The 71465-nt window shown below is 42.1% G+C and overlaps 1 long non-coding RNA gene across 1 annotated transcript; it reads left to right on the top strand.

The window, feature by feature from the left end:
- Positions 1-24471: 24471 nt before the first annotated feature.
- LOC124659871 lies at positions 24472-41158 on the top strand. The gene is made up of 3 exons (XR_006989728.1): positions 24472-24520; positions 40924-40987; positions 41068-41158. It is a non-coding gene; the product is annotated as an uncharacterized LOC124659871 (long non-coding RNA).
- Positions 41159-71465: the final 30307 nt, after the last annotated feature.

The following is a 71465-nucleotide window of genomic DNA, read 5'->3' as shown; positions in this document are numbered from 1 at the left end:
CAACCCTAACCCTAATGACCCTAGACCCTAGACCCTAAACCCGAATCCCTAAACCCTAAACCCTATAAACCCTAAACCCTAGCTCTAGCTATATATATAGGCCCCAAACGACACTTAATTGCACATCACGCAGGCCAGGGGCCTCGCGGTCCTCTAAATTAAGTGTGACATTAACCCTAACTAAACCATATATATATAACTAACCCATCCTAGCTAATCAAACCTGGCTACTTAATTAAAACACATAACCCCAAACTATACTAGCTATAACCCGATCTATAAAAAACCTGCTCTATATATATAGCTAGCTAGCAAACCCTAGATTAACTCCAATTAATATATATGGCCTATCGATCATGTATGATCGAACATCCCTGAGATTCATTCATTATTAATTATATAATTAGCGCTGATAAATTAATTAACTTGAATATATTGACAAGTTCTCGAATGAAAACACACACATTGATTAAGTTGCCTCACAATATATATATATATAATTAGTGTGCATGCATGCATGACCTACCATGCATGCATATATATATATATATTTGAACATTCTTGGCGATTTCAATAATCTCTCATCTCTATCTCTCTCTTTATCGATTGGTGGCTAGCGCAACGACACACATTATGCTTGCACTTTACGCGCAAAGGCGGGTGCCTCTAATAGTGCATGTCTGTGCACACTCGATCGATCTAGCTAGAGTTTTGATTAATTTTGTAGCACACACTAATAAAAAATTTGTAATTTAATTCACAACAAGTTATAATTAACCCTAACACATAAACCCTCTAAATAAACCATAAAACCCTATATAGCTAGCTATAGCTAGGCCAACGACGACCCTTAATTGCGCATCAAGCAGGCCAAGGGTCCTCGCGGTCCTCTAATTAAATATATGTGCCATTAACCCTAAACCCTAAACCGTATATAGAAACTAACCTTAGCTAATCAAACCCTCGTTAAAACACACAACCCCAAGCTCATTAATGACCTGATCTAATAAAACCTTGCTATATATTTAGCTAGTAAACCCTAGATTAACCCCAGTTAATATATATGGCCTATATCGATCATATATATAGACATTATTGGGATTCATTAATTATATAATTAGTACTGATAATTCAATTAATTAACTTGAATTTTGACAAGGTATGAAATGAAAACACACTTTAATTAATTTGCCTCACAATATATATATATATATAATTAATATGCATGCATGGCCTAACCATGCATGCTTATATATGTGTTTAATTTGGGGATTTCAATCGCTCTCTCGCCGCTCTCTCGTTGGTGGCCAACAACACACACATGCACTTTGTGCGCAAAGGCATGTGCCTCTAATAATGTGTGCGCAATCGATCGATCTAGTTTTGATTAATCATAGCACACAAATAAAGAAGTTGTATTTGAATCCACACAACCCTAATCTAAAACACATAACCCCTAACATGTCCTAATTAATTGACCCCTTCTCTCTAGCTAATTAGTGGAAATTGCACAAAATCAAAAGGGGTCCCTCACTAATTATACATATATATCTAGATTGTGATAAACTTTTGCCCCATATTTGGTGGATGGGAGCATCTTGGCATGTAAAACAATTAATGTTTGCAAGTGGCGTTGTCAAAATTTATGTACAAATGATTTCTTTCCATCCGAAGTGCATAAAATGGGAGTTTTAATGAAGAATGTACAAATAAAACAGCTCAACATGCCTCCACACCCCGATTTTCACACGAAGTAGAGCATATTTAAAAGATAATTCCAGAGTTTTACTATTTTTCAAGCAACTTTGCTAATTTCCCCCCACTCACATGACTTTATATCGATTTAACGAAAATAGGGCGAATTTAAACTACATGGGCGGGATAGTTTGAATTGTGCGCGCGGCAAAGGGAACCGCCTATTCCTGCGGCAAATTACACACGCAACTCCATTAAACACCACCCACCGACCTTAACTATTACCCCTGCGGCCCGGTCGCATGACCCCCACCCACCCCTACACAACTTATCCCCGTCCGTGCGAAGAGCTTCCCCTCCCCGTCGTTCTTCTCGAGACGCACCGGTGGTCAAGTTGATCCACAGTAGGGTTGTTATCTCTAGCTCGATCATGTATTGGGCAAGACGGCCTAACGATTTATATTTTCTTGATGCTGCTAAAAAAATCGTCAGTATGCTCGAACTAATTGGCACTTTATAGTTTTCCGCTCGATTTGTCCTCGATCAATTTGTTCATTTGCGTGGGCATATAGAGTCAGTTCTGCACTCGATCCGTTAATTTGCTGAAATGCCATGGCAGAGTTTTGTACATGATCTGTTTGCTAAAATGTCGATGGGCATTTTTTGTTTTGTACTCGACATGATTGCTGAAATGCATAATCATGTAGTATAGTTTTGTACTCGATGGATATACATTTCCTACTTCGCCTTAAATTAATCACCAACCATTGTATCTCATAATTAAACAGATGGACAGAACTTGGATACTGCATGGACACTTATTTTCCCCTTAATATATAAATGGTGTTCAACCCTTTATGGGGTTTATTAGAGCTCATGAAGGTCGCAACCTGGGTGTGTATTGCCCGCGCTGCACATCTATGAATGGTGAGAAGAGGCCTCACCATGTAGTGGAAGATCATTTACACATTTTTGGGATGGACCGCACATATGTTAGGTGGGTTTATCATGGTGAACCATATAATGATCCTTCAGCGGGAGAAGCAGATCTTGCTCACACTGTATGTGTGCTGGCATATGTAGTTAATTATTTATATTGATGTTGCCGCTATTTCGATCAATAGTTTGCATTGATGTGCAAGGTTCTGTACTCAAATTTAACTTGTTGCAGATGGATGGACGGGAAGGAGAGAAAAAACGCTTGCTTCAGGAAACGGGTTTCAGCTCTGGGACATGTGCTGTGCCAGATGAGAAGGTAAATATGTAAAACGGCATTTGTTCAGGTTGCATCCCTTAGATGTTTGTCTAATCGGTTGATGTACTAATTGCAGAAGCATAGAGTTGAAGAGGTCTCTCAGTTTGATGGTAGATTTGAACATGAATCTAAGTTTGATGCACCTGTGGATGGTAGTGATGACGAGCCTTTCATAGACGAAGGTCCTGCACCTGAGATTATCCAGCCTACAGAAGGAGGCCGTGGACCGAGTACACAGCTTTGCGTTGAAGTGGATGCACGCCCGGAGATCATCAGGGGCGTCCCGGTAGTCTCAGGACCACCCAGCCCTGATGCAAAATGTTGAGCTACTTCATGATTCGTACTCTTATGTTCTGGTGCTGTAGTATGTACTATCTTTGTTATGATTTGTATGCCTTTGGTGCTAGAACTATAATTAAGCATTCAGTGGATGATTGCGTTGAAAAATTTGACACCCACACAATCAGTTCATCGTATGAGTAGTAGCACAAGTACTTCTACAGCCAGTCCTGCCAGCGCATTAATTGGTAGCATGCAACACTTTCAGGCACTCCCCTCTGATTCATATTAATTGACTCAATTTTGTCTAGATATGGATGTATCTAGATGCATTTGTTAACTAGACTAACAAACTTGAGTCAATTAATATGAATAGGTGTAAACCGCCGAAGTCCTTGAGCAGCTAGTTTATTGACTCTAGACTCCAAGCCTCTCGCGGCAAGCCATCGACGAAGCTTTGACCAGATCTTGGCGCGCATTTTTTTTGCGAATAGCAAAGCTTTGACTAGTTCCTCTCGGGATACATCACGCCGGTGAGCTTGCACGGTTACCATGAGCATTTTCCGGTGGAACTTCCTCAGCAGCGCCCTCAAGCCGCCGCTGCGAGACAACACGCAGTGCCTCGAGGTGGACGGAACGGACGAACTCGGGATCTCAGGGCGGGGGGGGGGGGGGTCCGCCTCGTCCGGTAACGATCTCCAGCGGGTTAACGAGGACATGCATGGCGGCCAGGGGATTTGGGTTTTTTTGTTGTTTGAGCTTGGGATTTGGGGTTTTTCGGATAGGGGAGGAGGAACCGAGGAAGAGGAAGGAACAGCCCGTGTGCTTGGCGCGTGGCGGTGTGCTTGAATTTCGAATTTTTGTGAAATGTTTCATTTCCCCGCTACAATTCGGGAGTTTTCTTGACGCGCCAATGCGTCCCGCCGGGCAGCTTCAAGTGAATTTGGGGTGCCACACTATGGCCCCAGTTTCAGTTAGACATGTAATGACTAGTCACATCAGTAAGTTCACTGTGTAATAAAATATGTTACCCCTCCCCTTTATGTAGCCCCCCTTCTCTCCCGATCGAGTGCCGACAGCCGACGGATGCAAGCCGCTAGCTCGATCCCCTCCTTTCGCCTCCACCGTCCAGGCATCCAGCTTGGAGGGGCAAGCTGCATCTAGACCAAGCGGATTAGGTAGTACTAGTAATGTTCTTTCCTTTCTCGTGATCGGTTCTTTTTTCCTCACCTCGATATCTTGCGCATCTATTTTCTATTCTGGGAAAAGGGGTGTCTTTCTGGTCACCCTCGCGCTGGGAGTGATTGATGGGGGTGGGGGCGGGGGCTACCTTTTCCTGGATTGGGGTGTTCTTCCTTTATTTGTCGACATTTGCAACCGTTGTAGTTTCTGCTGATCCTCACTGTATCTTTTGTCAGCTTGTACAGGAAAGGAAAGACCTCGGTGGTCGTGGGGGGGGGGGGCAATGGAGCGTAAGGCCACCACGCATGTGGGCAGTTGGATGAGCCTGAGCTGCATCCCCAGCCCCGCAAAGAAGGTACTCCGTTTGCTTATCCACTCTGTCTGTCTGCATCCTCAATCTGTTCCTGTTCTGGAAGATGCTTAAAGTAGCACATGTCTTCAGCTGTTTGTGCGTAAACCCTCTGCGACACCATGCTCTATATTCTCTATATCAGGTTGGTACCTCCAGGTTCCGTGCTGGGGCTATGGGGAACGAGAATAGCGCCCCACCTGCTGCAGGAGCATGGCCCGATCTGCAGCACAAGAAGGGAAATGCCACTACCGAGCTGGGCAGGGACCGCCCAGGGGTAATTTTTTTAACCAACTTACCATGATGTAGTCTGAATCTGATACTCCCTCAGATCCAAATTAATTGACTCAACTATCTGTAGATACGGATGTATCTAGATGTGTTTTAGCTCTAGATACTACTACCTCCATCCCCAAGCTTAGGGCTTATATTATTTTTAGAAAGTCCAACTATACCATGTTTGACTAAGCTTTTACCAAAAATCATTAACATGCAAAATACAAAATTAATATCATTAAATAGGTTGTGAAATATATTTTCCTACGGTATCTACACAATATTATATTTGTTGATAGAATGTTCTAAAATTTTGGTCAAACTTTACTTGTTTTGATTTCTCAAAAATAAATAAGCCTTAAGCTTTGGGATGGAGGTCTCTAGACAAAGCCGAGTCAACTAGTTTTTTTGTCTATCCATAGCTAGTGTTCATGGTGCAAAAGGCTAAGAGCATCCACTATATGCATCAGTCTATCTCATACAGTAATTCAATATCACTACTGAGGTCTGCCTTTTGTTTTGCTATTCATATGCAGACTGAAACTTTAGGGCCTTTACTCAAAAGGAAGATCAAAACTGCGGCTGATCAGGCTGCCAGTATGTTGATGCCGCCCCATCTTCTAAATGCCTCTACAAGCACAAGGCCACGCGCCACCGGGTGGTGATCTTTTAATGAATATGGTATATTTTCTTAATCCACAAAACATGCCTTGATTTTTGTCTGTTTATTGTCAGTTTTTCCTAATGCTTGCCAAAAGTTTACAACAACAACAACAACCAAGCCTTTCAGTCCCAAACAAGTTGGGGTAGGCTAGAGTTGAAACCCATAAGATCTCGAAGCCAAAAGTTTAGAAACACCAAATTCGTTTGCTTACAATCATCATACAATAATGTTCATCTACTCTCCAGTTCCCCTAACCCAACAAAAAATGATGTTAATTACGATTTTTAGATTAAAAGAGCACCATTAGGCGCTGTTAATTATGACTTTGAGATTAAAATGTCATTTGCAATTGCTAATTACAATTTTGAGACAAATGATTAGTTTAACCTCGATCTTTTCTGCTCTCCATTTTTCCCAACCGAACAAAAATGTAACCATTCCATTCCTCTGAAATGGAACCATTCCATTACATTCCACGCTATTTCAGAACCGAACACACCCTTGCATTGTTGTGAACTGTTGTCCATACACAGCCATACCCTTCCACTTTCATCCAGCACTATATGCACCAGTCTATCTCAGAGTCATTCAATATCACTGTTGAGATCTGTTCCCATTCTTATGCAGGATGAAACTGCTGCGCCTTTACTCAAGTGGATGCAAAATGAGGCTGATGAGGCTGCTGTGAGGACAATGGTGCCGACACCATCTTCCGAAAACCTCTACAAGCACGAGGCCATGGGCCAGCTGGGTGGTGACCTTTTAATGAATCTGGTATATTTTCTTAGTCCACATACATGATTTTATTATTATCTGTTTAATTACTGTTGGCTTTGCCTAATGCTTACCAAAATTTCAAAAACACTGCGTTTGCTTACAATCATCATACACTAATTTTTCACTTTTCAGTCTGTCTCATCCAGTATATAAACTGTTGAGTTCCGTTGGCTTCTTTTGTAATCATTTGCATTGTTGTCAACTGTTGTCTATGCACAAACCTATTCTTCCACTTACATCCCGCACTATTTACATCAGTCTATCTCATAGATTTATTAAATATCAATGATGAGTTCTATTGCTATTCATATGCAGGATGAAGCTTCTGTGCCTCTACTCAAATGGATAAAAAATGATCCTGATGTGGCAGCTGTGAAGACGATGGTGCCGCCACCATCTTCTGAAAACCTCCTCAAGCACAAGGCCACGGGCCAGCTGGGTGGTATCCTTTTCAGTAAGCAGGTATATTTTCTTAATCCTCATACATGATTTGATTTGTCTTTTTATTGCCGGCTTTGTCTAATGCTTAACAATAGTTCAGAAACACACACAACCCTATTCTTCCACTTACATCCAGCACTATATGCATCAGTGTCTCATAGATTCATTTTATATATCACTGCTGATGTCTGTTGCTCTTCAATTTTCATATGCAGACCGAAACCGCTAAGCCTTCATTGGTCAAAAGGATTGCAACCGCCGTCGATGAGGCATCTGCAGAGGCTGCCACCAAGTTACTGTCAGCCCCACCTTGTGGATGCTTATATAAGCTCAAGTCCAAGGACCAGCCGGGCCGTAACCATCCAAGGGTCCGGGTATATTTTCTTAAGCCACATATACATGCCATGATTTATGTCTGATATTATCACCGGCTATGTCTAATGCTTTTTGGAATTCGGAAACGCCAAATTAGCATGCTTATATTCATCATACACTGAATTTTGACTCGTTCAGCTTTGTAACATAGTGTTATGCACTCGCTTGTCAACATTTGCATTGCTCTGAACTATACACTTTACACAACCTAATTCTTCCACTTACATTCAGCGCTACGCACCAGTAGTACCTCCCATGTTTCCTTCACCATCCCGATGCCGAGCTTGCGGGAAGATGGCGGGCCCATGTACATACCCCGCATATAACACCTCCTATGGCTCTATCTACCTTTCTAATAACTCCTTCACAGAGTTACATGTATGTATTCTCTGTGGTTTAGCATGAATTGGCATATAGTAAAGTCTTGTTTTTAGTCTTCCTGCTTCTTACATTAGTATCAATTTTCACCTGCAGACTGTACCTTGTGAACTTCGTCCAATGATTAACCAGATGTGCCCGCATGAAGGTTCTTTCACTATGCATGGCAATGGCCAATTGATGAACACCTACACGGTCTATAAGGTGTATGTCTACAAGACGCAGGCCATCACATATTTGTATGGACATGATTGGAGAAAGTTTGCTTTTGACTACGGTCCGAAGAAGGGCGACGAGCCGAGGATCGAAACTCAAACGAGCAGATATACGTAATCGCTTAAGAGTTGGAGACACTTCCAAATATATAATATGTAACTTTTTTGTACTCATATCCTTTGATTACTGCATTCTGAGCAGTTGTTCTAAACCATTCCCTCTGTTCTAGCTTGTTGGGTTTAACATGATCAAAGCTGCAGATCCCCTGATGGAACAGGAGCAGATGTCACAAAGGGCACTCACACCAGCACCTGTGATACGTCTCCGACGTATCGATAATTTCTTATGTTCCATGCTTGTTTTATGACAATACCTACATGTTTTGTTCACACTTGATGATGATTTTATGCGTTTTCCGGTTTTCTGCTGTTTTTGGTTTCAGAAATCCTAGTAAGGAAATATTCTCGGAATTGGAAGAAATCAACGCCCAGCATCTTAGAATCCCACGAAGCTTCCAGAACACCCGAGAGCCGCCAGAGGGGGGCCACAGGCCCACCAGACAGTAGGCCGGCGCGGCCAGGGGGGGCCGCGCCCCCCTACTGTGTCGCCGCCTCGTCGACCTTCCGACTTCGCCTCTTCGCCTATTTAAAGGTCCCTGACCTAAATCTTCGATACGGAAAAGCCACGGTACGAGAAACCTTCCAGAGCCGCCGCCATCGCGAAGCCAAGATCCGGGGGACAGGAGTCTCTGTTCCGGCACGCCGCCGGGACGGGGAAGTGCCCCCGGAAGGCTTCTCCATCGACACCGCTGCCATCTCCACCGCCATCTTCATCAACGCTGCTGTCTCCCATGAGGAGGGAGTAGTTCTCCCTCGAGGCTAAGGGGATGTACCGGTAGCTATGTGGTTAATCTCTCTCCTATGTACTTCAATACAATGATCTCATGAGCTGCCTTACATGATTGAGATTCATATGAGTTTTGTATCACAATTCATCTATGTGCTACTCTAGTGATGTTATTAAAGTAGTCTATTCCTCCTCCATGATGTAATGTTGACAAGTGTGTGCATCATGAAGTACTTGATATATGCTATGATTGTGATCTCTTGTAGATTATGAAGTTAACTATTACTATGATGGTATTGATGTGATCTATTCCTCCTTTCATAGTGTGATGGTAACAGTGTGCATGCTATGTTAGTACTTGGTTTAGTTGTGTTGATCTATCGTGCACTCTAAGGTTATTTAAATATGAATATCGAATATTGTGGAGCTTGTTAACTCCGGCATTGAGGGTTCGTGTAATCCTACACAATTAGTGGTGTTCATCATCCAACAAGAGAGTGTAGAGTATAGCATTTATCTATTCTGTTATGTGATCAATGTTGAGAGTGTCCACTAGTGAAAGTATGATCCCTAGGCCTTGTTCCCAAATACTGCAATCATCGCTTGTTTACTGTTTTACTGCATCCGTATCGCTCCGCAATATTACCACCATCAACCACATGCCGCTTGTAGCATCAAGCTATTTTCTGGTGCCGTTACTACTGCTCATATTCATTCATACCACCTGTATTTCACTATCTCTTCGCCGAACTAGTGCACCTATACACCTGACAAGTGTATTAGGTGTGTTGGGGACACAAGAGACTTCTTGCTTTGTGGTTGCAGGGTTTCTTGAGAGGGATATCTTTGAACTCTTCCTCCCTGAGTTCGATAAACCTTGGGTGATCCACTTAAGGGAAACTTGCTGCTGTTCTACAAACCTCTGCTCTTGGAGGCCCAACACTGTCTACAAGAATAGAAGCACCCGTAGACATCAAGCACTTTTCTGGCGCCGTTGCCGGGGAGGAAAGGTAAAAGGTACTCACACTCCGGATCTCGGCTACTAAGCTATTTTCCGGCGCCGTTGTAAGTACTTGAAGCTATTTCCTTTAGATCCTGCAATTGCATCTTTTTGTTTCTTGTTTTACACTAGTTTGGCATAATGGAAAGCAACATGGAGCTTTTTTATTCTTTTTCCTGAGTTAAGACATGGATGGTTTGATGCGAAAATTAAAAAACCCATGGAACATATTAGTATGAACACTTTGAACACCATTGTTGCTAATGATATGGAAAATTCTAAGCTTGGGGAAGCTGGCTTTGATGAGCATGATCTTTTTAGTCCCCCAAGCATTGAGGAGAAAATTTACTTTGATGATACTTTGCCTCCTATTTATGATGATTATAATGATAGTAGTCTTTTGGTGCCACCTGTTATGGAGGATAAATTTGATTATGATTATAATATGCCTCCTATATTTGATGATGAGAATAATAATGATAGCTACTTTGTTGAATTTGCTCCCACTAAAACTAATAAAATTGATTATGCTATTGTGGAGAGTAATAATTTTATGCATGAGACTCCTGATAAGAATGCTTTATGTGATAGTTATATTGTTGAGTTTGCTCATGATGCTACTGAAAGCTATTATGAGAGAGGAAAATATGGTTGTAGAAATTTTCATGTTACTAAAACACCTCTCTATGTGCTGAAATTTTTGAAGCTACACTTGTTCTATCTTCCTATGCTTGTTACTTTGCTCTTCATGAACTTGTTTATTTACAAGATTCCTTTTCATAGGAAGCATGTTAGACTTAAATGTGTTTTGAATTCGCCTCTTGATGCTCTCTTTTGCTTCAACTACTATTTCTTGCGAGTGCATCATTAAAACTGCTGAGCCCATCTTAATGGCTATAAAGAAAGAACTTCTTGGGAGATAACCCATGTGTTTATTTTACTAAATAATTTTGTTTTATATTTGAGTCTTGGAAGTTTTTACTACTGTAGCAACCTCTCCTTATCTTAGTTTTGTTGCATTGTTGTGCCAAGTAAAGTCTTTGATAGTAAGGTTCATACTAGATTTGGATTACTGCGCAAAAACAGATTTCTTTGCTGCCATGAATCTGGGCCTAATTCTCTGTAGGTAACTCAGAAAATTATGCCAATTTACGTGAGTGATCCTCAGATATGTACGCAACTTTCATTCAATTTGAGCATTTTCATTTGAGCAAGTCTGGTGCCTCTTAAAAATTCGTCTTTACGGACTGTTCTGTTTTGACAGATTCTGCCTTTTATTTCACATTGCCGGTTTTGCTATGTTGAATGGATTTCTTGTTCCATTAACTTTCAGAAGCTTTGAGCAATGTCCAGAAGTATTAAGAATGATTGTGTCACCTCTGAACATGTAAATTTTTGATTATGCACTAACCCTCTAATGAGTTTGCTTTGAGTTTGGTGTGGAGGAAGTTTTGAAGGGTCAAGAGAGGAGGATGATACAATATGATCAAGAAGAGTGAAAGCTCTAAACTTGGGATGCCCCGGTGGTTCATCCCTGCATTCCTCCTATAAAAGCTCCAAGACTACCCGGCCAACCAGGCCAATCAAAAGGGGCACATCAATCCTGGTCGTCCATTTCACTGGCACAGTAAATTCCCAATCCCGCTTTTCACCTCAGCCGTCGGATCTGGTAATTTTTTTCCTCACTCCTTTGTCTTCCAAGTAGGTCTATGACATGTGGGACCATCTGTGTGCAGGGTCCAGCAGTCGGAGGCAGCCATCGTCTGCGTCGCTCGTTTCATTTGTTGGTCTGTGGAGAGGTGAAAACCCTAGATCGAGATTGGCCCTCTCCTCCCCCAATCCCCGCCCCCTCTCTCCACCCTAATCAGACGCCTCCTGGCTACGGGAGCCCCGACGGTGGCGGCGGCCGGAATGGAATAGGTCGGCAGCAAGCAGGGCAAGAACGGGCGGCGGCATGTCGTCTCTTTTATCTCTCTCCATATTGGCCGCGTGAAGCGCGACAGGTTGAGGTCAAGGTAGATGCGGCTGTGCTGGCCGCGGCAGACGTGAAGGAGGAGGGGCGCCTGGCCGACTGGGCCGAGGTCGGGCGGGAGGAGGTAGCGCGGCAGCGGTGGGGAGCGCGCTGCGAGCGACGGCGGCAGCTGGACGCGGTAGTGGCCGGCAGCGCCCCGAGCGATGGGGGTGACTCGACGCGGCAGAGCAGCGGCAAGGAGTGCGCGCTCGGGCGCGCGCCAGCAGCCTGATCCAAGGGATGTTGGAGCCGAACGGTCGGCAGGCGGCAGGACAAGGTTTGCCTCTCACTCCTCTCTCTGTCCCTTCCTCTCTCTCATCTCTCCTGTCCCAGGTCGCCCCATCCACCTCGTCTTCTCACGTCCATTCCGGCCAAGATCCGGCTCTCCCGCTCTCTCTCTCCTCCTGGTCTTCAACAGCACATGGCAGATGGGGAGGACGGCCGGGAGGTGGTGACTGCTTCACTAGAATCCATGTAGAAGCCGGAGCTTGTGGCGCCCTTTTGCTACAGCCTACAGGCTCTTCCCCCTCCTCTGAAAGAACCGAATTTTTTGAAGCCTACGGTGGGGCTGTTAGGGTCTAGAGTGATTTGATTTGCAGGTGGGGGAAAGATAGTGCTATGCACATGGGTAAGTAATATGAACTCATAGGGAAATAGTAGAGTCGATCGGAGCTCTCATCGGCGTGGCATCACAATGCACAGTTCATAGCTAAAAGCTACCGAGATGTAGATTCCGATGTATTTTAGCTCAGTCTAAGAAACAATAAAACGAAACTGGTATCTTTCTTTGTTCTTGCAGCTCTTCTGCTGGTTTTGCTTCATAGATGTGTGATCAAAATCATAAGCCTTGTTAAATAAGTAAATCACAATATCACGATTTTGTTCGCTTCGTGTTAGAACGATCGTTTGATCTCTTAGTGCTTCAAAAATTTATGGGTTCATCTTGCTTTTTGTGTATGCTCTCGATCTCCTTGTGAACAAAACAAGTGGACCAAATTTTCTAGCTTTTGTATGCATGTTGGTCGGGCGGGAGGAGGCGGCGCGGCAGCGGTGGGGAGCGCACTGCGAGCGATGGCGGCCACTAGATGCGGAAGCGGCAGTGGCCAGCAGCGCCTTGAGCGATGGGGTGACTTGACGCGGCAAGGAGTGCGCACGCCAGCAGCCTGATTAGGTTACATATGTTTCATATCAGTAATGGTCATTCCACAATTAGTTTGTCATGTTCAGTTTATACAAATTAATTTTGTTTGATGTTGAACTGCTTGGCTTCAGGGTAATTATGGTATCCACCGTCCTCCAAAACTTCAGAAGTTATTATGGATGAGAGAAAGGCACTAGCAAGTATGACAACAAAATCTCCTTATCTCAAGGAGATTATTGATGTTGCTGCTTATAGGTCAAAAGAGGTCCGTATGTAATTCCATTTGGGTAGTTAGTTTCTTGCTTAGTTGCAGATTAAGTTATATGGTGTGCTATTCTTGAGCTAAATAACCTGTATGTGCAACTTTGGAGTGGGAAGAAACAATGGGTGATGAAAGCAAAGAATTTGTGAATTACATGCGAAAGAGAGAGAAGCAAGAGAAAGCAAGAGGAGCTGTTCTCTCAAGCTCCAGAAACCAATGTCAAAAGTACATCGAGAAGATGAAGAAGCAACTTCATGGGTACGCTATACCATCTTCTACAGAGTTTCTCTTGTGCTAAAGTTTCCCTCCTTATAAAGTGAACCCATCAGCCACGTTAATGAATAATGTTAGCTTTGGTCACTTGAGGCTGAGCTTGCTCTTTAGGTTTTTTTAGTTATAAACTTGTTTGTTTATGTACACAGGTTATAAGGCGTAACTCTCCCTTGGCTTATTACACTTATCTAATGAGGCAATATTAAGAATTTGGTTAGTTTGTCAATACTGTGATTCTATGATTCATTTTCACTACTCATAGACTTCGATTTTTTCAACTGATCTTGATATATTGTTTAGATACTTGCTTGAGTCAACACGCGTCAGCGCCGGGTTTTGATGGTTTCGGGGACATGGAAAACAAATGTAGCACACTTGTGCTTGATATTTAAGCTAAAACATGTATGTGTAGTCCCATCTCTAATTGCTGACAGTTTGTCAGGATTCCATATTTTTCCCATTTGAGGTGAATGCTTATGTTCTCTTAGAGCTAGCTTGCATCTTTCTTTTTTATGGTTCGGAGTCTTCAAGTTTGGGGTCCTCAAATGTCGCGTTTTCTGCTCTGGTTCTTGGATCTTGCTTGCTCGCGTCAAGAAAATCAAATGTTGATGGTTTGGGGGAATTAATTAAGAAAAACAATGTAGCGCTTGTCCATCTATCCTACACGGCCTTGCTAAATCTGTTAATCCATGGATGCCTGTTGAAAATTGCCATTGTATTTATGAGAAAATAACTTATTTGTTGATCCTGAGTTCATTGTGCTCATTTTTTACTTAATGTGCTACTAACTATTTTATCTATAGATGTAATCAAATATTTAATTCACTATAAAGTACTCTCTATTTGTGTGTTGCATCCTCTAGCGCTCAGGTTTTCTATAGTTAAGCACTATGATTTTCAATTGCTAATTGATTGTTTGAACACAATGTGCGCAGGTCTAGGAAAGAAGAGGTCAAGTGATGCCAGAAAACAGTGAGCATGGCGCGCAACGCACCTGTCGGGACAGGCTGCCAGAGCGGTGTTCATGACGACTGCTGCAACTTGGGGAGAGACTTCTGCATTGATGTACAACAAGTTTCCTGAAGCCAGGGTGAGCTTCTCTCGATCCTTCTCCCCCTATGTATGGTCTCTCTCTCTCTATCTCTCTCTCTTGTCATATGCTATGGTTCAATGGTTTTGTAGTCACATCCCTGTTCTTGCTTGACTGAAATATTGGTCATCCAAATGGCATATTTTAAGAATATTGATGATGTTGTAGTCGCTTTTTTAACATCTAAAAGAGGCCAATGGAAGCTATAATCTCAGAGGTTTATGGCCGAATTACTTGGATCGTTTAATCAAAAGTCCATATTTATTTTCTCAAACAGTTGGCTCCTAAAATGACAAGCATTTTTTTATGCAACTCTGTAGTGAGTTCCTAAATTTGTCTACCTGTTGCTGATAGGCTTGTTGTCAACTATAAACTATCAAAAGTTATCTGGAATATATGAGAGGTCATTTATATGACACTTTTAATATGGTTATCTTGTATTTAAATTAGTGATAAATCACTGGGTTCAGTGGTGAGAGTGATGAATGATGATGATGTTTCCTTACTGAATATGGCTTCTATCTAGGTGCCAAGTGACATGGTTTGAAAGGAGCATTATTTCTTCCTATAAATGATCTGAAAGGGGCAAACCAATCCTGCTCGTCCAATCCAATGCGACAGTACTTTTTCCAGCCCCACTTTTCACAGCAACCGTTGGATGCAGTGATTTCTTTATGCACATCTGGCTCGTCTAGATGGGTCAATGATGGCTGGGACCAGGCTCTTGCGGTGCCGGCAGACAGAGGCAGCCATGATGCTTGTTTTGTGTCGTCTTCCTTCCCGTACCCGCATGTACTCTGTCCAACTCCATATGCTATTTCTCAAATATGTGCGCCCTCCCGTTGGGCCATGGAATCCTCGAAGGTTGGGAACTGCAAATAAATAACCACAGTATATGGTTCTCATCCTCCCTCAACTCAGGTTTGTCTTTTTTTTGCATATTTTTTGATTTCAACATAAGCCATGCATATAAATTCCTCATATCGTAATAGTGTAGCCCTTGAGCTCGCACAATATCTTGAAATTGTTAATTCTTTTTTTGTTTTGCATCTAGATATGTGTTTTGCGATTCTTGTTGAACATGATCACGATGTTAAGAAACACCTACTCGTGTAATGTAAAGAACTGACTGATAGACGGCTGACTGAAACACCTACTCGTGTACAGGTTATAGTTGTTGTATTGCAATTACCTTCTTGGGCAGCTCTACGTTTGATGTGAACTGTGATGGTTTTCCCTTGCTCCATTTGAGGTGAGAATGCTTCCATACAAGATACAGCTACAAGCTATATTTTATAACCAAGGGAGTTCTAATGATTCTATTGTTTTTGTATATTTAAGTCAAACAATAAGATGCCATAGTGTGATCTTTGGCATTAATATGTTTTTGAATTTCTTGGCAAGCTTACTTCCTTTGTTACAGATCAGGCAATATCGATACTGTGTTTTTTTTTTGCTTTGGCATCAAGAGTTATTTGTGGACGCTATGCATTTGGGCTTATGCCATTTGCAGTTTTGGTTGATATCTTGGTTTGCTTTTTTCATGGGTGTGGGGTTTTAGAGTTAGAGCAGAGAGTTCAGAAATGGTAGGGAATTGCACAGATGCCTTCAATTTTGCACTCCCTTCTTTCATACATTTATTTAGCCAATTGGATTGTCTCCGTTGCGGGGATGCTTTATCTGCAGAATTAAAGGGTTTGTTCATGCCAAAAAGAAAACATGTAACACAGTACATTGTTTGGTCCTATTTCACATTTTGAAATGTCGCTAGAGATTGGAAAACCATCCAACTACTACCCCACAGGTATATGATGGCGTGTAACTCACACGTTTGTTGGGAACCCCAAGAGGAAGGTATGATGTGCACAGCAGCAAGTTTTCCCTCAGAAAGAAACCAAGGTTTATCGAACCAGGAGGAGCCAAGAAGCACGTTGAAGGTTGATGGCGGCGGGATGTAGTGCGGCACAACACCAGGGATTCCGGCGCCAACGTGGAACCTGCACAACACAACCAAAGTACTTTGCCCCAACGAAACAGTGAGGTTGTCAATCTCACCGGCTTGCTGTAACAAAGGATTAACCGTATTGTGTGGAAGATGATTGTTTGCAGAAAACGGTAGAACAAGTATTGCGAGTAGATTGTATTTCAGTAAAGAGAATTGGACCGGGGTCCACAGTTCACTAGAGGTGTCTCTCCCATAAGATAAACGAGCATGTTGGGTGAACAAATTACGAGTTGGGCAATTGACAAATAAAGAGAGCATGACCATGCACATACATATCATGATGAGTATAGTGAGATTTAATTGGGCATTACGACAAAGTACATAGACCGCCATCCAACTGCATCTATGCCTAAAAAGTCCACCTTCAGGTTATCATCCGAACCCCTCCGGTATTAAGTTGCAAAGAAACGGACAATTGCATTAAGTATGGTGCGTAATGTAATCAACAACTACATCCTTAGACATAGCATCAATGTTTTATCCCTAGTGGCAACGAGCACAACACAACCTTAGAACTTTCTCGTCATTGTCCCGAGTGTCAATGCAGGCATGAACCCACTATCGAGCATAAATACTCCCTCTTGGAGTTACAAGCATCTACTTGGCCGAGAGCATCTACTAGTAACGGAGAGCATGCAAGATCATAAACAACACATAGATATAACTTTGATAATCAACATAACAAGTATTCTCTATTCATCGGATCCCAACAAACGCAACATATAGAATTACATATAGATGATCTTGATCATGTTAGGCAGCTCACAAGATCCGACAATGATAGCACAATGGGGAGAAGACAACCATCTAGCTACTGCTATGGACCCATAGTCCAGGGGTAGACTACTCACACATCACACCGGAGGCGACCATGGCGGCGTAGAGTCCTCCGGGAGATGAATCCCCTCTCCGGCGAGGTGCCGGAGGCGATCTCCTGGATCCCCCGAGATGGGATCGGCGGCGGCGGCGTCTCCGGAAGGTTTTCCGTATCGTGGCTCTCGATGCGGGGGTTTCGTCACGGAGGCTTTAAGTAGGCGGAAGGGTAGGTCAAGAGGCGGCGCGAGGGGCCCGGACCATAGGGCCGCGCGGCCAGGGCAGGGGCCGCGCCGCCCTATGCTCTGGCTGCCTCGTGGCCCCTCTTCGTTTCGTCTTCGGACTTCTGGAAACTTCGTGGAAAAATAGGCCCCTGGGCGTTGATTTCGTCCAATTCCGAGAATATTTCCTTACTAGGATTTCTGAAACCAAAAACAGCAGAAAACAGCAACCGGCACTTCGGCATCTTGTTAATAAGTTAGTTCCAGAAAATGCACGAATATGACATAAAGTGTGCATAAAACATGTAGATAACATCAATAATGTGGCATGGAACATAAGAAATTATCGATACGTCGGAGACGTATCAGCATCCCCAAGCTTAGTTCTGCTCGTCCCGAGCAGGTAAAACGATAACAGAGATAATTTCTGGAGTGACATGCCATCATAATCTTGATCATACTATTTGTAAAGCATATGTAGTGAATGCAGCGATCAAAACAATGTATATGACATGAGTAAACAAGTGAATCATAAAGCAAAGACTTTTCATGAATAGCACTTCAAGACAAGCATCAATAAGTCTTGCATAAGAGTTAACTCATAAAGCAATAATTCAAAGTAAAGGTATTGAAGCAACACAAAGGAAGATTAAGTTTCAGCGGTTTCTTTCAGCTTATAACACGTATATCTCATGGATATTGTCAACATAGAGTAATATAATAAGTGCAATATGCAAATATGTAGGAATCAATGCACAGTTCACACAAGTGTTTGCTTCTTGAGGTGGAGAGAAGTAGGTGAACTGACTCAACATTGAAAGTAAAAGAATTGTCCTCCATAGAGGAAAAGCATCGATTTCTATATTTGTGCTAGAGCTTTGATTTTGAAAACATGAAACAATTTTGTCAACGGTAGTAATAAAGCATATGTATCATGTAAATTATATCTTACAAGTTGCAAGCCTCATGCATAGTATACTAATAGTGCCCGCACCTTGTCCTAATTAGCTTGGACTACCGGATCATCACAATGCACATGTTTTAACTAAGTGTCACAAAGGGGTACCTCTATGCCGCCTGTACAAAGGTCTAAGGAGAAAGCTCGCATTGGATTTCTCGCTATTGATTATTCTCAACTTAGACATCCATACCGGGACAACATAGACAACAGATAATGGACTCCTCTTTTATGCATAAGCATGTAACAACAATTAATAATTTTCTCATATGAGATTGAGGATATATGTCCAAAACTGAAACTTCCACCATGGATCATGGCTTTAGTTAGCGGCCCAATGTTCTTCTCTAACAATATGCATGCTTAACCATAAGGTGGTAGATCGCTCTTACTTCGGACAAGACGAACATGCATAGCAACTCACATGAAATTCAACAAAGAGTAGTTGATGGCGTCCCCGGTAAACATGGTTATCGCACAACAAGCAACTTAATAAGAGATAAAGTGCATAATTACATATTCAATACCACAATAGTTTTTAAGCTATTTGTCCCATGAGCTATATATTGCAAAGGTGAATGATGGAATTTTAAAGGTAGCACTCAAGCAATTTACTTTGGAATGGCGGAAAATACCATGTAGTAGGTAGGTATGGTGGACACAAATGGCATAGTGGTTGGCTCAAGTATTTTGGATGCATGAGAAGTATTCCCTCTCGATACAAGGTTTAGGCTAGCAAGGCTTATTTGAAACAAACACAAGGATGAACCGGTGCAGCAAAACTCACATAAAAGACATATTGAAAACATTATAAGACTCTACACCGTCTTCCTTGTTGTTCAAACTCAATACTAGAAATTATCTAGACCTTAGAGAAACCAAATATGCAAACCAAATTGTAGCATGCTCTATGTATTTCTTCATTAATGGGTGCAAAGCATATGATGCAAGAGCTTAATCATGAGCACAACAATTGCCAAGTATCACATTACCCAAGACATTTATAGCAATTACTACATGTATCATTTTCCAATTCCAACCATATAACAATTTAACGAAGAAGAAACTTCGCCTTGAATACTATGAGTAGAAACTAAGGACATACTTGTCCATATGCTACAGCAGAGCGTGTCTCTCTCCCATAAAGTGAATGCTAGGATCCATTTTATTCAAACAAAACAAAAACAAAAACAAACCGACGCTCCAAGCAAAGCACATAAGATGTGATGGAATAAAAATATAGTTTCAGGGAGGAACTCGATAATGTTGTCGATGAAGAAGGGGATGCCTTGGGCATCCCCAAGCTTAGACAGCTTGAGTCTTCTTAATATATGCAGGGGTGAACCACCGGGGCATCCCCAAGCTTAGAGCTTTCACTCTCCTTGATCATGTTGCATCATACTCCTCTCTTGATCCTTGAAAACTTCCTTCACACCAAACTCGAAACAACTCATTAGAGGGTTAGTGCACAATAAAAATTAAAATATTCAGAGGTGACACAATCATTCTTAACACTTCTGGACATTGCATAATGCTACTGGACATTAATGGATCAAAGAAATTCATCCAACATAGCAACAGAGGCAATGCGAAATAAAAGGCAGAATCTGTCAAAACAGAACAGTTCGTATTGACCAATTTTAAAATGGCACCAGACTTGCTCAAATGAAAATGCCCAAATTGAATGAAAGTTGCGTACATATCGGAGGATCACTCACGTAAATTGGCATAATTTTCTGAGTTACCTACAGGGGGATTTTGCCCAGATTTGTGACAGCAAAGAAATCTGTTTCTGCGCAATAATCCAAATCTAGTATGAACTTTTCTATCAACGGCTTAACTTGGCACAACAAAACACAAAACTAAGATAAGAAGAGGTTGCTACAGTAGTAAACAACTTCCAAGACTCAAAATAAAAACAAAGTACTGTAGGTAAAAACATGGGTTGTCTCCCATAAGCGCTTTTCTTTAACGCCTTTCAGCTAGGCGCAGAAAGTGTGTATCAAGTATTATCAAAGGGTGGTGCTTCTACAGCGGGGTGTGGATTTTTCTCAACCAGGCATAGTATATTAGATACATAAGTTTTAGCATCTCCTTTTTCATTAGTCTTAGGCGTGCTACTCTCATCAAACGAGGTTTTCGGGAACAAGCCAAGCATAGTTATTTTCTAGTGCATCATTCATAGCTAGGAGTTTACATGGTATTGGTGCTTTGATCTCCCCACCATCATCAATATTATTAGTGTATCTTATTCTATCCATGTCCATCTTTTCAAGGAGACTAACAAAATTAGTATGAGAACCAAGCATATTAAATTTAGCAAAGACCTTTCTAGCTTCTCTTGCTAGACCACCAAATTCTCTAAGAAGGGTTTCTAAAACAAAATCTTTCTTTTCCCCTTCTTCCATATCACCAAGTGTGAAAAACATGTGTTGGATTATAGGATTAAGATTAACAAATTTAGTTTCCAACGAGGCGAACTAAATGCGCAGCAGCAATTTCATAAGTAGGCGCAAGGTCTACCAAGTGTCTATCCTCAAAATCGTCAACGGTACTAACATGGTTGAAGAATTCTTCTATATTATTTCTCCCAACTATAGACCCACGTCCTACCGGTATGTTTTTTGTGGTAAAATTAAAAGGAAACATGATGAATCAAGTAAAGTAAATGCAAGTAACTAATTTTTTTGTGTTTTCGATATAGCAAACAAGATAGCAAATAAAGTAAAACTAGCAACTAATTTTTTTGTATTTTGATTTAGTGCAGCAAACAAAGTAGTAAATAAAACTAAGCAAGACAAAAACAAAGTAAAGAGATTGAGAAGTGGAGACTCCCCTTGCGGCGTGTCTTGATGTCCCCGGCAACGGCGCCGGAAATTTAGCTTGATGGCGTGTAACTCACACGTTCGTTGGGAACCCCAAGAGGAAGGTATGATGTGCACAGCAGCAAGTTTTCCCTCGAAAGAAACCAAGGTTTATCGAACCGGGAGGAGCCAAGAAGCACGTTGAAGGTTGATGGCGGCGGGATGTAGTGCGGCGCAACACCGGGGATTCCGGCGCCAACGTGGAACCTGCACAACACAACCAAAGTACTTTGCCCCAACGAAACGAGTGAGGTTGTCAATCTCACCGGCTTGCTGTAACAAAGGATTAACCGTATTGTGTGGAAGATGATTGTTTGCAGAAAACGGTAGAACAAGTATTGCGGTAGATTGTATTTCGAGTAAAGAGAATTGGACCGGGGTCCACGGTTCACTAGAGGTGTCTCTCCCATAAGATAAACAGCATGTTGGGTGAACAAATTACGAGTTGGGCAATTGACAAATAAAGAGAGCATGACCATGCACATACATATCATGATGAGTATAGTGAGATTTAATTGGGCATTACGACAAAGTACATAGACCGCCATCCAAGCTGCATCTATGCCTAAAAAGTCCACCTTCGAGGTTATCATCCGAACCCCCTCCGAGTATTAAGTTGCAAAGCAACGAGACAATTGCATTAAGTATGGTGCGTAATGTAATCAACAACTACATCCTTAGACATAGCATCAATGTTTTATCCCTAGTGGCAACAGCACAACACAACCTTAGAACTTTACTGTCACTCGTCCCGAGTGTCAATGCGAGGCATGAACCCACTATCGAGCATAAATACTCCCTCTTGGAGTTACAAGCATCTACTTGGCCAGAGCATCTACTAGTAACGGAGAGCATGCAAGATCATAAACAACACATAGATATAACTTTGATAATCAACATAACAAGTATTCTCTATTCATCGGATCCCAACAAACGCAACATATAGAATTACATGTAGATGATCTTGATCATGTTAGGCAGCTCACAAGATCCGACAATGATAGCACAATGGGGAGAAGACAACCATCTAGCTACTGCTATGGACCCATAGTCCAGGGGTAGACTACTCACACATCACACCGGAGGCGACCATGGCGGCGTAGAGTCCTCCGGGAGATGAATCCCCTCTCCGGCGGGGTGCCGGAGGCGATCTCTGGATCCCCCGAGATGGGATCGGCGGCGGCGGCGTCTCGGAAGGTTTTCCGTATCGTGGCTCTCGGTGCTGGGGTTTCGTCACGGAGGCTTTAAGTAGGCGGAAGGGTAGGTCAAGAGGCGGCGCGAGGGCCCGGACCATAGGGCCGCGCGGCCGGGGCAGGGCCGCGCCGCCTATGCTGCGGCTGCCTCGTGGCCCCTCTTCGTTTCGTCTTCGGACTTCTGGAAGCTTCGTGGAAAAATAGGCCCCTGGGCGTTGATTTCGTCCAATTCCGAGAATATTTCCTTACTAGGATTTCTGAAACCAAAAACAGCAGAAAACAGCAACTGGCACTTCGGCATCTTGTTAATAAGTTAGTTCCAGAAAATGCACGAATATGACATAAAGTGTGCATAAAACATGTAGATAACATCAATAATGTGGCATGGAACATAAGAAATTATCGATACGTCGGAGACGTATCAGTATAGCAGTGCGCAATGAATTAACCAGGTTGCTTGCCTAATGAAATAGGTATTTGTTAACTGGGTTTTGAAATAAACATGAGTGATTGAGATAAATAAGAGTTGAAATAAATATTTGTTAACTGGGTTTCTTGCCTAATGATGCTCACATGTTGAAAATTATTGCTCTTCGTTACTGAAATTTGGATGCAGTATTCAAACGAGAGAATTATGAGTGTTGCAGGTGCAATATGGTGCACTGATCTGAAAAGTAATATTCTAAAATACAGTTCCATAAAAATGGTGCAATATGTAGCAACGAAGAACTTGATTTTCTTTCCCCTTGATTGTGCTTTGAACTTTTCCCTAGAATTTCTTACCTAGGCATTAAATAGTTTCCTATCCAAGCATACATGGTATTGTTAGAGCATCTCCAGGAGATCATCCAAATGGACATCTATATGACATATAGAGGACCGAGTCTAAATTTTTTTGCCTGCTTCGCACTCTTATGAGCTGGTAGTGTTTGGTGAAAAGCCTAGCCTGATAAATTTTGCCGTTTAATATTTTGTTTTCTAATTCTTTCTCCAGAGATTTCTGCAAGGAGCTGGTGGAAGGGTGCTCGTCTCTGGACAGCTCCTGCTTCTCCATCTCCACGGTCTCTGGTGGCATCACCAAGCTATGTGAGTTTTGGTCCCCTGTCACATCTCCGGATCCACCCCCTCATATGAGCTACATGTTCTAACGAGACAAAACAGATCTTTGCGTAATCAAACATTCTTAGCAACTCACTTGCTTCAGTTGTCCACGCAGATTGTCATATAACTTAATGAATGCACCACTGTAAGATTGCTTGCTGGTACTATTTATCAAGGTGGGTGATGGCGGCAGCAGCGGCCTCGGGTGGTGGAGGATGGTGTCTGTCGAGGCACCAACAGGTGCAGCTTGTTGGTTGTGGCTTGGCAAGCGTCGTCTCGGCGAGTGCCAGTGCGGCTTCTTCTTTTTTCCTTCCGGTGAGCACCTTGTGTTGGTGTGGCTTCTTTTTTCATTCTGGTGAGCGCCTTGTATACGAAGTCGCATATCGTCTGTTGTTTAGACTCTATTTTCCTGTAGGGCATTGGAGTATTACATGCCCTTTTTGGATGAGATTTGTGTATCCACGTGCTGCTGCCCATCTACATGACTTGAGGTAAACGTGTCTTTGATGTGGATATCTGTGTTGTTCTTAATGTGCTAGAATAATTATTGGGTCACTATTTCGTGTGCTTAATTACAATCTCTTCTCACCTTTTTTTGTACTAATGCCGAAACACTGCAACCGGGGCAAACGAAACATTTCTTCTGTTGGGATTGTGTCCATCATGTTCATCTCCCTATATTTGCCTTTCAGGTTGTCCCGTTTGTTCTAGCGGAGGCAGGTCTTTTGTGAGGATTGTAGCTGCAGGAGATAGGGTCAGTACACCAGATTTCAGAATCACAGTCATTGTACTGGTTGCCGCAGTGGTGCTTCTCCGCACAGGTGCCGGTGGTTGCGACTGTCGACAATTGTGTGTGTATGCCTCTCCATTCGTGAACCCTTCTTGGTTATATTTGATTAATTTGATAGAATATCCGGCCATTTGTGAATGCTTTTGGTTAATTATGGTCTTGTGGAGGATTTATTTTACGGAGTTATGACATTTTGTATTGTGGGTTTGCAGCATACAACATGTCCATCACATGTTTGATCAGGCTGCCTCAGTGACGGTTATGACCGTGGCGTAGGTATACTTATCCTACTCACATTTGTTTTCCCTCTCTCCTTGGTATTGTCATATGCTCTACTTTTTATTCCGCATTCTTAGAGGTATATACAGGTCATTTCATCCTCAGTTCTTCAGGTCACTTATTGCTGCAATAGCTGGGGAGGTTGGAAAGGAGCGTGAATTGTATGGCCAGTCTCTTGTAATCATCCTCCCTAAACTTTGATTTGATATTTCTGCATCTGTTGTACTGCAATTTAATTTTCGTGGAGCGGGTCCGAAGCAGTTGGGTAGCTGCCCTCAAATTAGGTGGGAGTTGCTTACTGTACAGCAAAGTAGGGTATTAGCTTGATGGTCTATTTTGCAAGATAAAGCCAGTGCACATGTTTAGATTTCTAATTTTAATTCGATAGTTTTTGTAGGATTGCTTGCATAGGTATTAATATTTTTTATTACATCTCTTTTATTACATCTATTTCGAGACACTATGCTCGTTATGCTTTTAGTCATACTTAACATTTTCTTCTAGCTGGGCCCTCACTTTTCCCCTTGACCCCAGCCTCCGTCGTGTCTCGCAAGTATGTATATCTGTCAGTGTTATATATATTACACTTCATACCTAAGTTGTGCATGAAGTGATATTTCTTCAGCAAAAGTTACCTGACGGTATTTATTACAGTGTATTTGACATATAAGGAACCTGAGTACAAAATAAAATGGCTGATATGTGGCATGCATCTAAGGTTGTTAGATGTTTCCTTTTTTAGTTCCATAGATGAGAAGATGCGACTCAGGACGTACTCCTTGGACACGAGACAGACGCGTGGATGGGCCGCTTCGGCGCTGCACTGCAGCCTTGGGCAAGCTATTCTTGTCACCGGCGCGGGCGGCGTGCGCTTGAGATTCCACTCGAGATCGACCGGATTCGACAGGATTTTGTAGCCAGTCGAGTTGTAGTAGGAATCAGATCTTGTGAGGTTGTTAAATTTCAGAGAAGATGTAAACTGGTATGAGTTTCAGAATTATATGGCCATATGCTCTGTAATTTTATCCTAAGGCTGCTAATATACGAGTTTCAGATTTTTGTGCACTACCCGAGGCTAGATGGAATGGTGTTCGGTTAGACAAGATAGATGATCTTGCTTGGTAGCTTATCATATGTCTTGTCCCTTTTGATTTTACTTGTTGATCTTCAGATAGTATTTTTGCTGGCAGACCTTCTATAAACAAGATGGTATATGTCCTTGCCATGCTCTATAAAAGGGATTCCATGTTTGTGCATGTGGTATTCTCTAAACTGTAGTTCTCTCTTATTTAGCACAAACTTAAATATCTCGTGATGTTTCATGCATTATCTTCTATGGTTTACCACAGTAGTAAAAAATGTTGTTTGCAGAATAGTTATTTGTCATAGTTTACCCTGTGTGGAAGTTGTAATTAACGATTCCGGGTCCATTTGTGGCTGAGATTTTGGTTTTGGCAGTGGGATGTACGTAGCTTGGCATGTACATCTTGAATCAAAATGGCAGGTACATCTTGACATGGTTGTTTATCACAGGCGTGATTTGAGAAAGATGCACGGTTTTCCATCTTGAATCAATGCTAAGTTTTGTGCTCTTGTAAATGAATATTTCCTTGTGTGATTTGAGGAAGATGCACGGTTTTGTGACTTGCGGAAATTTATTGTTAATTTCGGTTTAGTCATTGCTTATTTCGGTTTAGTCATTGCTTATTTCGGTTTAGCAAAAAGATGTCCTACATTTCCATCGACATTTGCAATAGCCATCAAATTCGCAGAAGGATGCCTTGAAAGCACAAGGGCAAAAGCGACTTCGGCTCCAGCAATAAGTTGGGCACGAACATGACTCTGGATTTTCTTGGCGTTGCTAAATTCAGACATTAACATCAACATGACTCTGGATTTTCTTGGCGTTGCTGAATTCAGACATTTCTGACAAAACATGAGAATTTTGAATCAAAATGGCAGGTACATCTTGACATGGTTGTTTATCACAGGCGTGATTTGAGAAAGATGCACGGTTTTCCATCTTGAATCAGTGCTAAGTTTTGTGCTCTTGCAAATGAATATTTCCTTGTGTGATTTGAGGAAGATGCACGGTTTTGTGACTGCGGAAATTTATTGTTAATTTCGGTTTAGTCATTGCTTATTTGTTAACTGGGTTCTGAAATAAACATGAGTGATTGAGATAAATAAGAGTTGAAATAAATATTTGTTAAGCTGGGTTTCTTGCCTAATGATGCTCACATGTTGAAAATTATTGCTCTTCGTTACTGAAATTTGGATGCGGTATTCAAACGAGAGAATTATGAGTGTTGCAGTGCAATATGGTGCCTGATCTGAAAAGTAATATTCTAAAATACAGTTCCATAAAAATGGTGCAATATGTAGCAACGAAGAACTTGATTTTCTTTCCCCTTGATTGTGTTTTGAACTTTTCCCTAGAATTTCTTACCTAGGCATTAAATAGTTTCCTATCCAAGCATACATGGTATTGTTAGAGCATCTCCAGGAGATCATCCAAATAGACATCTATACGACATATAGAGGACCGAGTCTAAAAAAATTGCCTGCTTCGCACTCTTATGAGCTGGTACTGTTTGGTGAAAATCCTAGCCTGATAAATTTTGCCGTTTACCATGTTGTTTTCTAATTCTTTCTCCAGAGATTTCTGCAAGGAGCTGGTGGAAGGGTGCTCGTCTCTGGACAGCTCCTGCTTCTCCATCTCCACGGTCTCTGGTGGCATCACCAAGCTATGTGAGTTTTGGTCCCCTGTCACATCTCCGGATCCACCCCCTCATATGAGCTACATGTTCTAACAGACAAAACAGATGCTGCGTAATCAAACATTCTTAGCAACTCACTTGCTTCAGTTGTCCACGCAGATTGTCATATAACTTAATGAATGCACCACTGTAAGATTGCTTGCTGGTACTATTTATCAAGGCGGGTGATGGCGGCAGCAGCGGCCTCGGGTGGTGGAGGATGGTGTCTGTCGAGGCACCAACAGGTGCAGCTTGTTGGTTGTGGCTTGGCAAGCGTCGTCTCGGCGAGTGCCAGTGCGGCTTCTTCTTTTTTCCTTCCGGTGAGCACCTTGTGCTGGTGTGGCTTCTTTTTTTCCTTCTGGTGAGCGCCTTGTATACGAAGTCGTATATCGTCTGTTGTTTGCACTCTATTTTCCTGTAGGGCACTGGAGTATTACATGCCCTTTTTGGATGAGATTTGTGTATCCACGTGCTGCTGCCCATCTACATGACTTGAGGTAAACGTGTCTTTGATGTGGATATCTGTGTTGTTCTTAATGTGCTAGAATAATTATTGGGTCACTATTTCTGTGTGCTTAATTACAATCTCTTCTCACCTTTTTTTGTACTAATGCCGAAACACTGCAACCGGGGCAAACGAAACATTTCTTCGTTTGGGATTGTGTCCATCATGTTCATCTCCCTATATTTGCCTTTCATGTTGTCCCGTTTATTCTAGCGGAGGCAGGTCTTTTGTGAGGATTGTAGCTGCAGGAGATAGGGTCAGTACACCAGATTTCAGCATCACAGTCATTGTACTGGTTGCCGCAGTGGTGCTTCTCCGCACAAGTGCCGGTGGTTGCGACTATCGACAATTGTGTGTGTATGCCTCTCCATTCGTGAACCCTTCTTGGTTATATTTGATTAATTTGATAGAATATCCGGCCATTTGTGAATGCTTTTGGTTAATTATGGTCTTGTGGAGGATTTATTTTCTGGAGTTATGACATTTTGTATTGTGGGTTTGCAGCATACAACATGTCCATCACATGTTTGATCAGGCTGCCTCGATGACGGTTATGACCGTGGCGCGAGTGTACTTATCCTACTCACATTTGTTTTCCCTCTCTCCTTGGTATTGTCATATGCTCTACTTTTTATTCCGTATTCTTAGAGGTATATACAGAGTCATTTCATCCTCGGTTCTTCGGGTCACTTATTGCTGCAATAGCTGGGGAGGTTGGAAAGGAGCGTGAATTGTATGGCCAGTCTCTTGTAATCATCCTCCCTAAACTTTGATTTGATATTTCTGCATCTGTTGTACTGCAATTTAGTTTTCGTGGAGCGGGTCCGAAGCAGTTGGGTAGCTGCCCTCAAGTTAGGTGGGAGTTGCTTACTGTACAGCAAAGTAGGGTATTAACTTGATGGTCTATTTTGCAAGATAAAGCCAGTGCACATGTTTAGATTTCTAATTTTAATTCGATAGTTTTTGTAGGATTGCTTGCATAGGCATTAATATTTTTTATTACATCTCTTTTAATACATCTATTTCGAGACACTATGCTCGTTATGCTTTTAGTCATACTTAACATTTTGTTCTAGCTGGGCCCTCACTTTTCCCCTTGACCCCAGCCTCCGTCGTGTCTTGAAAGTATGTATATCTGTCAGTGTTATATATATTACACTTCATACCTAAGTTGTGCATGAAGTGATATTTCTTCAGCAAAAGTTACCTGACGGTATTTATTACAGTGTATTTGACATATAAGGAACACTGAGTACAAAATAAAATGGCTGATATGTGGCATGCATCTAAGGTTGTTAGATGTTTCCGTTTTTTAGTTCCATAGATGAGAAGATGCGACTCGGGACGTACTCCTTGGACACGAGACAGACGCGTGGATGGGCCGCTTCAGCGCTGCCTGCAGCCTTGGGCAAGCTGTTACTGTCACCAGCGCAAGGCGGCGTGCGCTTGAGATTCCACTCGAGATTGACCGGATTCGACCGGATTTTGTAGCCAGTCGAGTTGTAGTGTTCAGGAATCAGATCTTGTGAGGTTGTTAAATTTCAGAGAAGATGTAAACTGGTATGAGTTTCAGAATTATATGGCCATATGCTCTGTAATTTTATCCTAAGGCTGCTAATATACGAGTTTCAGATTTTTGTGCACTACCCGGGCTAGATGGAATGGTGTTCAGTTAGACAAGATAGATGATCTTGCTTGGTAGCTTATCATATGTACTGTCCCTTTTGATTTTACTTGTTGATCTTCAGATAGTATTTTTGCTGGCAGACCTTCTATAAACAAGATAGTATATGTCCTTGCCATGCTCTATAAAAGGGATTCCATGTTTGTGCATGTGGTATTCTCTAAACTGTAGTTCTCTCTTATTTAGCACAAACTTAACTATCTCGTGATGTTTCATGCATTATTTTCTATAGTTTACCACAGTAGTAAAAAATGTTGTTTGCAGAATAGTTATTTGTCACAGTTTACCCTGTGTGGAAGTTGTAATTAACGATTCCGGGTCCATTTGTGGCTGAGATTTTGGTTTTGGCAGTGGGATGTACGTAGCTTGGCATGTACATCTTGAATCAAAATGGCAGGTACATCTTGACATGGTTGTTTATCACGGGCGTGATTTGAGAAAGATGCACGGTTTTCCATCTTGAATCAATGCTAAGTTTTGTGCTCTTGCAAATGAATATTTCCTTGTGTGATTTGAGGAAGATGCACGGTTTTGTGACTGCGGAAATTTATTGTTAATTTCGGTTTAGTCATTGCTTATTTCGGTTTAGTCATTGCTTATTTCGGTTTAGCAAAAAGATGTCCTACATTTCCATCGACATTTGCCATAGCCATCAAATTCGCAGAAGCTTCGGCTCCAGCAATAAGTTGGGCACGAACATGACTCTGGATTTTCTTGGCGTTGCTGAATTCAGACATTAACATCAACATGACTCTGGATTTTCTTGGCGTTGCTGAATTCAGACATTTCTGACAAAACATGAGAATTTTGAATCAAAATGGCAGGTACATCTTGACATGGTTGTTTATCACAGGCGTGATTTGAGAAAGATGCAGGGTTTTCCATCTTGAATCAATGCTAGGTTTTGTGCTCTTGCAAATGAATATTTCCTTGTGTGATTTGAGGAAGATGCACGGTTTTGTGACTGCAGAAATTTATTGTTAATTTCGGTTTAGTCATTGCTTATTTGTTAACTGGGTTCTGAAATAAACATGAGTGATTGAGATAAATAAGAGTTGAAATAAATATTTGTTAACTGGGTTTCTTGCCTAATGATGCTCACATGTTGAAAATTATTGCTCTTCGTTACTGAAATTTGGATGCAGTATTCAAACGAGAGAATTATGAGTGTTGCGAGTGCAATATGGTGCCTGATCTGAAAAGTAATATTCTAAAATACAGTTCCATAAAAATGGTGCAATATGTAGCAACGAAGAACTTGATTTTCTTTCCCCTTGATTGTGCTTTGAACTTTTCCCTAGAATTTCTTACCTAGGCATTAAATAGTTTCCTATCCAAGCATACATGGTATTGTTAGAGCATCTCCAGGAGATCATCCAAATGGACATCTATACGACATATAGAGGACCGAGTCTAAAATTTTTGCCTGCTTCGCACTCTTATGAGCTGGTAGTGTTTGGTGAAAAGCCTAGCCTGATAAATTTTGCCGTTTACTATTTTGTTTTCTAATTCTTTCTCCAGAGATTTCTGCAAGGAGCTGGTGGAAGGGTGCTCGTCTCTGGACAGCTCCTGCTTCTCCATCTCCACGGTCTCTGAAGGAGATATGCCCTAGAGGCAATAATAAAGTGGTTATTATTTATATCTTTATGTTTATGATAAATGTTTATATATCATGCTATAATTGTATTAACCGAAACATTAGTACATGTGTGATATGTAGACAAACAAAGAAGTCCCTAGTATGCCTCTTAACTAGCTTGTTGATTAATTGATGATTAGTTTCATAATCATGAACATTGGATGTTATTAATAACAAGGTTATGTCATTGTATGAATGATATAATGGACACACCCAATTAAGCGTAGCATAAGATCTCGTCATTAAGTTATTTGCTATAAGCTTTTCGATACATAGTTACCTAGTCCTTATGACCATGAGATCATGTAAATCACTTATACCGGAAAGGTACTTTGATTACACCAAACGCCACTGCGTAAATGGGTGGTTATAAAGGTGGGATTAAGTATCCGGAAAGTATGAGTTGAAGCATATGGATCAACGAGTGGGATTTGTCCATCCCGATGACGGATAGATATACTCTGGGCCCTCTCGGTGGAATGTCGTCTAAATGTCTTGCAAGCATATGAATAAGTTCATAAGAGACCACATACCACGGTACGAGTAAAGAGTACTTGTCAGGAGACGAGGTTGAACAAGGTATAGAGTGATACCGAAGATCAAACCTCGGACAAGTAAAATATCGCGAGACAAAGGGAATTGGTATTTTATGTGAATGGTTCATTCGATCACTAAAGTCATCGTTGAATATGTGGGAGCCATTATGGATCTCCGGATCCCGCTATTGGTTATTGGTCGGAGTGAGTACTCAACCATGTCCGCATAGTTCACGAACCGTAGGGTGACACACTTAAAGTTGGATGTTGAAATGGTAGTACTTGAATATGGAATGGAGTTCGAATATTTGTTCGGAGTCCCGGATGAGATCCCGGACATCACGAGGAGTTCCGAATGGTCCGGAGAATAAGATTCATATATAGGATGTCATTTTATGTGAATTAAATTGACGCGGAAGGTTCTATGGAAGGTTCTAGAAGGTTCTAGAAAAGTCCGGAAGAAACCACCAAGGAAGGTGGAGTCCACATGGGACTCCACCTCCATGGCCCGCCAACCCTAGTGGGGGAGGAGTCCCAAGTGGACTCCCCCTTAGGGGGCCGGCCACCCCCCCATATGGGAGGTGGAACTCCCACCTCTGGTGGGAGTCCTAGCTTGGCTAGGTTTCCCCTCCATATGGAAGGTTTTTGGTTCGGGTCTTATTCGAAGACTTGGATACCAACTCTTGGGGTTCCACCTATATAATGAGGGCCAAGGGGAGGGGGCCGGCCACCCCCAAGCACCACAAGGTGGTCGCACCACTAGATGGCCGGCGCCCCCCCTCTCCCCAAACCCTAGCGGCCTCTCTCCTCCACCGCATCCCGCACGCTTAGCGAAGCTCCGCTGGATTTCTCCACCACCACCGACACCACGCCGTCGTGCTGTCGGATTCAAGAGGAGCTACTACTTCCTCTGCCCGCTGGAACGGGGAGGTGGACGTCGTCTTCATCAACAACCGAACGTGTGACCGAGTACGGAGGTGCTGCCCGTTCGTGGCGCCGGAGCGATCGTGATCAAGATCTTCTACGCGCTTTTGCAAGCGGCAAGTGAACGTCTACCGCAGCAACAAGAGCCTCATCTTGTAGGCTTTGGAATCTCTTCAAGGGTGAGACTCGATACCCCCTCGTTGCTACCGTCTTCTAGATTGCATCTTGGCTTGGATTGCGTGTTCGCGGTAGGAAAATTTTTGTTTTCTATGCAACGTTATCCTACAGTGGTATCAGAGCCGTGTCTATGCATAGATGGTTGCACGAGTAGAACACAATGTTTTTGTGGGCATTGATGCTCTTGTTGTCTTTAGTTTGAGTACTTTGCATCTTTGTGGCATAGTGGGATGAAGCGGCTCGGACTAACTTTACATGACCGCGTTCATGAGACTTGTTCCTCGTTCGACATGCAACTTGTATTGCATAAGAGGCTTTGCGGGTGTCTCGTCTCTCCTACTATAGTGAAGATTCAACTTACTCTTCTATTGACAACACTAGTATCACCGTTGTGGTTCATGTTCGTAGGTAGATTAGATCTTACTCGAAAACCCTAAACCACGTAAAATATGCAAACCAAATTAGAGACATCTAACTTGTTTTTGCAGGGTTTGGTGATGTGATATGGCCATAATGTGATGATGAATATGTATGAGATGATCATTATTGTATTGTGGCAACCGGCAGGAGCCTTATGGTTGTCTTTAATTTTCATGTTGAGTAGTATTTCAAAGTAGTTGTAATAGTTGCTACATGAGGTGAACAACCATGAAGACGGCGCCATGGACCTTGACGCTACGCCAACGATGATGGAGATCATGCCCGTTGATGATGGAGATCATGTCCGTGCTTTGGAGATGAAGATCAAAGGCGCAAAGACAAAAGGGCCATATCATATCACATATGAATTGCATGTGATGTTAATCCTTTATGCATCTTATTTTGCTTAGATCGCGATGGTAGCATTATAAGATGATCCCTCACATTAATATCAAGATAATAAAGTGTTCTCCCCTCGTATGCACCGTTGTACAGTTCGTCGTTTCGAAGCATCTCGTGATGATCGGATGTGATAGACTCAACGTTCACATACAACGGGTGTAAGCCATGTTGCACACGCGGAATACTTGGGTATGCTTGACGAGCCTAGCATGTACAGACATGGCCTCGGGACAACGGAAACCGAAAGGTTGAACATGAGTCATATGGATGATATGATCAACATGCTGATGTTCACCATTGAAGCTACATCATCTCACGTGATGATCGGTTTTGGTGTAGTGGATGTGGATCGTGTACCACTTAACAACTATGAGGGATGTTGTATTAAGTGGGAGTTCATTAGTAATTAGATTAAAACATGAACTAATTATCATAAACATAGTCTGAGTAGTATTTTGTATTAATTTTGTAGTATTGGCATCCGTTTTTCCACCATGCGCTAGTCTTATAATTGAGATAGAAATACTGTTAAAATCTGATAAGAAACATTACGGACTGGTACCGTATTGTTAAGGAATCAAGAATTGATTAAGTCCTATTGCAAACTTTTAGTAACCTCACATTGTTGATTCAAAGAGCTATGGTTTCAATTAGTACCTAAAGTTATCTTGTCTCCATGAAACTTGAAGTTCAAATTTGTTTGAAAAGTAAGGAGCTGAAAATTTAGTTTTCAGAAATAATCAAGGTATGAGATATATGTGATATCTAAGACCTTATTGCAAGATGATAGAATATAAATTTGGTGAGACTACATAAACTCATAAGTTTTATGGGAATGTATGAAGGTTGAAGACGCAAGGCGTCACAATCCTCCAACTATTGGGGCACTAATAGTATTCGCGTATCCATGAAGTTATCATCCTTAGTATGCACCGTTGCTAAGACTCGTCGTATCGAAGCATCACGTGATGATCGGGTGTTATAGATTCTACGTGTGCATACAACGGGTGCAAGCCAGATTTGCACATGCGAATACTGAGGTTAAAACTTTTCGAGTCTAGCATGTACAGACATGGTCTCGGAAAGTCATCATGATACAATGGATAAAATTATGAGTGAAATTGTTCATCATATTACAAAGTTACTAATAGTGAAATCTGAAACACTTGTCATATGATGATCAACTTAAAGTAAGAACCTCAAGGTTATTGGTATTTGACCAACAAACCTAGAAGTTAATAATGTTAAAGTGTTTTTCTGAATAATGAGGAAAGCTAAAAGAGAAACTGCAAAAGATATTTTGGCAAAAAGAAAAGAAAAGACTAGAAAGTCTAGCTCAGGTGTATATAAATGATATACATGTTATGGTTGTATTCCTAGTTAAGTCACACTATGAAATTCTTGGGTATTAGTACTATATTGGCTGGTATGAAGTGTCATACAAAACAACGCAATACAAGAATACAATGGCCTAAGTGATTGACAAGGAATATGATAGGAATGCACGTCTGGAACAAAAATAAAGTGTTATTATGTTCATCGTTGGCATTCTATCTTGCCCTTAGAATTTATAATAAAGAACTTAATAATTGTTATTTTGATCTGGTCAAAAGAAAACAATGAGTTGTTCAAATTATGACATTACTCCATGTACGATGGATAAAGTTATTATAAATCTTAATGGTGAAACACACATACATAACACTGACGCTAAAATGCCATAAGGCAAATGATTTGAATTTCACTTATTTGTGGAACCGCCATTTAGGTCATGTTAGAAAGGAACGCATGAAGGAACTCCATGCAAATGGATTTTTGGAGTCATTTGATTTGTTGAATCGTTTAGCGCTTGCAAAATCTTTTCTAAAAAGTAATGACTGAAATACCGTTCATAGGCCAAGAGTTGAACGGGCAACTAACTTAGTGAAAAATACATGATGATGTATGTGGTTCACTGGGCATAGTTGTGTGCGGGAGATTCTTCTACTTCATGAAAACTTTCAACAATGAATTGAGTATATATATGTGGATATATTCAATAAGGAAGAAGTTTGAAACATTTGAATGGATTCAAATAAATTTCAGCATGAAGTGGAAATCATCGTAATAGAAAAGTCAAATATCTATGATTGGATCATGGTGAAAATATTTGAATTACGAGTTTTAGCGAACATCTAAGAGAGTCATGAAATTGTTCTACAACTCACATTTCTTGGAGCATCATAATGATGATATAGTATCCGAGAGATGTATCCAAGCCTTGTTGGATTAATGATGAGATAAAATATTATGACGCCATTATATTTTTGTGGATTATGCTTTAGTGACTACCGCTTTTACACTGAATAGAGCATCATCATGATCTGATGAAATGACACCATACTAGTTATGGCATGGGTATAAACCCTAATAGTCCTTTCTTTAAATTTTGGTCTAAGAATTTACAACCAAAATCGGATGAATGTCTTTGTTGGTTATCCCAGAGAATTGATTGGAAATTCTTCCCACGAGAGAAAGACAAAAGTGTTTGTCAATGTTTCTTATTTCCGAGAAATTGTTTTTAGTGAAGTATTTGAGTGGGAGGACAATATAATTTGATAAGGTTTATGAACCCGAGCATAATGATCAGAGTAGCGCAGCATCGGAATTGGTTTCGGAAGCGGCCACAACGATCATGGCTCCCATGACTACAAAGTGTTTTAGTCATGGAGATCGAAGTACATATTGAACCTTGTAGGTATGGTTTACTTTGTGATCAAATAAATGATTTGTGGACAAAGGATTGATTTTGAACAATGATAAACCAACTATAAACAAAGAAGTTATGATGGGCCCTGACTCCGTTAAAATGGCCATGCGCCATGAAATCCATAATAGATGAATACTTTTTGAAAGTAAATGGATCTATAGACTTGGATGAAATATCCTTAAAGAAAGCTCGACTTGTTGAAAAATTGTTTACAACAAAGTTCAAAGAGTTGACTACGATAAGATTAGATCTTCCGTAGCAATGCTTATAGTCTATGTGGATTATTCTAGTAATCACTACATATTTCTTTTATGAGATATGCTAGTAGGATGGCAAAATACATTACTTATCGAAGTATGTATTAAAGGTGTATACAAGATACAACCAAGAGTTTTGCTGGTCACGTGGAATACTAGATAGGTATACGAACTTCAATTGGATGAAGTAAGTATCGCGGAGTAGGAATCTTCACCAGATGAAATAGTCAAAGAGTTTTTTGATTTCATCAGAGACGATGAAGAGGCTTGCATTTGCAAGAAATTAAGTGGGAGCGCTAAGACATATTTATAGTACTTTATGTAGGTGACATATAGTTGGTTATAAATGATGTAATTATATACTTGATTAAAAGGATTCATTGAGAAATTAACTTCAATGAAAGAATATGGACTGAAACAAATTTAGTGTCAAGATCTATGAAGATAGATTGAAACACATAAATAAGTTTAAGTCAAAGTACATAGAATAGATATTGAAATAGTTCAATATAGAAATATTAAGAAAATAATCTTGTCATGTTAAAGTTTTAACAAGACTTGAGTGTATCTGACACTCAATGAGTAAAAACACATGAGTGATTATAGATCACGAATAATATGTACACAATCAGATATCATGTGCTATAAAGTGTTATAAGCATATACCAGAATGATTCATATGATGATCATTGGATGACAGTAAGAATATCCTTGAGTACTTTAGAAGAACTAAGGATATATATATATTTTTTTGTATGAAGAAATGACAAACAAATCGCTGTAAGGTGTTACACCGATATTGGTTTTGTCACATATAAAATTTAATTTCAATCTCAAATTAGACTAAGTGTTGTTTAAAAGGTAGCACAATGAGCTAGAAGTTGTCTATGCTAGATTTAGAAGAGTTCTAAATATTGTGACGGAATCTACAAAAGAAGGCAGAGTATGTCATTGTTTTGATAATGACAAGGGATGTTAAAGTAAAGAGGTTCTTTGAGAACTTGGTGTAGTTCCGACAGAGTCAGAACTTTGAAGCTATATTGTGTGTGACAATATTAGTGACATATTTCAGACCGCGGAATTAAGGTTCCACCAGTAAGACCAAACATATTTAATGCCGACTCATTTGAAATCGAGTGATGCGTTGAGACGCAAATGAATTACAAAATACATACGTTTCGAGCGTGTCAGATCCGTTGACTAAAACCTCTCCCGTGAGCAATACATGATAAAGCACCGGAAGGCCAAGGTGTTATATCTTTACAAATGTAAACTAGATTATTGACTCTAGTGCAAGTGGGAGACTGAAGGAGATATGCCCTAGAGGCAATAATAAAGTGGTTATTATTTATATCTTTATGTTTATGATAAATGTTTATATATCATGCTATAATTGTATTAACCGAAACATTAGTACATGTGTGATATGTAGACAAACAAAGAAGTCCCTAGTATGCCTCTTAACTAGCTTGTTGATTAATGGATGATTAGTTTCATAATCATGAACATTGGATGTTATTAATAACAAGGTTATGTCATTGTATGAATGATATAATGGACACACCCAATTAAGCGTAGCATAAGATCTCGTCATTAAGTTATTTGCTATAAGCTTTTCGATACATAGTTACCTAGTCCTTATGACCATGAGATCATGTAAATCACTTATACCGGAAAGGTACTTTGATTACACCAAACGCCACTGCGTAAATGGGTGGTTATAAAGGTGGGATTAAGTATCCGGAAAGTATGAGTTGAAGCATATGGATCAACAGTGGGATTTGTCCACCCCGATGACGGATAGATATACTCTGGGCCCTCTCGGTGGAATGTCGTCTAAATGTCTTGCAAGCATATGAATAAGTTCATAAGAGACCACATACCACGGTACGAGTAAAGAGTACTTGTCAGGAGATGAGGTTGAACAAGGTATAGAGTGATACCGAAGATCAAACCTCGGACAAGTAAAATATCGCGAGACAAAGGGAATTGGTATTGTATGTGAATGGTTCATTCGATCACTAAAGTCATCGCTGAATATGTGGGAGCCATTATGGATCTCCAGATCCCGCTATTGGTTATTGGTCGGAGTGAGTACTCAACCATGTCCGCATAGTTCACGAACCGTAGGGTGACACACTTAAAGTTGGATGTTGAAATGGTAATACTTGAATATGGAATGGAGTTCGAATATTTGTTCGGAGTCCCGGATGAGATCCCGGACATCACGAGGAGTTCCGGAATGGTCCGGAGAATAAGATTCATATATAGGATGTCATTTTATGTGAATTAAATTGACGCGGAAGGTTCTATGGAAGGTTCTAGAAGGTTCTAGAAAAGTCCGGAAGAAACCACCAAGGAAGGTGGAGTCCACATGGGACTCCACCTCCATGGCCGGCCAACCCTAGTGGGGGAGGAGTCCCAAGTGGACTCCCCCTTAGGGGGCCGGCCACCCCCCATATGGGAGGTGGAACTCCCACCTCTAGTGGGAGTCCTAGCTTGGCTAGGTTCCCCTCCATATGGAAGGTTTTTGGTTCGGGTCTTATTCGAAGACTTGGATACCAACTCTTGGGGTTCCACCTATATAATGAGGGCCAAGGGGAGGGGGCCGGCCACCCCCAAGCACCACAAGGTGGTCGCACCACTAGATGGCCGGCGCCCCCCTCTCCCCAAACCCTAGCGGCCTCTCTACTCCACCGCATCCCGCATGCTTAGCGAAGCTCCGCTGGATTTCTCCACCACCACCGACATCACGCCGTCGTGCTGTCGGATTCAAGATGAGCTACTACTTCCGCTGCCCGCTGGAACGGGGAGGTGGACGTCGTCTTCATCAACAACCGAACGTGTGACCGAGTACGGAGGTGCTGCCCGTTCGTGGCGCCGGAAGCGATCGTGATCAAGATCTTCTACGCGTTTTTGCAAGCGGCAAGTGAACGTCTACCGCAGCAACAAGAGCCTCATCTTGTAGGCTTTGGAATCTCTTCAAGGGTGAGACTCGATACCCCCTCGGTGCTACCGTCTTCTAGATTGCATCTTGGCTTGGATTGCGTGTTCGCGGTAGGAAATTTTTTGTTTTCTATGCAACGTTATCCTACAGTCTCTGGTGGCATCACCAAGCTATGTGAGTTTTGGTCCCCTGTCACATCTCCGGATCCACCCCCTCATATGAGCTACATGTTCTAACAGACAAAACAGATGCTGCGTAATCAAACATTCTTAGCAACTCACTTGCTTCAGTTGTCCACGCAGATTGTCATATAACTTAATGAATGCACCACTTTAAGATTGCTTGCTGGTACTATTTATCAAGGCGGGTGATAGCGGCAGCAGCGGCCTCGGGTGGTGGAGGATGGTGTCTGTCGAGGCACCAATAGGTGCAGCTTGTTGGTTGTGGCTTGGCAAGCGTCGTCTCGGCGAGTGCCAGTGCGGCTTCTTCTTTTTTCCTTCCGGTGATCACCTTGTGCTGGTGTGGCTTCTTTTTTCCTTCTGGTGAGCGCCTTGTATACGAAGTCGTATATCGTCTGTTGTTTACACTCTATTTTCCTGTAGGGCACTGGAGTATTACATGCCCTTTTTGGATGAGATTTGTGTATCCACGTGCTTGCTGCCCATCTACATGACTTGAGGTAAACGTGTCTTTGATGTGGATATCCGTGTTGTTCTTAATGTGCTAGAATAATTATTGGGTCACTATTTCGTGTGCTTAATTACAATCTCTTCTCACCTTTTTTTGTACTAATGCCGAAACATCGCAACCGGGGCAAACGAAACATTTCTTCCGTTGGGATTGTGTCCATCATGTTCATCTCCCTATATTTGCCTTTCAGGTTGTCCCGTTTGTTCTAGCGGAGGCAGGTCTTTTGTGAGGATTGTAGCTGCAGGAGATAGGGTCAGTACACCAGATTTCAGCATCACAATCATTATACTGGTTGCCGCAGTGGTGCTTCTCCGCACAGGTGCCGGTGGTTGTGACTGCCGACAATTGTGTGTGTATGCCTCTCCATTCGTGAACCCTTCTTGGTTATATTTGATTAATTTGATAGAATATCCGGCCATTTGTGAATGCTTTTGGTTAATTATGGTCTTGTGGAGGATTTATTTTCTGGAGTTATGACATTTTGTATTGTGGGTTTGCAGCATACAACATGTCCATCACATGTTTGATCAGGCTGCCTCAGTGACGGTTATGACCGTGGCGCAGGTATACTTATCCTACTCACATTTGTTTTCCCTCTCTCCTTGGTATTGTCATATGCTCTACTTTTTATTCCGCATTCTTAGAGGTATATACAGGTCATTTCATCCTCAGTTCTTCAGGTCACTTATTGCTGCAATAGCTGGGGAGGTTGGAAAGGAGCGTGAATTGTATGGCCAATCTCTTGTAATCATCCTCCCTAAACTTTGATTTGATATTTCTGCATCTGTTGTACTGCAATTTAATTTTTGTGGAGCGGGTCCGAAGCAATTGGGTAGCTGCCCTCAAATTAGGTGGGAGTTGTTTACTGTACATAAAAGTAGGGTATTAACTTGATGGTCTATTTTGCAAGATAAAGCCAGTGCACATGTTTAGATTTCTAATTTTAATTCGATAGTTTTTGTAGGATTGCTTGCATAGGCATTAATATTTTTTATTACATCTCTTTTATTACATCTATTTCGAGACACTATGCTCGTTATGCTTTTAGTCATACTTAACATTTTGTTCTAGCTGGGCCCTCACTTTTCCCCTTGACCCCAGCCTCCGTCGTGTCTCGAAAGTATATATATCTCGTCGGTGTTATATATATTACACTTCATACCTAAGTTGTGCATGAAGTGATATTTCTTCAACAAAAGTTACCCGACGGTATTTATTACAGTGTATTTGACATATAAGGAACCTGAGTACAAAATAAAATGGCTGATATGTGGCATGCATCTAAGGTTGTTAGATGTTTCCGTTTTTTAGTTCCATAGATGAGAAGATGCGACTCAGGACGTACTCCTTGGACACGAGACAGACGCGTGGATGGGCCGCTTCAGCGCTGCCTGCAGCCTTGGGCAAGCTGTTACTGTCACCAGCGCAGGGCGGCGTGCGCTTGAGATTCCACTCGAGATCGACCGGATTCGACCGGATTTTGTAGCCAGTCGAGTTGTAGTGTTCAGGAACCAGATCTTGTGAGGTTGTTAAATTTCAGAGAAGATGTAAACTGGTATGAGTTTCAGAATTATATGGCCATATGCTCTGTAATTTTATCCTAAGGCTGCTAATATACGAGTTTCAGATTTTTGTGCACTACCCAGGCTAGATTGAATGGTGTTCAGTTAGACAAGATAGATGATCTTGCTTGGTAGCTTGTCATATGTACTGTCCCTTTTGATTTTACTTGTTGATCTTCAGGTAGTATTTTTGCTGGCAGACCTTCTATAAACAAGATGGTACATGTCCTTGCCATGCTCTATAAAAGGGATTCCATGTTTGTGCATGTGGTATTCTCTAAACTGTAGTTCTCTCTTATTTAGCACAAACTTAACTATCTCGTGATGTTTCATGCATTATCTTCTATGGTTTACCACAGTAGTAAAAAATGTTGTTTGCAGAATAGTTATTTGTCACAGTTTACCCTGTGTGGAAGTTGTAATTAACGATTCCGGGTCCATTTGTGGCTGAGATTTTGGTTTTGACAGTGGGATGTACGTAGCTTGGCATGTACATCTTGAATCAAAATGGCAGGTACATCTTGACATGGTTGTTTATCACAGGCGTGATTTGAGAAAGATGCACGGTTTTCCATCTTGAATCAATGCTAAGTTTTGTGCTCTTGCAAATGAATATTTCCTTGTGTGATTTGAGGAAGATGCACGGTTTTGTGACTGCGGAAATTTATTGTTAATTTCGGTTTAGTCATTGCTTATTTCGGTTTAGTCATTGCTTATTTCGGTTTAGCAAAAAGATGTCCTTCATTTCCATCGACATTTGCAATAGCCATCAAATTCGCAGAAGGATGCCTTGAAAGCACAAGGGCAAAAGCGACTTCGGCTCCAGCAATAAGTTGGGCACGAACATGACTCTGGATTTTCTTGGCGTTGCTGAATTCAGACATTAACATCAACATGACTCTGGATTTTCTTGGCGTTGCTGAATTCAGACATTTCTGACAAAACATGAGAATTTTGAATCAAAATGGCAGGTACATCTTGACATGGTTGTTTATCACAGGCGTGATTTGAGAAAGATGCACGGTTTTCCATCTTGAATCAATGCTAAGTTTTGTGCTCTTGCAAATGAATATTTCCTTGTGTGATTTGAGGAAGATGCACGGTTTTGTGACTGCGGAAATTTATTGTTAATTTCGGTTTAGTCATTGCTTATTTGTTAACTGGGTTCTGAAATAAACATGAGTGATTGAGATAAATAAGAGTTGAAATAAATATTTGTTAACTGGGATTCTTGCCTAATGATGCTCACATGTTGAAAATTATTGCTCTTCGTTACTGAAATTTGGATGCAGTATTCAAACAGAGAATTATGAGTGTTGCAGTGCAATATGGTGCCTGATCTGAAAAGTAATATTCTAAAATACAGTTCCATAAAAATGGTGCAATATGTAGCAACGAAGAACTTGATTTTCTTTCCCCTTGATTGTGCTTTGAACTTTTCCCTAGAATTTCTTACCTAGGCATTAAATAGTTTCCTATCCAAGCATACATGGTATTGTTAGAGCATCTCCAGGAGATCATCCAAATGGACATCTATAGGACATATAGAGGACCGAGTCTAAAATTTTTGCCTGCTTCGCACTCTTATGAGCTGGTAGTGTTTGGTGAAAAGCCTAGCCTGATAAATTTTGCCGTTTACCATTTTGTTTTCTAATTCTTTCTCCAGAGATTTCTGCAAGGAGCTGGTGGAAGGGTGCTCGTCTCTGGACAGCTCCTGCTTCTCCATCTCCACGGTCTCTGGTGGCATCACCAAGCTATGTGAGTTTTGGTCCCCTGTCACATCTCCGGATCCACCCCTCATATGAGCTACATGTTCTAACGGACAAAACGAGATCGTTGCGTAATCAAACATTCTTAGCAACTCACTTGCTTCGAGTTGTCCACGCAGATTGTCATATAACTTAATGAATGCACCACTGTAAGATTGCTTGCTGGTACTATTTATCAAGGCGGGTGATGGCGGCAGCAGCGGCCTCGGGTGGTGGAGGATGGTGTCTGTCGAGGCACCAACAGGTGCAGCTTGTTGGTTGTGGCTTGGCAAGCGTCGTCTCGGCGAGTGCCAGTGCGGCTTCTTCTTTTTTCCTTCCGGTGAGCACCTTGTGCTGGTGTGGCTTCTTTTTTCCTTCTGGTGAGCGCCTTGTATACGAAGTCGTATATCGTCTGTTGTTTACACTCTATTTTCCTGTAGGGCACTGGAGTATTACATGCCCTTTTTGGATGAGATTTGTGTATCCACGTGCTGCTGCCCATCTACATGACTTGAGGTAAACGTGTCTTTGATGTGGATATCTGTGTTGTTCTTAATGTGCTAGAATAATTATTGGGTCACTATTTCTTGTGCTTAATTACAATCTCTTCTCACCTTTTTTTGTACTAATGCCGAAACACCGCAACCGGGGCAAACGAAACATTTCTTCCGTTGGGATTGTGTCCATCATGTTCATCTCCCTATATTTGCCTTTCGAGGTTGTCCCGTTTGTTCTAGCGAGAGCGGGTCTTTTGTGAGGATTGTAGCTGCAGGAGATAGGGTCGATACACCAGATTTCAGCATCACAGTCATTGTACTGGTTGCCGCAGTGGTGCTTCTCCGCACAGGTGCCGGTGGTTGCGACTGTCGACAATTGTGTGTGTATGCCTCTCCATTCGTGAACCCTTCTTGGTTATATTTGATTAATTTGATAGAATATCCGGCCATTTGTGAATGCTCTTGGTTAATTATGGTCTTGTGGAGGATTTATTTTCTGGAGTTATGACATTTTGTATTGTGGGTTTGCGAGCATACAACATGTCCATCACATGTTTGATCAGGCTGCCTCAGTGACGGTTATGACCGTGGCGCATGTATACTTATCCTACTCACATTTGTTTTCCCTCTCTCCTTGGTATTGTCATATGCTCTACTTTTTATTCCGCATTCTTAGAGGTATATACAGGTCATTTCATCCTCGCTTCTTCGGTCACTTATTGCTGCAATAGCTGGGGAGGTTGGAAAGGAGCGTGAATTGTATGGCCGAGTCTCTTGTAATCATCCTCCCTAAACTTTGATTTGATATTTCTGCATCCGTTGTACTCGGAATTTAATTTTCGTGGAGCGGGTCCGAAGCGGTTGGGTAGCTGCCCTCAAATTAGGTGGGAGTTGCTTACTCGTACAGCGAAAGTAGGGTATTAGCTTGATGGTCTATTTTGCAAGATAAAGCCGATGCACATGTTTAGATTTCTAATTTTAATTCGATAGTTTTTGTAGGATTGCTTGCATAGGCATTAATATTTTTTATTACATCTCTTTTATTACATCTATTTCGAGACACTATGCTCGTTATGCTTTTAGTCATACTTAACATTTTGTTCTAGCTGGGCCCTCACTTTTCCCCTTGACCCCAGCCTCCGCCGTGTCTCGAAAGTATATATATCTGTCAGTGTTATATATTACACTTCATACCTAAGTTGTGCATGAAGTGATATTTCTTCAGCAAAAGTTACCTGACGGTATTTATTACAGTGTATTTGACATATAAGGAACCTGAGTACAAAATAAAATGGCTGATATGTGGCATGCATCTAAGGTTGTTAGATGTTTCCGTTTTTTAGTTCCATAGATGAGAAGATGCGACTCAGGACGTACTCCTTGGACATGAGACAGACGCGTGGATGGGCCGCTTCAGCGCTGCCTGCAGCCTTGGGCAAGTCTATTCATCGTCACCGGCGCAGGCGGCGTGCGCTTGAGATTCCACTCGAGATCGACCGGATTCGACCGGATTTTGTAGCCAGTCGAGTTGTAGTGTTCAAGAATCAGATCTTGTGAGGTTGTTAAATTTCAGAGAAGATGTAAACTGGTATGAGTTTCAGAATTATATGGCCATATGCTCTGTAATTTTATCCTAAGGCTGCTAATATACGAGTTTCAGATTTTTGTACACTACCCAGCTAGATGGAATGGTGTTCAGTTAGACAAGATAGATGATCTTGCTTGGTAGCTTATCATATGTACCGTCCCTTTTGATTTTACTTGTTGATCTTCAGATAGTATTTTTGCTGGCAGACCTTCTATAAACAAGATGGTATATGTCCTTGCCATGCTCTATAAAAGGGATTCCATGTTTGTGCATGTGGTATTCTCTAAACTGTAGTTCTCTCTTATTTAGCACAAACTTAACTATCTCGTGATGTTTCATGCATTATCTTCTATGGTTTACCACAGTAGTAAAAAATGTTGTTTGCAGAATAGTTATTTGTCACTGTTTACCCTGTGTGGAAGTTGTAATTAACGATTCCGGGTCCATTTGTGACTGAGATTTTTGTTTTGGCAGTGGGATGTACGTAGCTTGGCATGTACATCTTGAATCAAAATGGCAGGTACATCTTGACATGGTTGTTTATCACAGGCGTGATTTGAGAAAGATGCACGGTTTTCCATCTTGAATAAATGCTAAGTTTTGTGCTCTTGCAAATGAATATTTCCTTGTGTGATTTGAGGAAGATGCACGGTTTTGTGACTGCGGAAATTTATTGTTAATTTCGGTTTAGTCATTGCTTATTTCGGTTTATTTCTGACAAAACTTAATAACGTGTAGACATCCACGTGATAGATTGATGATTTAGTTTTATAGCATATGTTGCTTACCAATGTGGTTCCGGTAAAGCCTGACATGTTATAGAATTTGTGAAATATTTAATATCAATGAACAATAGTAGAAAATGGGAAAACAAAATCTCATGGCAAAAATGGAAGGCAAATATAATAGAACCGTGAATACTCTCGGCATTAACTTTGAATGACCAATACATGAAAGATTGTCTTACAACTATTTTGGTATGAAACATCCTGTGTAATTCTAAAAAATTTATAGGGATAAGAAATAAACGCCATATTTGATGCGTATATAGCAACTCAAGACATGAACAATCACCAAAAATATACTACCTCCGTTTCAAGGAATAAGGCGCACATGTATTTCAAGACGAACTTTGACCATAAAAATTGAGCAACAAAATTTTGATTATATTATATGTAATTAGTATTGTTGGATTCGTATTGAAAAAAACTTTTGAATGATACTAATTTCATACAAATAATTTTTATCTATTTAAAGTAATTCTTGGTTAAACAATAAACACGTAAGACAAGGGCGCCTTATTCCTTGAAACGGAGGTAGTAGATTTAAACACTGAAATAAATTATTTATTAAATTATCGTCCTATATGTCAGCATCCATTGGCATATTAATACGCTTTCATTTGCACTTTCGCGATAGCGCAACAGGTCATCTAGTATTTCAAGAAGACTCAAGCATCTAAGCTTGGGGATGCCCAAGGCATCCCCTTCTTCATCGACAAAATTATCAGGTCACTTCTCTTGAAACTATATTTTTATTCGGCCACATCTTATGTACTTTACTTGGAGCGTCTGTTTGTTTTTGTTTTTGTTTTTGTTTGAATAAATGCTTGTGTGGGAGAGAGACACGCTTCGCTGGTTCATATGAACACATGTGTTCTTAGCTTTTAATTTTCATGACGAAGGTTGAAACTGCTTCGTTAATTGTTATATGGTTGGAAACGGGAAATGCTACATGTGGTAATTGGTATAATGTATTGAACAATGTGATACTTGGAAATTGTTGTGCTCATGCTTAAGCTCTTGCATCATATATTTTGCACCTATTAGTGAAGAAATACATAGAGCTTGCTAAAATTTGGTTTGCATGATTGGTCTCTCTGAGGTCTAGATATTTTCTAGTAAGGGTTTGAGCAACAAGGAAGACGGTGTAGAGTCTTATAATGCTTGCAATATGTATTTTATGTGAGTTTTGCTGTACCGGTTCATACTTGTGTTTGTTTCAAATAGCCTTGCTAGCCTAAACCTTGTATTGAGAGGGAATACTTCTCATGCATCCAAAATCCTTGAGCCAAACGCTATGCCACTTGTGTCCACCATACCTACCTACTACATGGTATTTCTCCGCCATTCCAAAGTAAATTGCTTGAGTGCTACCTTAAAAATTTCCATTCTTTATCTTTGCAATATATAGCTCATGGGACAAATAGCCTAAAAACTATTGTGGTATTGAATATGTACTGATGCATTTTATTTCTTATAAGTTGCTTGTTGTGCGATAACCATGTTCCTGGGGACGCCATCAACTAATCTTTGCTGAATATCATGTGAGTTGCTATGCATGTCCGTCTTGTCTGAAGTAAGGGCGATTTACCATGAGTTGAATGGTTTGAGCATGCATATTGTTAGAGAAGAACATTGGGCCGCTAACTAAAGCCATGATCCATGGTGGAAGTTTCAGTTTTGGACAAATATCCTCAATCTCATATGAGAATATTAATTGTTGCTAAATGCTTATGCATTAAAGAGGAGTCCATTATCTCGTTGTCTATGTTGTCCCGGTATGGATGTCTAAGTTGAAAATAATCAAAAGCGAGAAATCCAATGCGAGCTTTCTCCTTAGACCTTTGTACAGGCGGCATAGAGGTACCCCTTTGTGACATTTGGTTAAAACATATGTATTGCGGTGATAATCCAGGTAATCCGAGCTAATTAGGACAAGGTGCGGGCACTATTAGTATACTATGCATGAGGCTTGCAACTTGTAGGATATAATTTACATGATGCATATGCTTTATTACTACCGTTGACAAAATTGTTTCTTGTTTTCAAAATCAAAGCTCTAGCACAAATATAGCAATCAATGCTTCCCTCTGCGAAGGGCCTTTCTTTTACTTTTATGTTGAGTCAGTTCACCTATTTCTCTCCATCTCAAGAAACAAACACTTGTGTGAACTGTGCATTGATTCCTACATACTTGCATATTGCACTTATTATATTACTTTACATTGACAATATCCATGAGATATACATGTTACAAGTTGAAAGCAACCGCTGAAACTTAATCTTCCTTTGTGTTGCTTCAATGCCTTTACTTTGAATTATTGCTTTATGAGTTAACTCTTATGCAATACTTATTGATGCTTGTCTTGAAAGTACTATTCATGAAAAGTCTTTGCTATATGATTCATTTGCTTACTCATGTCATTTACATTGCTTTGATCGCTGCATTCATTACATGTGCTTACAATAGTATGATCAAGATTATGATGGCATGTCACTCCAGAAATTATCTTTGTTATCGTTTACCTACTCGGGACGAGTAGGAACTAAGCTTGGGGATGCTGATACGTCTCCGACGTATCGATAATTTCTTATGTTCCATGCTTGTTTTATGACAATACGTACATGTTTTGTTCACACTTTATGATGATTTTATGCGTTTTCCGGAACTAACCTATTGACGAGATGCCGAAGTGCCAGTTCCTGTTTTCTGCTGTTTTTGGTTTCAAAAATCCTAGTAAGGAAATATTCTCGGAATTGGACGAAATCAACTGTAACATCCCAAATTTCAATAAAAGAAAGTTAGAAGAATTCCAGAGAGCAAAATTTCAAACCAACAAAAACTTTTTAAATTGCATATAGTGCCATGCATAGGACTTGTGCATTTGATTGATATGCCATGATGATTGTTATTAGGTGTATATGATAAACCCTAAAACCCTAATGTGATCATGAGAGGATCACAAACCAAATAAATTAAAAAGAGGAAGAAAATCAAATAAATGCAAAACCCTAAAAACCCTCACATATGCTCTATAGCATTTTTATAAATTTTGACCCTAGACCAATTTGGTCTTCACCATTAGTTGAATAATGTTACTAAACACTTCTTACAACTTTTGGAATCAAAGAATCACAATTCAAATGAATTTCAAATGCAAATCTTGCTCACATATGATAATGGTCAAAACTGCAAATTATAGTCTGATCACTACTTTGAGCCCTTGCAATTCAATTTTCTCAAACCAAACCTTGCTAACTCTTTGCACCACATCCAAGTCAACATCAAGGTGAACACTTTTTGTAAAGATCACCATGCCAAATTCTTTTTGATCAAGAGCTATGCTCAACCAAAGTTGCAACATTTTAACATATTCAACAATCTTATACTTAGCCATTTTTGCAAAACTTAAAATTCAACAATGCCATCACCACCTCTCATCACCTCTGATCATTTACAACTCAACTAAACACACACAATTCAAATTGGTCAACCATTTGAATTCAATCAAATTTGGACAAATTTGCAAATTTCCAAATATGGCACTATTTGACACTATTGCAAATAGTGATCTACCTCATCAACTCTACCTAAACCCTAGCCCAATTGGTCCCCTGGTTCCCTCTAACTAATCAATGATCAATAGAACCCTAGGGAGAGGGAGAGCAAGGCTAGGACATGGCCATGCCGGCCATGTCGCCAACCCGACCACCTCCCCCTCTCTCCCTTGCTGTCCCAACCTGGCCACCATGCCAAAGCTTGCCACCGCACACTCCTACACCACCCTAGCCAAGCCCTGGTCGAGCTCGACGCCAACCAACGCAGCAATCGCCGGCGATCCAGGCCACCTCGAGCTCCGCCACTGCTACCAGCCGCTTCGCCGTCGTCCACATTTACCCCGAGCACATTGCCAACCCTTGCTGGAGCCGCCGTAAGCCCTCCGACCCCCTAGGCTCGCCGCCAGTACGTCGGGTTCTCTTCAGAGACGACGATGAACCACGACCGTCGATCTGCCATCTAATCCAACGCATCTTATTCATCCATACCGCTTCGGGTTTTAAGACTCGCTGACATGCGGGACCCCCTGGTCAGGCAGCCCACGCGGGCACAGACGTGTGGTGGGCTGGCTTGGGCCGTTTTAAACCATTTCGGCCCAGTTAGTTTTCCCGCCGCCCTGTGTAATTCAAATCTAGTTTAATTAATTCCAAATAAATTTCAATACTGCCCAAACTTTAAAATTGAATAGATTTAAATTGGCTTAACCAAATTTAATGAACTTTATGTTGTTGGAAAGCTAATGAAAATATCTACACAATGCCACTGGTCCCATGGCCAGATTAATTGTAGAATTAATTTGGCAAAAATAAGAAGGTAGGGACTTTTCCCTATTCAAATAATTATTAAAAATCAACCAAAATAGATATTAAGTTAATTCCAACTCTAATAGCTCACATTTGACTTACAATAATTGATTATGCAATAAAATGGTGTGGTCACTTTGCATGATCATGCCCTAGTTAAATTGATGGACAATATGGCTAGTTTACTTAGTTGATATTGTCCAAAACTATTAAGTAAATCATATGAAGTATTATACTTCATTTAATTCTTGTCTCACATGAATTCATGGGATGTTTGGACCCCTGGCCCAAACTCTCTTATATGAATTACTTAGAGATTTAAATCATATGTAGTGTTATTAAATGATGTGAGGTGATCTACCTCATTTAAATCATTTTCTCAAATGATGATGATGAACATTTGACTTAGGTCAATATAAGTTCATATATGATGGTTTGAGAAATTAAATCTTAAGAAGAATTCAATGAGAGGAAATTATTCCTCAAGAACCCTATGGAAACTATCATTTACATATTAAATAAAAAGAAGTCAATTCTCCTCAAGCAACACAACCCATGCACCCTAATTAGATTAATTGTGTGCATAGAATAGTTTGTGTGTTTATATGTGATGCATGGAATAGCCGTTGAATTAGGGAGTAATTATACTCGTATTCAAATTTAGACGCTAGCACCTGGAGAATACACCGAAGAAGAAGGTTGCTACCAAGAGGAGGAGGAGGAGAACTTTGAGAACTACCAAGGCAAGCTAATATTCTTGCAAAGTGCAAAGCCCTTTGGGGCAAGGCACCATGAATCTTACCTTTTCTTACATAAGCCTATCCTAAGTTTATTACATTACAAGTTTTTACTTGTTTTCTCAAGAAGTTACTTTTATAGTTAACTTTGGTCAAAGTAAAGGAGTTTACTAGAGTAGTAGAGTTAGTCTCTGATAACCCACAAGTATAGGGGATCGCGGCAGTCTTCGAGGGAAGTAAAACCCAAATTTATTGATTCGACACAAGGGGAGGTAAAGAATACTTATAAGCCTTAACAACTGAGTTGTCAATTCAGCTGCACCTGGAAAAGCACTAGCAACAGGGGTGATGTGAAAGTAGTAGTAATATGAGAGCAATAGTAACAGTAACACAGCAGCAGTAATAGCAATATGGGAGCAATGGCACCGGAAAATAGTTGATACTACTTCCAATGACATAGAGAACAAGTATATTATGATGAGAGATGGACCGGGGTTCCCAGCAATCTACACTAGTGGTAACTCTCCAATAAGTGACAAGTGTTGGGTGAACAAATTACAGTTGCGCAATTGATAGGAATCAAAATTAAGACAGAACATCAAGATTATTAATTATGTAGGCATGTTTTCCAATTATAGTCGTACGTGCTCGCAATGAGAAACTTGCACAACATCTTTTGTCCTACCAGCCGGTGGCAGCCGGGCCTCAAGGGAAACTACTGGATATTAAGGTACTCCTTTTAATAGAGTACCGGAGCAAAGCATTAACACACCGTGAAAACATGTGATCCTCACATCACTACCATCCCCTCCGGTTGTCCCGATTTCTGTCACTTCGGGGCCATTGGTTCCGGACAGTGACATGTGCATACAACTTGTAGATACAATCTAAGAAATAATTATAGAGCTCAAATCTAAGATCATGCCACTCGGGCCCTAGTGACAAGCATTAAGAGTAACAAGATTGCAGCAACAATAACTTCACAAACTTTATAGATAGACTAATCATAATGTATCATCCATCGGATCCCAACAAACACAACACCGATTACATCAGATGAATCTCAATCATGTAAGGCAACTCATGAGATCATTGTATTGAAGTACATGGGGAGAGTATACCAACTAGCTACAGCTAGAACCCGTAGTCCATGGGGGAACTACTCACGGAGCATGATGGAGGCGGTGGCGTCGATGGAGATGGCTTCCGGGGCACTTCCCCGTTCCGGCAGGGTGCCGGAACAGAGACTTCTGTCCCCCGAATTGGAGTTTCGCGATGGCGGCGGCGCCCCTGGAGTCTTTCTGGAGTTTCGTCAATCGGTACTGCGTTTTTAGGTCGAAAGGGTTTTTATAGGCGAAGAGGCGGCGCAGGGGGTGCCTGGGGGCTCCACACCATAGGGTGGCGCGGGCCCAGGCCAGGCCGCGCCGCCTTATGGTCTGGTGGCCCTCTGGCCCCTCTCCGACTCTTCTTCGGTGTTCTGGAGCCTTCCGGGAAAAATAGGAGGTTTGGCGTTGATTTCGTCCAATTCCGAGAATATTGCCCGAACAGCCTTTCTGGGAACCAAAAACAGCAGAAAACGAGAAGCTGGCACTGTGGCATCTTGTTAATAGGTTAGTTCCGGAAAACGCATAAAAACATTATAAAGTGCAAGCAAAACATGTAAGTATTGTCATAAAACAAGCATGGAACGACAGAAATTATGGATATGTCGGGGACGTATCAGCATCCCCAAGCTTAGTTCCTGCTCGTCCCGAGCAGGTAAACGATAAAAAGAATAATTTCTGTAGTGACATGCTACTTACATAACCTTGATCATACTATTACAAAGCATATGAAATGAATGAAGTGACTCAAGGCAATGATCTATAGTTGCTAACAAGTAGATAACATATAGCAAAACTTTTCATAAAGAGTACTTTCAAGACAAGCATCAAAAGATTGCACAAGAGTTAACTCATAAAGCAATAGATTCAAAGTAAAGGCATCGAAGCAACACAAAGGAAGATATAAGTTTCAGCGGTTGCTTTCAACTTCCAACATGCATATCTCATGGATATTGTCAACATAAAGTAATATGATGAATGCAAATAAGCAAGTATGTAAGAATCAATGCACAGTTAACACAAGTGTTTGCTTCTAAGGTGGAAGGAAGTAGGTAAACTGACTCAACATAAAGTAAAAGAATGGTCCTTCAAAGAGGAAATCATTGATTGCTATATTTGTGCTAGAGCTTTGGTTTTGAAAACATAAAGAGAGCATAAAAGTAACATTTTGAGAGGTGTTTGTTGTTGTCAACGAATGGTAGTGGGCACTCTAACCCCCTTGCCAGACAAACCTTCAAAGAGCGGCTCCCATGAATTATTTTTATTTTTGGGTGGCACTCCTTCCAACCTCTCTTTCACAAACCATGGCTAACCGAATCTTCGGGTGCCTGCCAACAATCTCATACCATGAAGGAGTGCCCTTTTATTTTAGTTTTATTATGATGACACTCCTCCCAACCTTTGCTTACACAAGCCATGGCTAACCGAATCTTCGGGTGCCGTCCAACAATCACATACCATGGAGGAGTGTCTATTTAGGTTAATTAATTTGGGACTGGGAATCCCATTGCCAGCTCTTTTTGCAAAATTATTGGATAAGCGGATGAAGCCACTAGTCCATTGGTGAAAGTTGCCCAACAAGATTGAAAGATAAACACCACATACTTCCTCATGAGCTATAAAACATTGACACAAATCAGAGGTAATAGATTTTGAATTGTTTAAAGGTAGCACTCAAGCAATTTACTTTGGAATGGCAGGAAATACCACATAGTAGGTAGGTATGGTGGACACAAATGGCATAGGTTTTGGCTCAAGGATTTTGGATGCATGAGAAGTATTCCCTCTCAGTACAAGGCTTAGGCTAGCAAGGTTGTTTGAAGCAAACACAAGTATGAACCGGTACAGCAAAACTTACATAAGAACATATAACAAGCATTATAATACTCTACACTGTCTTCCTTGTTGCTCAAACACTTTACCAGAAAATATCTAGACCTTAAGAGAGATCAATTATGCAAACCAATTTCAACAAGCTTTACGGTAGTTCTCCACTAATAGGTTTAAACCACATGAAAAAACTTAATCTATTTGAGAGCTCAAAACAATTGCCAAGTGTCAAATTATCCACAACATATGAGGCATTTTCTGTTTCCAACCAAACAATAAGTATTGTAGCTTCCAACTTTTATCATTGAACATTAAAAGTAAAACGAAGAACAAGTGTTCATATGAAAAAGCGGAGCGTGTCTCTCTCCCAAACAAGGATTGCTAGGATCCGATCTTATTCAAACAAACAAAACGAAAATAAACACACGAGACGCTCCAAGTAAAGCACATATGATGTGACCGAATAAAAATATAGTTTCAGGGGAGGAACCTGATAAGTTGATGAAGAAGGGGATGCCTTGGGCATCCCCAAGCTTAGACGCTTGAATCTTCTTAAAATATGCAGGGATGAACCACGGGGGCATCCCCAAGCTTAGACTTTTCACTCTTCTTGATCATATATCATCCTCCTCTCTTGACCCTTGAAAACTTCCTTCACAACAAACTTCTCATAAACTTCATTAGAGGGGTTAGTACTCAAAAAATTTGAATCCACCTTGGTCCTGTAGTGGCACATTGCAAGAACTCAATAAAACATTAGCTACAGCTCTCTACATCTAGAAAAGCTCGCTTAAAGTCCACAAGAGACAATGCAAAAAACAGAGACAGAATCTGCCAAAACAGAACAGCCAGTAAAGACGAATTTTAATAAAATACTTCCGTTGCTCAAATCAGAAAACTCAAAACAAATGAAAGTTGCGTACATATCTGAGGAACACGCACGTAAATTGGCATAATTTTCTGATTTTCCTACAGAGAATTAGACCCAGATTCGTGACAGATAGAAATCTGTTTCTGCGCAGAATTCCAAATCTAGTATCAACCTTCGATTAGAGGCTTCACTTGGCACAACAAAACACAAAACTAAGATAAGGAGATGTTGCTACAGTAGTAAACAACTTCCAAGACACAAATATAAAACAAAGTACTGTAGCAAAATAACACATGGGTTATCTCCCAAGAAGTTGCTTTCTTTATAGCCATTAAGATGGGCTCAGCAGTTTTGATGATGCACTCGCAAGAAATACTATTTGAAGCAAAAGAGAGCATCAAGAGGCAAATTCAAAACACATTTAAGCCTAACATGCTTCCTATGCAAAGGAATCTTGTACACAAATAAATTCATGAAGAACAAAGTGACAAGCATAAGAAGATAAAACAAGAATAACTTCAAAAATTTCAGCACATAGAGAGGCATTTTAGTAACATGAAAGTTTCTACAACCATATTTTCCTCTCTCATAATAACTTTCAGTAGCAACATGAGCAAACTCAACAATATAACTATCACATAAAGCATTCTTATCATGAGTCTCATGCATAAAATTATTACTACTCCCAACATAAGCATAATCAATTTTATTAGTTGTAGTGGGAGCAAATTCAACAAAGTAGCTATCATTATTATTCTCATCATCAAATATAGGAGGCATATTGTAATCATAATCAAATTTATCCTCCATAACAGGCGGCACCAAAAGACTACTATCATTATAATCATCATAAATAGGAGGTAAAGTATCATCAAAGTAAATTTTCTCCTCAATGCTTGGTGGACTAAAAAGATCATGCTCATAAAAACCAGCTTCCCCAAGCTTAGAATTTTCCATAGCATTAGCAACAATAGTGTTCAAAGCATTCATATTAATAACATTCCCATTAGCATGCATATAAAGTTCCATGGGTTTTTTAATTCTCTCTTCAAACACATCATGTCCTAATTCAAGATAAAGTTCATAAAGATCTCTCATATTTTTGTTGTTTTCCATTATGCCTAACTAGTGTAAACAAGAAACAAAAAGATGCAATTGCAGGATCTAAAGGAAATAGCTTTGAGCACAAACACAATGGCGCCAGAATAGTACTTTACCTGGGACCGAAGTATGAGTGCCTTTTACCTTTCCTCCCCGGCAACGGCGCCAGAAAATAGCTTGATGTCTACGCCCCCTCCTTTTCCTGTAGACAGTATTGGGCCTCCAAGAGCAGAGGTTTGTAGGACAGCAGCAAGTTTTCCCTTAAGTTGATCACCCAAGGTTTATCGAACTCAGGGAGGAAGAGGTCAAAGATATCCCTCTCATGCAACCCTGCAACCACAAAGCAAGAAGTCTCTTGTGTCCCCAACACACCTAATAGGTGCACTAGTTCGGCGAAGAGATAGTGAAATACAGGTGGTATGAATAAGCAATAGCAACGGCACCAGAAAAGTGCTTTGCCCAGGACAGTAAACAAGCAGTAGTAACGCAGCAGTAGTAACGCAGTAAAAAAGTAAACAAACGGCGATAGCAGTATTTAGGAACAAGGCCTAGGGATCATGCTTTCACTAGTGGACACTCTCAACTTTGATCACATAACAGAATAGATTAATGCATACTCTACACTCTTGTTGGATGATGAACACCATTGCGTAGGATTACACGAACCCTCAATGCCGGAGTTAACAACCTCCACAATTCAATGTTCATATTTAAATAACCTTAGAGTGCAAGATAGATCAACACAACCAAACCAAGTACTAACATAGCATGCACACCGTAACCTTCACACTATGAAAGGAGTAATAGATCGCATCAATACCATCATAGTAATAGTTAACTTCATAATCTACAAGAGATCACAATCATAGCATAAACCAAGTACTTCATGATGCACACACCGCCAACATTACATCATGGAGGAGGAATAGACTACTTTAATAACATCACTAGAGTAGCACATAGATGAATTGTGATACAAAACTCATATGAATCTCAATCATGTAAGGCAGCTCATGAGATCATTGTATTGAAGTACATAGGAGAGAGATTAACCACATAGCTACCGGTATAGCCCCGAGCCTCGATGGAGAACTACTCCCTCCTCATGGGAGGCAGCAGCGTTGATGAAGATGGCGGTGGTGTCGATGGAGGAGCCTTCCGGGGGCACTTCCCCGTCCCGGCGGCATGCCGGAACAGAGACTCCTGTCCCCCAGATCTTGGCTTCGCGATGGCGGCGGCTCTGGAAGGTTTCTCGTACCGTGGCTTTTCCGTGTCGAGGTTTTAGGTCGAGGACCCTTAAATAGGCGAAGAGGCGGCGTCAGAAGGTCGAAGGGGCGACGACACTATAGGGGGGCGCGGGCCCCCCTTGGCCGCGCCGGCCTAGGGTTTGGTGGGCCTGTGCCCCCTCTCTGGCGGTTCTCGGGTGTTCTGGATGCTTCCGGAACCTGGGCGTTGATTTCGTCCGATTCCGAGAATATTTCTTTACTAGGATTTCTGAAACCAAAAACAGCAGAAAACAGCAACTGGCCCTTCAGCATCTTATTAATAGGTTAGTTCCAGAAAATGCATAATTATGACATAAAGTATGCATAAAACATGTAGATATCATCAATAATGTGGCATGGAACATAAGAAATTATCGATACGTCGGAGACGTATCAACCCCCACAATACCTGATTATGGGTAGGGCTTAACTGGAAGTTTATGCATCTTAGTATGGGTTCCCTCTGAACACACGTCATAGGGGTTATGCTTGAGGCTGCCTCCGTTGTTGAGAAATGATGTGAAATTGAGGTGAATTGTACGGCCAAGCCTCGTGCGCTTCCCGAGGTTGACAGCTTGGTCTTCACTGGGAGGCCAAGCTCATGGGGAGAGGTGCTCATACTAGGATTTGTAAGTGAAAGGTTATGGTTGATGATCCGCGTACCGTGTTACGATGATTCGGGGTAATCCCGACGGATGAAATCAAATGTTGTGGCACAAGTGTGCAACCTCTGCAGAGTGTAAACCTATTCGAATAGCCGCGTCCACGGGTACGGACGGTTGGAAAGGCCATACAGTTTCCGATGTCATATCTTTGAAAATGATGGTGAAATGACTTGTGGTGAATTGAATTGAAATCACCACTTGAATGGTGGGAATGACACTAATGTTCCCACTTGAGTTAGTTAGTACTTGAATAAGCTTTTCTCAAAATACTTGTGAACTAAAACTAGCTTTATGCAAATAAACTAGAGCTTAGCAAACCTTACTAGAATGTCTAGCACTTACATTAGTATTAGTTTGCGAGTACTTAAAGTACTCACGACTTTGTCCCTGGCTATTCAAATGGCCAGAGTATGAAGATGAACAAGGAGATGACCAGCAGGACGCCTACGACAACTAGGAGTCTTCCGACATCAAGCGTTGGCCTGTGGACTAGAGAGTCCTTGTATCTTACGCTTCCGCTATGAACTATGAATTTGTGTTTGTTCGTTGATCGATAGATCAACTATTCGTGTAATATGGATCATGTGATTCTAATTTGTAAGACCTTATGGTTTGTAATGAATGATGACTGTGATACTTAACTATTATGCCTCGCAACAACAATATTCCTGGGATTGCGATGTATGACATAATAGGCATCCGGACTTAAAAATCCGGGTGTTGACAAGTTGGTATCAGAGCCATTGTTTGACCTTAGAAGACCTTAGTTAGAATGGGCGTTCTGAAAAACTTAACTTTGAAATCAAATGAAAGAAAATATTTGTGAAAATTTACTACACTCTTGCCTTTGAGACTTTGCCAAAATTTGATAAACCATGTTCTATCTTATCGGAATCAACTTAAAATTTTGCCACACTTTGCACTCTCTAACTTACTCATCCAATTCTCTTTCAGATGGAGCCGAATGAACCCATCAACACCAAGTTTTACCAGCTTGGGAACGGAGGGAGCTTGATCTTCGAGCACGACCTCAACGCCGTCTCTGACTTCCTTGGGCGCCCACACCCCGAGTTCCACGGGGTTCAGCTGGACGACACGCCCGGAGGAGAGTTGCAGTGGGTGATCACTGCCGACTTGAGGGGCAAGATGGAGCCTCCCACCTCGGAGAGGATCCTCTTCTCCTTCCGCGAGAGCAACTGGCTCGACGGACTCGCACGTGGCCTTCAGGAGGCACTTGCGCGCCTCTGTGAACAGAATGTGGTGCGCATCCTCGCGTCACGCTACGCGCATCTCGTGAGGCGTGATGCCATGGGAGTGCCCATGGAGCTGCAGCCGCACCCGGAGTTGAGGCACCATGCTGAGCACCTGGACTTCATGCTCTACCAGACTCAGAAGGACCTCGACGCCACTCGCGCTTACGCGAACCAGACCCATGCTCACATCATCGAGCAGGGTGAGGCGATCAAGCTACTCAACAACGATCGCAAGAGCCTTCACCAGCAGCGTGCCAAGAAGGACGCTACGATTGTGCGCCTTCGCGCCAAGATCGCGTCACTCGAGGCCACTGTCAAGGCCCAGGAGGATCAGATTCGTGAGCTGGAGGATGACGACGGAGGTATCGACCTTCAGGGAGGAGGAGCCTTCCTGAGCGACGACGACGACTTTGAGGAGGACGAGAACACCGAGGAGGAGGACTACGAGTTCCTGGAGGCAGGACCCGACGACTACGTCCCGATCGATGTCGAGGATGAGGAGTAGTTGCACTAGTTTCACTTATGTAGGTGTGAGTTGTATCCCGCCCCTTGTATCGTAGCATGAGAATGGTTCTTAAAACCATTGGAGTATGAGTGTGTTAGTTTGTACTATGTGTTGAATGAATGAATGAATGTTATGTTTGTCATGAAAAGATTACAAATTTCAAATGTTTTCAAAACATAACCAAAATAAACCATAGAATGTTCCCTCTTATCTCATGATCTTCTATATCTTCAGATGGCCCCTCCCAATCGCACCAACGACGCGATGATGCAACTGCTACAAACCCTGCTTGCCGACAGGGAAAACCGAAAGAGCTGAACGCCAAGCCAACATGCCGCCTTGCAGAACATTGCCAATCAAGGCCCTGGAAATCATGACCACCCTGGATCCAAACTCAAGAACTTCCAGAACACCAATCCCCCGGTGTTTAGCAAGACCGAGGAACCCCTCGACGCCGACGACTGGCTCCAGACTATGGAGAACAACTTGGAAGTAGCCGGAGTGGAAGCCAACGAGAAAGTCTTGTTTGCCACCCACTATCTCGCTGGACCAGCCCGCGCTTGGTGGACAAGCACCCGTGCCATGAACAGAGGTCAGTTCATGACTTGGGAGGATTTCAAGCTAAAGTTCAGCAAGTACCATGTACCCCCGGGTCTTATCAAAAAGATGAGGGATGAGTTCCGTGAACTGAAACAAGGTCGCATGACGGTGGTAGAATACCGCGACAAGTTTCTCACACTGTCGAGGTATGCCCCTGATGAGACCGACACCGTTGAGAAGAGGAAGGAGAGATTCCCGAACGGACCGCATGATGAGATGCGGACTGTCCTCGTCAACATCCCCTTCGCCGACCTCGAAGCCCTTGTTGACTCCGCCATCCAGATGGAGGGCAAGTTAAACCAAGCCAATGAGAACCGCAAGCGCCGCATGGCGAATCAAAGTGGATCAAGCCACCCCCAGAAGTATCGCCCTAGCTCAAGCGGAGGTTTCACTCCGAGAAACAACAAGCCACCGATGCAGAACTCGCGCCCCGGTTATCAGAACCGGAGTGGAGGAAACTCCAAGCCAGGAGGCTACAACAACAACAACTACAACAACAACAACAACTACAACCGCGCTCCGCCCAGAGCCCCCAACAACAACAACAACAACAACACCAACACCGCTCCCAGAACCGGAAGCAACGCCGTCCCCGTTGCGAACAAGCATGACAAGACCACCATCACTTGCTATGAGTGTGGTGTAGTGGGGCACTACTCCAACGAGTGTCCCAAGCGCCTCGCCAAGCTCGCCGGCAACACCGCTGCACCTGCTCAGCAGCAACGCCGTGTCTCCACCGGCAAGAAGTTCGCCCCCAACAACCCCAATAACCGCAACGGCCGCCTCTACCACATGAACAACGAAGAAGCCCAGGAAGCACCAGATGTTGTACTGGGTATGTTTTCTGTCAACCACATCCCTGCCAGAGTGTTGTTTGATTCTGGAGCATCTCATTCTTTTGTCACCGAAGACTTTGCATCAACAAGTAAAATTCAACCCCTCAGTTTGAAGCATTTTATGATAGTTCAAATTCCCGGATCAACCACCAAAGCCAGAAAATTTTGCAAAAATGTACCAATCAAAATCCATGATGTAGATTTCTATGCCAATATAATCATACTGGGAACCAAAGGTTTGGAAGTCGTACTAGGGATGGACTGGATGTCCAAACACAATGGATTGATAGACTGTGCCAAGAAAGCCATAACCATGACTAGCAGCACCGGCATCGTAGTAGAGCACGTCTCTGAAAAACTACCCAGAAAATTCACCTGCAACCAAAGTGTATCCAAGCCAACTCTAGATCAAATCAGGGTCGTTTGTCGCTACCCTGATGTGTTTCCGGATGATCTACCCGGTATGCCCCCGGATCGGGATATCGAGTTCATCATCGAGTTAATCCCCGGAACTGGACCCATAGCCCAGAGAGCTTACAGCATGAACGCAATAGAGCTTGTGGAGCTGAAGAAACAAATAGATGATATGTTAGCCAAAGGTCTGATTAGACCTAGTGCATCCCCCTGGAGATCACCAGTTTTGTTTTGTGGACAAGAAGGATGGTGCAAATCGTTTATGTACGGACTATCGTAAGCTTAACGATGTCACCATCAAAAACAAATACCCCTTACCCAAGATAGAGAACTTGTTTGATCAACTTACCGGAGCCAGAGTTATCTCCAAGATAGATCTTAGAACTGGATATCATCAGCTAAAGATCCGAGCCACCGACATTCCAAAAACTGCCTTTACCACTAGATATGGGTTGTATGAGTACAACATCATGTCGTTTGGACTGACCAATGCCCCCGCTTATTTCATGAATCTCATGAATAAGATCTTCATGAACTTTTTGGACAAGTTTGTCATTGTCTTCATCGACGACATTCTCGTCTACTCCAAGTCCGAAGAGGAACATGAACAGCATTTGGAGACTGTCCTAGAAACCCTTAGACAACACAAGTTGTATGCCAAGTTCAGCAAGTGTGAGTTTTGGTTGGAAGAAGTTGGATTTCTGGGACACATCTTGTCTGCAGGAGGAATTGCCGTAGATCCCGCCAAAATGAAAAATGTTATGGAATGGCAAGCCCCAACCACCCAAACCAAAGTCCGCGCTTTTCTTGGATTAGCCGGATATTACCGCAGATTTGTAGAAGGCTTTTCGAGCATCGCTCGACCAATGACCCAATTGTTGAAGAAGGACAGAAAATTCGAGTGGACCGATAAATGTGAAGAGAGCTTTCAACAGCTCAAGAGTAGATTGACAACCGCCCCAATCCTGATCATGCCAGATATCACAAAGCCCTTTGACGTGTATTGCGACGCCTCCAAGACTGGTCTTGGATGTGTGCTTATGCAAGAAGGCAATGTTGTATCCTACCTTTCAAGACAGCTGAAGCAGCATGAACAGAACTACCCAACCCATGACCTCGAGCTTGCAGCCGTGGTCTTAGCCTTGAAAGTTTGGCGTCATTACCTCATGGGTAATCGATGCGAGATCTACTCCGACCACAAGAGCCTCAAATACATATTCACCCAGAAGGAGCTGAACATGCGACAACGTCGATGGATCGAATTGATCAAGGATTACGACATGGAGATTCACTACCACCCCGGCAAGGCCAATGTGGTAGCGGATGCTTTGAGTCGACTGCCGTGCCAGTTGAACTCCATGCTCGCAACTGAACAGCCCAGCTTGCATCAAGAGTTTGAACAGTTCAGACTTGAACTTGTTAGCGAAGGATTCCTAGCCAGCATAGAACTGCAACCCACCTTATTTAGCCAAATCAAGGAAGCCCAGAAGGACAACGCTAGAATTGAAGGAATCAAGAAACAGATAGCCGCAGGAAAAGCCCCAGGATTCACCATAGATGAAGCCGGAGTTCTTTGGTACAAAGAACGTCTCTGCGTACCATCGGACTCAGACTTGAAACAAGTCATCCTGCAATAAGCCCATGACACCCTTTATTCAATCCACCGCAGAGGTACCAAGATGTACCAAGACCTGAAGGAGCAATTTTTGTGGCATGGAATGAAGAGAGAAATCGGCAGCTACATCGCCAAGTGTGACATCTGTCAGAGAGTCAAGGCAGAACATCAACGACCCGCCGGACTGTTACAACCACTCCAGATTCCAGAATGGAAATGGGACTCCGTAGGAATGGACTTTATCACCGGACTGCCCAAATCCAGCAAAGGCAATGATTCCATATGGGTAGTTGTCGATAGATTGACCAAAGTCGCCCATTTCATAGCCGTCAAAACCACTTACCAAGGCCCAAAGTTAGCGGAACTATACATTTCCAGAATAGTTGCCCTGCACGGAACCCCGAAATCGATAGTGTCAGATAGAGGATCACAGTTCACCTCAAGATTCTGGCAGAAAGTGCATGAAGGACTAGGCACCCGTCTGAATTTCAGCACCGCCTATCACCCTTAGACCGACAGACAGACTGAGAGAGTCAACCAGATACTGGAGGACATGCTGAGAGCATGTGTACTAGAATACGGATCCAAGTGGGAAGACTGCTTACCTTACGCAGAATTCTCTTACAACAACAGCTACCAAGCTAGCCTACAGATGGCCCCCTTTGAAGCCTTGTACGGAAGGAAGTGCCGTACCCCCCTGAACTGGTCGGAAGTCGGAGAAAGCCAAGTCTTTGGCCCAGATGTTCTTCGTGAAGCCGAAGAGAAAGTCCACAAGATTCGCGAGTATCTCAAGACTGCGCAATCAAGACAGAAGAGCTACGCCGACAAGAGACGTCGGGAGATGACCTTCGAGATCGGAGACTTCGTCTATCTCAAGGTATCCCCCTTGAAAGGAATGTAGAGATTCCAGCTGAAAGGAAAGCTCGCACCCCGATATGTCGGACCTTTCAAAGTCCTCAGCCGCTGAGGAGAAGTATCTTATCAACTGGAGCTACCGGAAGAGATGTCGGCTGTGCACGACGTGTTTCATATCTCACTCCTCCGGAAGTGCCTTGAAGTTCCTGAGAAGACCGAAGTGTTCAAGAACATCGATCACCGATCGGTGGATATCAACAAGGATTTGACATACCGTGAAGTGCCGATTCGCATCCTGGAGGAAGCTTACCGAACCACCCGCACCCGAAGCATCAAGTTTCTGAAGATACAATGGAGCAATCATACCGAGGATGAAGCTACATGGGAACGCGAAGACTTCATGAAGAAGGAGTACCCAGATCTCTTTAGTACCTAACTTTCTTTTCGATCTCGGGACGAGATCTTTTGTAAGGGGGAAGGGTTTGTAACATCCCTAATTTCAATAAAAGAAAGTTAGAAGAATTCCAGAGAGCAAAATTTCAAACCAAGAAAAACTTTTTAAATTGCATATAGTGCCATGCATAGGACTTGTGCATTTGATTGATATGCCATGATGATTGTTATTAGGTGTATATGATAAACCCTAAAACCCTAATGTGATCATGAGAGGATCACAAACCAAATAAATTAAAAAGAGGAAGAAAATCAAATAAATGCAAAACCCTAAAAACCCTCACATATGCTCTATGGCATTTTTATAAATTTTGACCCTAGACCAATTTGGTCTTCACCATTAGTTTAATAATGTTACTAAACACTTATTACAACGTTTGGAATCAAAGAATCACAATTCAAATGAATTTCAAATGCAAATCTTGCTCACATATGATAATGGTCAAAACTGCAAATTATAGTCTGATCACTACTTTGAGCCCTTGCAATTCAATTTTCTCAAACCAAACCTTGCTAACTCTTTGCACCACATCCAAGTCAACATCAAGGTGAACACCTTTTGTAAATATCACCATGCCAAATTATTTCTTGATCAAGAGCTATGCTCAACCAAAGTTGCAACATTTTAACATATTCAACAATCTTACACTTAGCCATTTTTGCAAAACTGAAAATTCAACAATGCCATCACCACCTCTCATCACCTCTGATCATTTACAACTCAACTAAACACACACAATTCAAATTGGTCAACCATTTGAATTCAATCAAATTTGGACAAATTTGCAAATTTCCAAATATGGCACTATTTGACACTATTACAAATAGTGATCTACCTCATCAACTCTACCTAAACCCTAGCCCAATTGGTCCCCTGGTTCCCTCTAACTAATCAATGATCAATAGAACCCTAGGGAGAGGGAGAGCAAGGCTAGGACATGGCCATGCCGGCCATGTCGCCAACCCGACCACCTCTCCCCCTCTCCCTTGCTGTCCCAACCTGGCCACCGTGCCAAAGCTTGCCACCGCACACTCCTACACCACCCTAGCCAAGCCCTGGTCGAGCTCGACGCCAACCAACTCGGGAGGACGCGCGCGCAGAACGCGCCCGGATGCCGCTCTTGTCGCGCGAGTGCACGCCGTGGACGTGCACTGGACACGCGCCGCGCCACCACCTCGAGCCCTCCCTGGACCCCCTGTGAACGAGTTGAGTGCCTTCTTGCCACCGCGACACCGCCAGACACGCGCCCAGCACCAACCCGTGACCACCGGCGCCGGAGACGACGACCTGCTCCCGTGAACACCGCGGCAGACATGGAAGCGAGGCGACCAAACCAGACGCCGCCCGACCAAGCTGTCGCCACCGTTCGCTTCGCCAGGAACCGTAGAACACTGCCGCACCCTCGCCTAGCTCGCTAGCTCGCCGGAGACGCCGCGAGCATGTCGACCACCACCCTGCCCCGCAACCCTCGCTCAATCCTATAAATAGAGAGTTCCCTGGAAGCAACTGAGCACACCACCTCACTCCCCACCCTTCACCACTTCGCCTCGCACCGTTAGCCACCTCGATCGCCGCCGGAGCAAGGCCAATCGCAAGCTCGGACCCGCGGAAGCCCTGCAGCAATCGCCGGCGATCCAGGCCACCTCGAGCTCCGCCACTGCTACCAGCCGCTTCGCCGTCGTCCACATCTACCCCGAGCACATTGCCAACCCTTGCTGGAGCCGCCGTAAGCCCTCCGACCCCCTAGGCTCGCCGCCAGTACGTCGGGTTCTCGTCGGAGACGACGATGAACCACGACCGTCGATCTGCCATCTAATCCAACGCATCTTATTCATCCATACCGCTTCGGGTTTTAAGACTCGCTGACATGCGGGACCCCCTGGTCAGGCAGCCCACGCGGGCACAGACGTGTGGTGGGCTGGCTTGGGCCGTTTTAAACCATTTCGGCCCAGTTAGTTTTCCCGCCGGCCTGTGTAATTCAAATCTAGTTTAATTAATTCCAAATGAATTTCAATACTGCCCAAATTGGCTTAACCAAATTTAATGAACTTTATGTTGTTGGAAAGCTAATGAAAATATCTACACAATGCCACTGGTCCAGTGGCCAGATTAATTGTAGAATTAATTTGGCAAAAATAAGAAGGCAGGGACTTTTCCCTATTCAAATAATTATTAAAAATCAACCAAAATAGATATTAAGTTAATTCCAACTCTAATAGCTCACATTTGACTTACACTAATTGATTATGCAATAAAATGGTGTGGTCACTTTGCATGATCATGCCCTAGTTAAATTGATGGACAATATCGCTAGTTTACTTAGTTGATATTGTCCAAAACTATTAGGTAAATCATATGAAGTATTATACTTCATTTAATTCTTGTCTCACATGAATTCATGGGATGTTTGGACCCCTGGCCCAAACTCTCTTATATAAATTACTTAGAGATTTAAATCATATGTAGTGTTATTAAATGATGTGAGGTGATCTACCTCATTTAAATCATTTTCTCAAATGATGATGATGAACATTTGACTTAGGTCAATATAAGTTCATATATGATGGTTTGAGAAATTAAATCTTAAGAAGAATTCAATGAGAGGAAATTACTCCTCAAGAACCCTATGGAAACTATCATTTACATATTAAATAAAAAGAAGTCAATTCTCCTCAAGCAACACAACCCATGCACCCTAATTAGATTAATTGTGTGCATAGAATAGTTTGTGTGTTTATATGTGATGCAGGGAATAGCCGTTGAATTAGGGAGTAATTATACTCGTATTCAAATTTAGACGCTAGCACCGGAGAATACACCGAAGAAGAAGGTTGCTACCAAGAGGAGGAGGAGGAGAACTTTGAGAACTACCAAGGCAAGCTAATATTCTTGCAAAGTGCAAAGCCCTTTGGGGCAAGGCACCATGAATCTTACCTTTTCTTACATAAGCCTATCCCAAGTTTATTACATTACAAGTTTTTACTTGTTTTCTCAAGAAGTTACTTTTATAGTTAACTTTGTTCAAAGTAAAGGAGTTTACTAGAGTAGTAGAGTTAGTCTCCATCAAGCAAAGCAAGATAGCACCCCTCATGATTTAGAGCTAGTGCTAATGAATAGAATTGAACTACTCTAGATGGGAACAATGTGAATTGAAAAGAATTTGAAACCTTGGAATGATGAAGCATTCCATTGAATGATTTTTGAAGGTGAATATGACCAAGAGAAGATAGTGATTTTTGATAAACATGATATTGGTTTGGATGCGATACCTTTCCAATTATTAAGTACCCCCACAATACCTGATTATGGGGTAGGGCTTAACTGGAAGTTTATGCATCTTAGTATGGGTTCCCTCTGAACACGTCATAGGGGTTATGCTTGAGGCTGCCTCCGTTGTTGAGAAATGATGTGAAATTGAGGTGAATTGTACGACCAAGCCTCGTGCGGTTCCCGGAGTTGACGAGTTGGTCTTCACCGGGAGGCCAAGCTCATGGGGAGAGGTGCTCATACTAGGATTTGTAAGTGAAAGGTTATGGTTGATGATCCGCGTACTGTGTTACGATGATTCGGGGTAATCCCGACGGATGAAATCAAATGTTGTGGCACAAGTGTGCAACCTCTGCAGAGTGTAAACCTATTCGAATAGCCGCGTCCACGGTTACGGACGGTTGGAAAGGCCATACAGTTTCCGAGTCATATCTTTGAAAATGATGGTGAAATGACTTGTGGTGAATTGAATTGAAATCACCACTTGAATGGTGGGAATGACACTAATGTTCCCACTTGATTTAGTTAGTACTTGAATAAGCTTTCTCAAAATACTTGTGAACTAAAACTAGCTTTATGCAAATAAACTAGAGCTTAGCAAATCTTACTAGAATGTCTAGCACTTACATTAGTATTAGTTTGCGAGTACTTAAAGTACTCACGGCTTTGTCCCTGGCTATTCAAATGGCCAGAGTATGAAGATGAACAAGGAGATGACCAGCAGGACGCCTACGACAACTAGGAGTCTTCCGACGTCAAGCGTTGGCCTGTGGACTAGAGAGTCCTTGTATCTTACGCTTCCGCTATGAACTATGAATTTGTGTTTGTTCGTTGATCGATAGATCAACTACTCATGTAATATGGATCATGTGATTCTAATTTGTAAGACCTTATGGTTTGTAATGAATGATGACTGCGATACTTAACTATTATGCCTCGCAACAACAATATTCCTGGGATTGCGATGTATGACACAATAGGCATCCGTTCTTAAAAATCCGGGTGTTGACATCAACGCCCAACATCTTAGAATCCCACAAAGCTTCCAGAACACCCGAGAGCCGCCAGAGGGGGGCCACAGGCCCACCAGACAGTAGGCCGGCGCGGCCAGGGGGGGCGCCCCCTACTGTGTCGCCGCCTCGTCGACCTTCTGACTCCGCCTCTTCGCCTATTTAAAGGTCCCTGACCTAAATCTTCGATACGGAAAAGCCACGGTACGAGAAACCTTCCAGAGCCGCCGCCATCGCGAAGCCAAGATCTGGGGGACAGGAGTCTCTGTTCCGGCACGCCGCCGGGATGGGGAAGTGCCCCCCGGAAGGCTTCTCCATCGACACCGCTGCCTTCTCCACCGCCATCTTCATCAACGCTGCTGTCTCCCATGAGGAGGGAGTAGTTCTCCCTCGAGGCTAAGGGGCTGTACCGGTAGCTATGTGGTTAATCTCTCTCCTATGTACTTCAATACAATGATCTCATGAGCTGCCTTACATGATTGAGATTCATATGAGTTTTGTATCACAATTCATCTATGTGCTACTCTAGTGATGTTATTAAAGTAGTCTATTCGTCCTCCATGATGTAATGTTGACAGTGTGTGCATCATGAAGTACTTGGTATATGCTATGATTGTGATCTCTTGTAGATTATGAAGTTAACTATTACTATGATGGTATTGATGTGATCTATTCCTCCTTTCATAGTGTGATGGTAACAGTGTGCATGCTATGTTAGTACTTGGTTTAGTTGTGTTGATCTATCGTGCACTCTAAGGTTATTTAAATATGAATATCGAATATTGTGGAGCTTGTTAACTTCGGCATCTTGGGTTCGTGTAATCCTACACAATTAGTGGTATTCATCATCCAACAAGAGAGTGTAGAGTATAACATTTATCTATTCTGTTATGTGATCAATGTTGAGAGTGTCCACTAGTGAAAGTATGATCCCTAGGCCTTGTTCCCAAATACTGCAATCATCGCTTGTTTACTGTTTTACTGCATCCGTATCTTGCTCGCAATATTACCACCATCAACCACACGCCAGTTGTAGACATCAGCTATTTTCTGGTGCCGTTACTACTGCTCATATTCATTCATACCACCTGTATTTCACTATCTCTTCGCCGAACTAGTGCACCTATACACCTGACAAGTGTATTAGGTGTGTTGGGGACACAAGAGACTTCTTGCTTTGTGGTTGCAGGGTTGCTTGAGAAGGATATCTTTGACCTCTTCCTCCCTGAGTTCGATAAACCTTGGGTGATCCACTTAAGGGAAACTTGCTGCTGTTCTACAAACCTCTGCTCTTGGAGGCCCAACACTGTCCACAAGAATAGAAGCACCCGTAGACATCAACCAGCACCGGCTTCCCACTCTCCTGCATCAAAACCGGTTCCTGTACCAGCTCCGTTTACTGCATCTACCAAGCAGGCCCCTACATCAGCATTGGTTCCTGTAGAAGCCCATATACTACACCTGCCCAGCAGGCTCCTGCATTAGCACTGGTTCCTCTAGCTGCACCGTTTACTGCACCTGCCCAACAGTCTCCTGCATCAGCACCGGTTCCTCTAGAGGAACCGTTTACTGCACCTGCCCAGCAGTCTCCTGCATCAGCACCAGCTCATGTACCAGCCCAGGCTCATGCACCTGCCCCAGCCAGATCACCGAGGTCTCAGCTCATTGCTGTGGCCACCCGTGTGGTGACCAGGACGCATCTGAAGGCTATGTTCATGAGTATATGACATCATAACTGCTCTTGTCTTGATGTCTTCTCTGCTCAAAGTCTCACATGGTTCAGTCTTCAGTGCATTGGTGCCATTGACTAATTTTTGGTGGTATCTCTTGCTTTGAAGTAGAAATTGCCTAAAAGTATCTCCAAGGATCTCAATGCTGGCCGAAGGGGCAAGATATCCCTCATCATGGAGAGTGAAGGTCTCATCGTGGAGGGACGGTACTCCGTCAGTCCCATAGATGGCCGCTTGGATTTTACTTCTAGGTGGAAAAAGTTCATTGATAGTGCCAAACTTCGCATTGGATCAAAGTTGAAGGTCAAGATCTTTCGATGCCGCTATGACATGCTGGTCATAAAGTTTGCGGTTGTCTAGTTCAGCTTTCCTCTAATTTGTTACGCACTATC

The sequence above is a fragment of the Lolium rigidum genome, chromosome 6, assembly GCF_022539505.1.
Source record: "Lolium rigidum isolate FL_2022 chromosome 6, APGP_CSIRO_Lrig_0.1, whole genome shotgun sequence".
NCBI lineage: Eukaryota > Viridiplantae > Streptophyta > Magnoliopsida > Poales > Poaceae > Lolium > Lolium rigidum.
This window is presented reverse-complemented; position numbering and strand designations above follow the sequence as displayed.